This window comes from Notolepis coatsorum (genome assembly GCF_963971535.1).
Source record: "Notolepis coatsorum genome assembly, chromosome: 16".
In the NCBI taxonomy this organism is placed as follows: Eukaryota; Metazoa; Chordata; class Actinopteri; order Aulopiformes; family Paralepididae; genus Notolepis; species Notolepis coatsorum.
In genome coordinates this window covers 34,811,302-34,883,390 of record NC_140180.1, presented here as the reverse complement: position 1 = coordinate 34,883,390, position 72,089 = coordinate 34,811,302, and the positions used below count along the sequence as shown (strand labels likewise).

At 45.3% G+C, this 72,089-nt stretch overlaps 2 protein-coding genes and 1 long non-coding RNA gene across 3 annotated transcripts; 2 read left to right on the top strand and 1 right to left on the bottom strand.

Annotated features, from left to right (window-relative positions):
- The first annotated feature begins 46,805 nt into the window (after window positions 1–46,805).
- On the top strand, window positions 46,806–47,226 carry LOC311242780. Its single transcript, XR_014620639.1, has 3 exons — window positions 46,806–46,914; window positions 47,007–47,054; window positions 47,145–47,226. It is a non-coding gene; the product is annotated as an uncharacterized lncRNA (long non-coding RNA).
- A 2,077-nt stretch (window positions 47,227–49,303) lies between these two features.
- Window positions 49,304–57,657, top strand: mrnip (MRN complex interacting protein). The gene is made up of 7 exons (XM_084331318.1): window positions 49,304–49,408; window positions 49,590–49,649; window positions 52,931–53,037; window positions 53,477–53,555; window positions 53,729–53,856; window positions 56,562–56,649; window positions 56,743–57,657. The coding sequence occupies exons 1-7, from the start codon at window positions 49,349–49,351 to the stop codon at window positions 57,472–57,474; spliced, it is 1,254 nt and encodes a 417-aa protein (XP_084187444.1). The 5' UTR covers window positions 49,304–49,348; the 3' UTR covers window positions 57,475–57,657.
- A 1,200-nt stretch (window positions 57,658–58,857) lies between these two features.
- Window positions 58,858–66,898, bottom strand: sqstm1 (sequestosome 1). Its single transcript, XM_084331622.1, has 8 exons — window positions 66,627–66,898; window positions 64,837–64,935; window positions 62,712–63,043; window positions 62,108–62,282; window positions 61,813–61,899; window positions 61,371–61,570; window positions 61,063–61,270; window positions 58,858–59,543 (listed from the first exon to the last, which is right to left on the bottom strand). The coding sequence occupies exons 1-8, from the start codon at window positions 66,793–66,795 to the stop codon at window positions 59,392–59,394; spliced, it is 1,422 nt and encodes a 473-aa protein (XP_084187748.1). The 5' UTR covers window positions 66,796–66,898; the 3' UTR covers window positions 58,858–59,391.
- Between the last annotated feature and the right edge of the window lie 5,191 nt (window positions 66,899–72,089).

Sequence of the window (72,089 nt, the reverse complement as noted above, 5' to 3'; positions counted from 1 at the left end):
GATTCCCTACCGCTATCACCAGGAGGATCTGCAGAGCCGCAGAGAACTCTGCCGATGGCAATCTCCCTTGTTGTTTCATAATTGTTACTTTACCCCTTTGTGACTCTGTAAATAAATATGCCCTAGTATTTGGCTAACTCTGAACTTCCTGTCTGTGCCGTGCGTTTGAGGTCGGTTCAAACCCTAACATTACGACCCGACCATGACGACCTCAGCCGACACAGACAGGGTCAGAACAGCGTTGGCGGTCCAGATTGAATTAACCAACGACCACAGCCTACAGCTAGGTGCGGCTGCGGCTGCTGTACAGGAGCTCCGAGACCAGGTCCGGCCTATTCAGGAGTCCCTTGGCTCTCTGGCTAGCCTGCAGACAGTCCAGGGTAATCAGCAGACTAATATTCTCCACCAATTACAAGCGCTGAGTGAAGCCGTTAACACCTTGCTTGTAACCCCACCTACTACAGGAGCCTCGGCCGGAGCATCACCCGCAGCCGTGGCAGGCCCCGCGCCTCCCGATCCCGCACCTCGGGAGCCCCGTCTCTCCGAACCACGGTTGTTCAATGGTAACTTCGAGGATTGTGCCACAGTCATCATGCAATGTGAGTTGGTTTTTCGTCATCAACCCAGCCGATTCACTTCAAGGGGAGCCCGAGTGGCTTACATGACTAACCTGCTCTCAGGCCGGGCAGCACAGTGGGTTACTGCCTCCTGGGCAATGGGGGCTGATTTCTGTTTTTCCTACCCAGACTTCGTGGCAGAGCTCTGCAGGGTTTTCCACCACCCAGCCCGTGGCCAGGACCCTGGAGCTCGGTTGGGCACCTTCCGGCAGGGCAGTGGCGGGGTCACCGACTACGTGCTGGAGTTCAGACTGGCGGCAACGGAGAGCGGTTTGAACGATCAAGCGCTTCGTCTCACCTTCACAAGGGGGCTCAACGACGCTGTCAGGGACCAGCTCGCGACCCGTGAGGAACCTGAGTCCCTCGAGGACCTATTCAGCCTCGCCATTCGCATCGACGGACACCTCCAGGAGAGAAGACGTGAGAGAACCCGATGGGACCTCCAGAGGTTCCTCAGACCCCCCGTACTCGTGACGGTACTGTGGTCCGCCCTGCTCCCAACACACCTGGTGGTTCCTTCCCCTCCCGTTCGGTGCCCGGGGAGGAACCCATGCAGCTGGGACGTTCACATCTTAGCCAAGCTGAACGGGAGGCAAGGTTCAGGTCCGGCCTTTGCCTCTACTGCGGTCGGGAGGGACACCGTATCTCCAACTGCCCCACCCGGCCAAAAGACCAGGCTCGCCGGGACCGGTTTCTTCTTTGTTGGGAAGAAGGACGGAGACCTTCGACCCTGCATCGACTATCGCCAGCTCAACGAGATCACCATTAAGAACAAGTACCCTCGTCCTCTCATGAACTCCACCTTCGAGCCTCTCAGGCTACCGTCTTTACCAAGCTGGACCTCCGGAGTGCCTACTATCTGGTCCGTATCCGAGAGGGCGATGAGTGGAAGACCGCCTTCAAGACTCCCAGGGGCCACTACGAGTACCTGGTAATGCCGTTCGGCCTCACCAACGCTCCGGCGGTATTCCAGGCGCTCATGAACGACGTCCTTCGTGACATGCTGGAGGAGTTTGTGGTGGTATACCTAGACGACATCCTCATTTTCTCCAAGACCCTCGAGGAACACATCCAGCATGTCCGCTGTGTGCTGGAGCGCCTCCTCCACAATCGGCTCTTCGTCAAGGCAGAGAAGTGCCGATTCCACTCCGACTCCGTCGATTACCTGGGCTTCATCGTGGAGAGAGGCTTGACCCGAGCTGACCCTCGCAAGATCCGGGCCATGGAGGAGTGGCCGGAACCCACCTCTCGGAAGGAGTTACATAGCTTCCTCGGGTTCGCCAACTTCTACCGAAGATTCATCCGGAACTACAGTCAGGTGGCGGAACCACTTACCAGGCTGACCTCTCCCGCCCTGCCGTTCGACTGGTCCCCAGCGGCGTGTGCTGCGTTCCGCTCCCTCAAGAAGAGGTTCACTTCCGCCCCGGTCTTGCTCCATCCAGACCCCAAGAGACAGTTCATCGTAGAGGTGGACGCCTCGGATACCGGACTAGGAGCTATCTTATCCCAGCGGTCGGCAACGGACCAGAAGGTACATCCGTGCGCCTTCTACTTCGTTTCCTCCCTGCCGAGAAGAACTACGACATCGGCAATCGGGAGCTGCTGGCGGTTGTGGCTGCCTTGGAGGAGTGGCGTCATTGGCTAGAGGGGGCCGAGGAGCCATTTACCATTTGGACGGACCACAAGAACCTGACGTACATCCGTGCTTCCAAAGCGCCTCAATGGCCGGCAGGCAAGATGGGCCAGCTTCCTCAGTCGGTTCGACTTCTCGCTGACGTTTCGCCCTGGTTCCCGCAACACGAAGGCCGACTCCCTGTCCCGGTTACACTCCAAGGGGGCTCCAACCACTGAGGACCCGACTCCCATCCTCCCAGAGGCCAGGGTGGTAGGATTAGTCACCTTGGGCATCGAGGGGGTGGTAAGGCGTGCCCTACGCTTCCATCGCGCTCCAGGCAATGTACCGGTTCATCGTCTTTTCGTCCCCGACTCAGTCCGGTCCCGGGTCCTCCAGTGGGGCCATACCAGCCGGTTCGCCTGCCACCCAGGTGTTCATCGCACGTTCTCCTTCCTGGCTCGTCGATTCTGGTGGCCCACCATGAGGAACGACGTCAAGGAGTTCGTACTGGCCTGCGCAGTCTGCGCCCGCAGCAAGGCCTCCCACCAGGCACCCTCCGGGCTATTGCAGCCGCTTCCCATTCCGAGCCGCCCTTGGTCCCATGTGGCGTTGGACTTCGTCACAGGTCTTCCTTCTTCCCAGGGGAACACGTCCCTACTGACCGTGGTGGATCGGTTCAGCAAGGGGGTTCACCTCGTGGCCCTTCCCAAGCTTCCCAAGGTTTCCCCAGGACGTCGTCTCGGACCGGGGGCCCCAGTTCACTTCCCAGGTATGGCGGGCTTTTTGCAAGGGATTGGGGGCAACGGTCAGTCTTTCCTCTGGTTATCATCCCCAGACTAATGGACAGACGGAGAGGATGAACCAGAGCGTGGAGTCTGCTCTTCGGTGTGTGGCTGCCGAGAAACCCGCTTCTTGGAGCCGTTTCCTTCCCTGGGTCGAGTACTCCATCAACTCCATGGTCAGTTCCGCCACCGGCCTCTCACCTTTTGAGGTATCCCTGGGCTACCAACCCCCTCTTTTCCCTGCACAGGAGTCGGAAGTGGCAGTTCCCTCCGTACAGGAGCATCTCGACCGGTGCCGTCGAGTCTGGGAGATCGCCAGGACTGCGCTGCTCCGGTCATCTGCACCGACGTACCGCCCTGGGCAGAGGGTGTGGCTGTTCGCAAACGACCTTCCGCTTCGGTCCTCGGCCAAGAAGCTCAACCCCCGGTTCGTGAGTCTTAAGCTTCCTGCGTCCATGCGCATTCACCCCGTTTTCCATGTATCCCGGGTTAAGCCTGTCTCTCTCAGTCCCCTGATGCCTCCTGCTCCGGACCCGCCTCCTCCCGAGATGGTGGACGGACACCCCCAGTGGAAGGTCCGCCGGTTGATGGGCGTTCGACGGCGGTGTAACTGAGGGGTACAATTCCCTGACTGTATTGAGAGTATGGTATCATTAAACCACTACTGAGTTATGTACTTTAATTACTGGCCATACAGTACACGGTATATATGATGAACACCCACACAATAACACGGCTTAACAAAGAAAGTCCTGTTTGGAATATTTATTAGAAGAGCAGCAATAGTAGATTACAGTATTGAGAATTAGGGTCGCGCTTGTATGGCGAAGAATGTGCATGAATAGGTCAAGAGCGTAAGTCCATGAGCATATTACGATGGGGATAATTAATACCACCTGTAGCATAAGAATTATATAAGGCACACTCGTAGGTCAGCTGGAGATACTAAGGGGGTTCCCTCCGGTTGTAAGCCAGCAGGGGAGAGGAATTGTCGGGAGCAAAAGTCTGGATCAACGAGGAATAAAGAGACTCCAGGTACAGGAGACGGTGCAATAATCCCTTGGTCCTTAGACAAAGCAACAGCTATACTCCGGTATGCATTGCAGCATGGATGAAAGCTAGCCAGCCTCTGGGTTCTAGAGGCGGGCTCGGCGGGGCTCCTCACAGGGTAGATCCCACACGGTAGTGGGGGTAGACGGTTCTCTGCTCCAGCAGCCACAGTACCAAAGCAATATAATCCAGCCGAAAAGGGCTCTGCATTCGTCGGTGTAGGTTATCCAGTGTACATATCCACACGGTTCTCGTCTAGGGCTCCTCGGATGGCGGCACAAGGTTAGGCCGCCCAGCCTGGATAAGCACACTAGCTCGGTACGATGAAACGGTGGTAATGCTGGTCACTGTAGAACGGTAGCCGCACGATACACTATACATAATAGACTATTACTTTATAATAGAATAAGTCGAACTCGACGATACAGCGTTAAACACTGACACTTTAGCTATCAATTCGCACGCGGTCTCAAGGCTCTATTTAGGGGCAAAACGGGCCCACTTCACGGCACGTTGTATCGTGGTGAAGGCTTCAACTTGTTGGGGTAACTCGTTTTAGGATAAGTGCTGCTGTATCCACCTGCAACGTATTTATACGTAAGGTGAATAATCTAGTGCCAACCTCATTTCTGTCTCGTATTACTGCGCAAACCTGGGCATGTTGAGACATGTCTTAGCGGTGACTTTGAACTAGACATTGGGGGTATGGCCGTTGGCGCCTAGGGGGTCGCTGTCCAATAGGAGAACGAATATTATGGTCTGGCCTGTACCTAGGTAAAGGGATATTCCGTGTATATGTACAAAGAATATACAAGGGATATCAGACGATATACAAATATTATACAATATATCTCAAGTAATAAATATATATATTCAGTTTAATCTGACCCTTTGTAACAGCCGCCTCCTAATTAGTCCGCACCTAATTAGATAGGCAGAGACAGATTAACCGCCTTGTCCACTACTCAATGTCCGTTGTGAGGAGTAGGGCAATTCACAAAGTCAGTGGGTCATGGTCGTCATCAAGGGAATCAGGCAGCCTCGGCAACTCTATCAGCCTCGCCACGGGTCGGGTGTATGTCCGTCCCTGGACGAGCACTTCTGCCGCTCTGACCTTTCCGTCGGCACCAGTGATCACTTTGCTTACGCGGCCGGCCGGCCACATAGCTCGGGGTAGTGACTGGTCTATAATCATGACGACTGTGCCCTCCGTCAAATTGTCTCTTTCTTTTACCCATTTCTGGCGGGTCTGTAGAGATGGTAGATAGTGGAGGAGGAAACTGTTCCAAAACTTGTCAGCCAATACTTGACTGTACCTCCACATTCTTCGGCCGTTCGCTTCCTCAGGTCTGTACACTGTCTGTGGGAGCGCAGGGTCCAGCCGCCCCATCAAGAGAGTGTTGGGGGTGACTGGGTCGACATCTGCTACATCACTTGAGACGTAACCGAGGGGCTTTGAGTTCAATACTCCCTCGATCTCCGTGAGGACTGTCGTGAGGACTTCCTCCGCCACGGTCTGGGCCCCAAGCACGGCATACAGGGCTGTCTTTATTGAACGTACTTCTCGTTCCCAGGTTCCCCCGAAGTGAGGGGCGTTCGGGGGGTTAAACTGGAAATCAATCTGAGAGGGAGCGAGGTGGGTCTTAAGTTCTGGGCCCATAGCTTGGAAGCTCTCTCTCAGCTCTCTTTCTCCGCCTTTGAAGTTTGTCCCGTGATCAGACAATAATATAGACGGTTTTCCTTTCCGCGCTGTGAATCTCCGGAAGGCCATAAGGAATGAGTCCGTACTCATGGTTGGAAGGAGTTCTATGTGTATCGCTCGGGTGGTCATGCATTTGAATACAATACCCCACCGCTTCTCCGTCCCTCTTCCTTTCTTCACATACAGCGGGCCGAAGCAGTCCATACCGGTGGAGTGAAAGGGCTTGTCGCCGAGTCGAAGGCGACAGGGGGGTAGGTCAGCCATCCTGGGTATACTGGGCTGTGCTCGCCACTTGCGACAGTCTAGACAGGTCCGCTGGAAGCGTCGTACTGCTTCTCTTCCTTGCAGTATCCAATAGCGACGTCTGATCTCAGCGAAGACTCTCTCTGCCCCGGCGTGGTGCACGTCCTCGTCGTATTTCTTTATGATGAGCTCTGTGACCTTGTGTCGGCTATTGAGAACTATCGGGAACTTGACGTCATCCGTTAAGTCTGGGGCCCTTCTCAGACGACCACCCACTCTGATGAGATTATGGGCGTCGCTCTCAGGGGCCAAGTGGAGCAGTCTGCTGTCTGACGGGACTGGCTTTGATCCCTGCAGACAGTCTAGCTCGTCGGGGAACGAGTCTCTTTGGGCTCGCTGTAGCAGAAGGAGTTCTGCTTCTTCGTAATTAGCTGCATTAATGTCAGTAGTGGAGGGAACCTCAGGGTGGTGCCACAGGAATGTCTTTAACTGCGCACTCTCAAGGGTAGGGCAGTCGTCTATGTTGGGATCTGTGGGGACTGGTGTGTGCGTCAAACCCACAGAACATAGATTTCTTCATCTCTGCCTCCTCTTGACTAGCCTCCCGTGGGGTGGGTGTAGGCCACTCTTCTTCCGGGAGCTTGAGGAACTCGGGACCGTCACTATAGAGATTGTGACGTGTGAGGTCATCCAGGGACATTCCCCGTGTGATGACGTCTGCTGGGTTCTGTTTTGTGTCCACATACCTCCAGCATGCTGATTCTGTTAAATCCTGGATCTCTTTGATTCTGACTCCCACGAAGACCTTGTATCTACACGAATCGGACTGGATCCATGTGAGTACGGTCATGGAGTCTGACCACAGGATTGTTCTTTGCACCGGAATGGTGAGTTCACGTTGGATTAACGTGGCGAGTTGCGCTCCTACTAGGGCTGCGCAGAGCTCTAGACGCAGGATCGATTGTTGCTTGCGGGGGGCTATTCTTGAACGAGCCAGGATGAAGGCGGTATGTATTTCTCCTCCCTCCTCTCGGGCCCGCAAGTAGGCCACCGAACCATAGGCTACTTCGGAGGCGTCGCTGAAGACGTGCAGGTCCATCTGACACGTCTCCAGCCGCACTGTGGGTGGGAAGTAGCTGCGGCGTATGTTGACACCTGGGAGCGAGCTGAGTTCTGTTTCCCACTCTCTCCATGTGGAAGCAAGGTGGTCGGGTATGGGGTCGTCCCAGCCCTGGTCCTTGTCCCACAGCTCTCGTACAATCATCTTTGCCCTGGTGGTGTAAGGTAGAATACATCCCAACGGGTCATATTGTCTGGCGAGTGTTCTGTATACACTCTGTCTTGTGGTCAGTAGTGAAATCGATCTTCCCTGCTCCTTGGTCAGGGGTGTGTGTCTATAATGGAGCGAGTCTGTTTTGAAGCGCCAGACTAGTCCTAATGTCATTTCTTGGGCTTCACCTGGGATGGTCGCCATCCAGGTCTCGCTGCTTGCTGCCTTGTCCTCTGGGGAGAGGCTGCGCAGTACTTGAGGGTCGCTGCTGGCCCACTGCCGGAGATCAAAGCCGCCTTTGATCAGGGAGGCGCGGAGCTTGAGTAGGAGGGCCTCGGCCTCTTCTGGCGTCGAGACGCTTTGCAGACAGTTGTCCACGTAGAAACTCTTTTCTACACTTTGTCGGACCTCCTCGTCAGCTGCTGGGTCCTCTGCGACATGTTTTTGCAGTGCGAACGTAGCACAGCATGGGCTGCATGTGGTTCCGAAAGGGAGGACTTCCCATTGATAGATGGATGGTTGCTCATCCCCGACCCTCTCTCTCCATAAGAACCGCAGCAGGGGCTTGTCCTCTTCCACTAGTCGCACCTGCAGGAACATCCCTTTGATGTCGCCGCTGATGGCCACCTTGTTCTGGCGGAAACGTAGCAACACGCCTAGTAGAGAGGGGCCGAGTGTTGGGCCGGGCAAGAGCTCTTTATTCAGATTTTGTGATCCGATCTGGTAGCTGCAGTTAAACACAATACGATCCTTGCCGTTGTGGTGGACCTTGTGGTGGGGCACGTACCATGATTCGGTCGTCTGATCGGCCTCTTGAATGTCAATTCTCTTTATGTGTCCCGCTGTGACTAGCTTATCAATCTCAGCGCGGTACACAGTGGCTTGAGCGGGGTCTCTGGCTAGGCGCCGCTCGGTGTTCAGTAGATATCGCTCCGTCGCTTCTTTTGAGGCGTGGAAGGTAGGCATACCCTCTCGCCTCAGGAGTGGAGTTGCGTATCTCATCACTCCATTGACTTTGACTCTCTTTGTCCCCTGCTCGAGGAGGGCTATGGCATAAATGTCTTCCTTGGAACGAATGTGTTTCTTTTCGTTCTTAAAGGGCATTGTCTCTAGTGTCCATAGCCTCTCGACGTGCTGTAAGAGGGTGGTGTCTTCTTCTGTCACTCTGGAGTGGAGGCAGCGAGTGGCTGCTGTTCGGTTGGGAGACCTGGAGAGGGGGCCTTGTAGTGTCCATCCTAGGCGGGTCTCGACTGCTGCTGGACAGCCTCTGGGCCCAATGTGGACCCGGTCCGTCGGGACGATGAGGTGTGCGTGGTCGGATCCTATGAGCAGGGTCGGGGTGGCGCCGTCGATGAGCGGTATAGGTAGTTGACGCAGGTGCACGTATTTATCCATCAGCTTGGCGATGGGGTAGGTGTACCGCGACAGGCCTATGTCTTGGCTGGTGAAAGCGTTAGTGATCCTATACCGTCTCTCTGGCTGCCCGCTTGCTGCGATAGTGAAGGAGACGTGCTCACCCTTTATCGTCTTCAGGTCTCTTCTTATAGTACGAATCGTCATCGTTTCTTCGCTCCCCCGCAGACCCAGCTGGGCTGCAGCGGATGCGAGGAGGAGAGTCTTTTCTGACCCGTCGTCAAGGACGGCGTAAGTGTCCATGACCTTGTCCTCGTAGCTTAATGTCACTCGGACCACCTTCAAGAGCACCCGGGAGCCCCCGCTGCTGGCGGGGTCAATATACATGACGCTTTCTCTGGTGCTGCTTGAGGGTGCGGGTTTCTTCCTGTTACTGTCATGCAAGACGTCCAAGTGGGCTCCGTCACACCGACTACACCTCTTCTTCAAGCGGCACTCGGCTGCCATATGGCTGCGCGCACAGCGGTAACAGCGGCGGTTGGACTTTATCCATTGACTCACCTCGTCGGCGGTCATCTTCTTGAACGTGTCACAGTGTGACAGCCAATGTTCTTTCTCGCAGTACTGGCATACAATCTTCCACTTCTCTTTCGTCGAGGGGGTGCTGTGGTTCTTGTTACGCGGTACTGATTCGGCTTGGTGCATGACGGTCACCAGCCTGCGGTTATCGTTGGATCTCCGAGGTCCCTCTCTGGGGCTTGGTCCACTCCGCACGAACGTATCCAGTCGTAGGCTGCTGACTTCTCTCGCGAGGAAGTCGGCCAGGTCTAGGAGGGATGGCTCGGGACCGTTGGGATCACGGTGGTCTCTTTGCCGCCTGAAGCGCTCTTGTCGGGCGGGAGGAAGCTTCTCTAATATCCTTTCAACATTAGAGTTAGCGTACAGTTCGTGCCTACCCTTTTCCTTTTGTGCCCCCAGCATCCCTACCAGGGATTGTACCTTGATAGAGAGGTCATCCAATGAGCGATTGTCTGTGGCTGGGGGGAGACGGTCAATATTCCTTATCTCTTGTATCACGTAGTCCCATATGCATCCATAACGTTTGTCGAGGGCTACTAGAGCCGCGGTGTATGGGGTACTTGAGTTGGAATATGCCAGCGCTATATTATGCGCTCTGGGCACCTTCAGGTGCTTGAGGAGGATAGCATATTTGTACGTCTCATCGGGGACATCGGACATCATAGTCTCTAAGCACATTCGTAGTTCCGTGTACTGTGCTCTGTCCTCGTGTGTGAAATCCGGGAACGTCGGTGTGCCAAGGTACGATGCCATGGATGGCTGGCACATCGGTGAGCGTTGGGGGAGAGGCCTCCTGGGCGAGTCTCCCCGTACATGTCGTTGTGGGCTGGTACTTGGTGGGTACCAAAGCCCGGGTACCCAGGTGCTGTTCCTCTGGGCTGGCGGTGCGTCAAACTCACCCTTGAGTTGAGTCGGGGGTCTGTAACGCAGGGCCTCGGGGGTAAAGTCTGGGCTGTACTGGACCTCCTGGTCCTGTGGAGTACGATGCTGCTGGTGGGCTTGACTTTCCTCCTCTTCCTCTTCCTCTTCCTCTGCTAGGTCTTCTAGATCTTGCAATCGTCTATTCAGTCTCTCGGCCGCGTAGGCCGGTTCTTCCCGGTTGCTGGGTCTCGCATGGACCGGTCGGGGAGGGGGTTCGGAGACGTGTATAGGCTCTTTCTGTTGGCCGGGCTCCGGGTCGCTTGGTCGGGTAGGGGAAGGTGCCCTAGACCCTTGTCTTGACGATGCCCTGGAGCTCCGTGCGGAGAGAGGGGGAGTCGCCCTGGCAATCAGTTGCTCCATTATCTGCGCTTGTAGTCGGTCGCGCTCGGCTTCGCGCTTGATGTGAGCGAGGTCGCGCTCTGCTTCGCGCTGGGCTTGGGCTGCGTCGCGCTGTGCATTGGCGGCGTCGCGCTGTGCATCGGCGGCAGCGCGCTGGGCATCGGCGCGGTCTCTTTCAATATTCTCTTCCGTCTGGAGGCGTCTGGTCTCCAGGCGTATGCGGTCGTCTTCACTCCTTTGCTGCGCCTGGAAGCGCTCTCGCTGGGTCGCAGAGTGTTCGCGTTCACTAAGGGCTTGCGCTTGGAGTTGCGCGTGAAGGCGCTCTCTTTGGTCTGCAGATTGTTCGCGCTCACTCAGTTGTTGAACCTGCAGGCGTTCTCTTTCCATGGTAGAGTGTTCGCGCTCACTTTGGTGTTGCGCTCGGAGGCGCTCTTGTTCCATGGAAGAATGTTCGCGCTCGCTAATCGTCTGTGCTTGGAGTCAATCGCGTTCAGTGGAGGCTGCCAGGGTGGCGATAAATGCCTGCGCCAACATCTTGTCCGCCTCGCTGGGGGAAGACACTGATGGAGGTGATCGGCTTCTGACAGTGCTCGTTGGAGATCCGTTCTCCTGGCGCGCTCCGAGGAGGTCTATCTCCTGGGTGCGCTTCTCTTCTGGTAGTGGGTCGGGTTCCGTCCCTGGAGCGCTTTCTTTATCCTGGAGCTCTCCGGGGACCGTCCCGTTGACGTCGTCGGGGGGTATAGTCATGTCATGTCCCTCCTGGTCCCCCCCGTGAGCTTGGTCAGTTACGTTAGAACCCACTAGGGTCTCTACTGGCAAGGTCGCCTGGTCGGTAGGGTTTGACATGCTTTTACTATCCGCTTTTCCCGCATTTAACGTCTGTATAAAGCTAGGTATTAGACTGGCAGCGTAGTCCTCTAGGTAAGGAGGTGGCTGACGTCTGCGCTGCGGGCGTTCTAGTTTAGGAGAGCCGTTTGTGGAGTGTTCACCGCTGGCCATGGTTAATATCAATATTATATTTAGATATTACACTGATATTCCTCCGGCTCGAAGGACCAATTGTAACTGAGGGGTACAATTCCCTGACTGTATTGAGAGTATGGTATCATTAAACCACTACTGAGTTATGTACTTTAATTACTGGCCATACAGTACACAGTATATATGATGAACACCCACACAATAACACGGCTTAACAAAGAAAGTCCTGTTTGGAATATTTATTAGAAGAGCAGCAATAGTAGATTACAGTATTGAGAATTAGGGTTGCGCTTGTATGGCGAAGAATGTGCATGAATAGGTCAAGAGCGTAAGTCCATGAGCATATTACGATGGGGATAATTAATACCACCTGTAGCATAAGAATTATATAAGGCACACTCGTAGGTCAGCTGGAGATACTAAGGGGGTTCCCTCCGGTTGTAAGCCAGCAGGGGAGAGGAATTGTCGGGAGCAAAAGTCTGGATCAACGAGGAATAAAGAGACTCCAGGTACAGGAGACGGTGCAATAATCCCTTGGTCCTTAGACAAAGCAACAGCTATACTCCGGTATGCATTGCAGCATGGATGAAAGCTAGCCAGCCTCTGGATTCTAGAGGCGGGCTCGACGGGGCTCCTCACAGGGTAGATCCCACACGGTAGTGGGGGTAGACGGTTCTCTGCTCCAGCAGCCACAGTACCAAAGCAATATAATCCAGCCGAAAAGGGCTCTGCATTCGTCGGTGTAGGTTATCCAGTGTACATATCCACACGGTTCTCGTCTAGGGCTCCTCGGATGGCGGCACAAGGTTAGGCCGCCCAGCCTGGATAAGCACACTAGCTCGGTACGATGAAACGGTGGTAATGCTGGTCACTGTAGAACGGTAGCCGCACGATACACTATACATAATAGACTATTACTTTATAATAGAATAAGTCGAACTCGACGATACAGCGTTAAACTCTGACACTTTAGCTATCAATTCGCACGCGGTCTCAAGGCTCTATTTAGGGGCAAAACGGGCCCACTTCACGGCACGTTGTATCGTGGTGAAGGCTTCAACTTGTTGGGGTAACTCGTTTTAGGATAAGTGCTGCTGTATCCACCTGCGACGTATTTATACGTAAGGTGAATAATCTAGTGCCAACCTCATTTCTGTCTCGTATTACTGCGCAAACCTGGGCATGTTGAGACATGTCTTAGCGGTGACTTTGAACTAGACATTGGGGGTATGGCCGTTGGCGCCCAGGGGGTCGCTGTCCAATAGGAGAACGAATATTATGGTCTGGCCTGTACCTAGGTAAAGGGATATTCCGTGTATATGTACAAAGAATATACAAGGGATATCAGACGATATACAAATATTATACAATATATCTCAAGTAATAAATATATATATTCGGTTTAATCTGACCCTTTGTAACAGGCGGGGTCGGGGGTTCCAGTACCTGGTGGACTGGGAGGGATACGGCCCGGAGGAACGGAGCTGGGTCTCCCGCCGGCTCATCATGGACCCCGGCCTGATCACCGACTTCCATCGTGCTCACCCGAACGAGCCGGGTCGGGCTGGTCGCCGGGTGGCTCCCGTGGAGGGGGGGGTACTGTGAGGATTTGGTTCATTCCCCGCCACACGCTCCGCTCCTTTAAGGTACTGTGTTGATTGATGCATTCCCCGCCACACGCTCCGCTCCTTTAAGGTGCTGTGTGATTGGTGCATTCCCCGCCACACGCTTTTGGAGCAAGTATCAATTCCAGTGCGCACCTGTCATAGTTTTTGATTAGAGCCCCTGAGGCTTTTTATACTTCCCTTCATTCGATGTCGGGTCGTTTTGGAATACAACTGCTTTTGCCTGCTTTTTCCCCGTTGCTGTGCCTCGTCTACTTTCCCTCCAGGACTTTCTGTGGAGATCCGCTGATGAGAACCTTGTTCCCCGTTTGGAGCTGCGCCTCGTTTACCCGCTTTACGCGTTTGCGCTTGGGTGAGTTGGAACCAAACCCCTCTGGATTATTCTGTCTGTGTGTGTGACGAACACAGAAGATTATCATTTTTGCTTGCACTGGACTCAGTTGAAGTGTGTGTTTAGAAGAGACACTGAAGATATCATTTCTGTTTGCACTAAACTCAGCTAACTTGTGTGTTGTCGAAAACACTAAAGATTGTCACTGTTCATTGGGTCTGGACACAGCTAAGGGAGGAGGGAACCACACTGCCTCTGTGTTTCGTTGGACTGTTATTGATATCTCTCTCTCTCTCCGTTTTCCACCTCGAGTTAAAGCTGGGAGTATCTGCAGAGCCGCTACAACGTCAAATACCGATTCCCCACCGCTATCACCAGGAGGATCTGCAGAGCCGCAGGGAACTCTGCCGATGACAGTCTCCCTTGTTGTTTCATAATTGTTACTTTACCCCTTTGTGACTCTGTAAATAAATACGCCCTAGTATTTGGCTAACTCTGAACTTCCTGTCTGTGCCGTGCGTTTGAGGTTGGTTCAAACCCTAACACCATCTTTCATATACAAATGAGAGTATACCCTAATGAGGAAATGTGGGCATGGATGTTCGTTATCGGAAGATCCATGTTCAAGTCGGCTGTAACCCAGATGGGACTTGTGCTGGCTCCGCCGGATGTCTGGTAAAATCACTGTTGTAAACTGTGTTGACATCTCTTTTTCTCTTCTCTCTTAAAGGTGAGGAGAGTTTCAGACGGCGGCCTGTCGGAAGTGTGGCTTGTTATATCGGTTGTGTACGAGTTCAAGTGATAGCTGCTTAGATTGCGTGCTAGTTGTGGCCTACCTGTTAGCCGCGCAGCTGTTAGCTGCGGCGTTAGCTCGCTGTGTTTACCAGGCTGGTATACGTTAGCTTGTGGCTATCAGCCGATCGGCTGTTAGCTTAATGCTACACTGTTGAACGTTCTGAGACTATAACATGCTATAAACACTCTGACTACGACGTCATCTTTGACAGAGGATGTTAGTCGAACCTACCGGGAGCCCGGCCGGCAAGGACTGTGTCAACTAGGAGAACCGTAGCGGCGGGGTGGAGCAGCGACGCTGCCCGTGTCGTCAACACAGGAAGCTGTGTTTACTATCGGTGCCCTGTTAGAGACTGCAGTTTGCGTGGTCTGCGCTCACGGTAAGGAAGGTCTTGACCAGACCTTAAAACGCGTCTTCTTCCTTCCCTTCTAATGTTTTGTAATAACGATGTTTTCCAAAACGGGTGTTGCTGCAATACATTTAGGATACAACGCGAGTTGTGTGTGAATTGTCTTGTCACTGGTATTAGCTTCTCCATGCAAATCGGGTTGTTTGTTACAGATGTACAAATTATCTGGTTTGTTGTGTTGAGAAACATCATGTGTGTTCATGTACCGTGTACTCACAACTAAGGGGGTTAAATTAACCTATAAAGCTATGCTCAGTGACATATGAGTGAAGAATGAATTCTTTTCTCAGCCTGTAATGACAATGAACAGTGTGTTCACATATTAACGGGTTTACCTGTTCAACTGGCCGTATTAAGGGTAAGGTAGGAGGGGTGATCCCCCCGGTTCCCTGGGGACTTCCCCACCCTCCTCTCAGACATGTTGTTACAATATATTGTGTCACTGTGTGGTGGGATACGATGTAACCCTTAGCTTGGTTGCTGGGGTTGTGCTAAAACCGCTTGAGAAACTATATTTTCCTAAAGAAAAGATTGTTTGGTCACTTTTCGTGTGTGCTTAGCAAGGCCTGTGGCCGATACTAATCGAGAATTGTGTATTCTCTCATTATGAAAAACGGCGTTCCTCTGTAGAGTGTATTGCCATTTTTTGTGGTGATAAAGGGTTGTGTGTGTTGTGTGATCTACAACTGGGTTAGGTTGGCCACAGAAGCACATGTGTAAGTCTGGTACCGGGGCTCTTAAGGGGGCCCTCTCTATTCTGTGTTTTTTCCTGAGTAAAAATCAGATAGCAGGTTAGCACATGAGCTGTGTGAAGCTGTTAGACACTTCATGTAGCTGACTGTGACTGTGTCATGCTCTTTTTTGTCATTACATCGTATCATGGGTGTGGGGTCGTAAAGGGGTGAACTGGTAATCCTTTCCTCCCCTTTTGACGGGCAGGGGTTACAACCTCCTGTCCTTCAAGGTTCCTGTCACGTTGCTGTTCGGCACATTACAGGGTAAGAGGGGGGGAGGGGGGGAGTTTCCTGGTCCCACACCCTGGAATATTGGGCGTGTGCACCGCAGAAATTCCCCCGCCATAGAGTACGTCACTGTGCGCGTCTCTGTTGGTAAGACTTCCGTGAGCTGTTCAGGTCCATATGATGGATCTGTTTCAGGGAGTGGTCAGGGCTCCTCCTCACGAAGCTCCTACTCGGGCCTTCTGTGAGTTAGGACTCTCATTCCATGTGAGGGAGCCTCCTCAGAGTGCAGAGCCTCCTCCTCAGATTGTCAAGGTGAGTAGAACTTCAAAAAGGAGTCCTGCTCTATTGTGTGTGTATTCGATTCAATTCGATTATTGAGTGTGTATTGGTTCAGGGCCTCCTCCTCGGAGAGCCCTAAACCAAAAAATTTACATGGCTCAATGTTGCAATATATTCTTTTCAATCTATACAGCTCGCGTGGGAAGTCTCTCTGGGATTTCCGTCTCCTCCCTATGGGAGGGTGGTGGGATGTAAAAATATAAAAAAAAATTACCCTCAGCGGCGTCACGAGGGATTCATGTCGGTCTGTGTCTTTCTTTTTTGAATAAAAAGAGGAAGGTACATGAAGCACGACGGCTCCGTGTCGTTCTCCCAGGCGACTTGGAGGAACAATGTTTGGTGTCTTGCTAGACTATCCATTGATGTGTTTGGGTCTCGACGCATACATAGTGCTGGCTCAGGTGTGTTTCTGTGACAGAATCACACAGGGGCTAAGTGCGCCTTGGTTGCTTGTTAAAACAGCGTTTTTATAGGGAAACTGGGATGGAGTTTTGTCTCTTCCGAGCGCCAGTTTACTAGGTTGTCTCGATGAATTCTCGTTCATATCTGGGGGATGTTAACGGAATAGATCTGAACATAGGTAGAGGGGTCTCACGCCCTTGGGGTGGGCCACTGAGCACGGTCTAAATGGGGACCGTCTGGGTGGCGCCCTCTTTTCATGTTTTAGATCGACACGCATACCTACCCCCTCTCCTGGAGTGGGCATGTCGGCGTGGTTAGGACACAGGACTGGTCTGGTCACGCTGGTCCAGGTCAGTTAACCCGTTGTCCGCCGGGGATGCAGATCTGCTGTTCTGGTACCCTGAGGGACTTGTGCTTTTTTCGGGGGGAAAAATGCCAGGTCGGTCCGGGTGTCACAGGGTTAGGCGCTATGGAGACCCTTGTTGGGTACATATTGTACTCTGCACTATCGTAATGGCTTACGGCCATACCAACCTGTACACGCCCGATCTCGTTCGATCTCGGACGCTACGCAGGTTCGGTCCTGGTTAGCACTTGGTTGGGAGACCGCCTGGGAATACCAAGTGCGGTGTGCTTAGGGCTGGTTCTCCATTCTTTTCGCTCCTCTCTCATGCGTGGCGAAGAGGGGGCTGTTGGGGTGGTCTTGGACCTCCTCTGGTAACCCTGTGCTTCCCGTGCCGCCGGGCCCGGTCCGAAGTAATGTTTCGTCGACCCGTAGGCCTGGAATAACCCTTTTTTGAAAACTGAAACACTTGTACTGCGGTATAGCCAGTGTATGCCCGCAGGTGTGTTTTGGAGTTTTTTCTTGAGGGGTTATAGGAACAACCACCGCATATGGTAACGACAGGGTGGTTGGTTCCCTGGTGTGTTGGAGCAGAGTCAACTCCCGGGTTGCCCGGTTGAGTGTGCCCCTGCATGTTCATGACGTCTGCCAATCATGTCAGCCTTCTCTGCCTCGACCCCTCTGGGTGGGTTTTTTTTAATGGAGGCTTTGTCATGCAACAACGCCAGCATACGCCCCTTCCGCCGGGGGGGCTGTTTTCAGCTGACTCCTTTGGCGCCTGTCTCGTCCGCAGTGCTCCAGGCTCAGGTTACAGCCTGTTGCCTGGTTTCCCCGGTGCGCTGCCTGCTTCCGTTGGTTAACCTTTTTTGTGTGCTTACGGCCATGCTGACTGCCTGTTCTGCAGGGTCAGTGTGCCAGGCAGTGTGCTGTTGGGGGGAAAGGGCCCGCTCTTGGAGGGGCCTTATCCGAATACGCTGGCGATGTGGGGGGCGGTGTCACTAAGTGACCACCTGGTGGGGTCTTGATGCCTGGCGTCATTGACCTCTCCGGGCCCCCGTTTTCCAGGGGAGCCAGTCCCTTCAGTGGGTCTGGGTCTTCCTTCGCGCTCCGCTGCTACGGCCTTGCCACGGGGTTGGGTTTGCTCTTAACCCCGTGTTTTCTGGGGGCAGTAACGAGGTTGTTCCTTCCGTTCGTTCCCGGGTGGCATGCGGGTTGTGCATGTGTGTAGTCATGGGGTCAAGCCACGGTCTGCTCACCCTGTGCGTTGAGTTGCTTGAGTGCCTCTTCGCACGGTCGGATCCGTCGCCCTCCCGTGAACCTCCAATAGGGGGGGTATCCTCCATTAGGGTAGGTCGGGGGGGCTCGGTCCTCCCCGGTCTGATGGTTGTGGGGGGCCTCAGCGGGGTACATTTGTCGGGCTATGGCTCTCGCTCAGCCTCCCTTGTGCAGTAGTGACGCTGAGCGAGAACCATACGAAACAGAACGATAGGTTATAACCAGTGTTGGGAAAGTTACTTTTAAAAAGTAACTAGTTACAGTTACTAGTTACTTCTTCCAAAAAGTAACTAAATTACTTACTCAGTTACAAATTATAAAAGTAACTAGTTACTTCAGAAAGTAACTATTGCGTTACTTTCAATATATTTTTTTTACATAAACAACATACACAAATCTAAACTATTTTAATGTTGCTGTGGGACAAAGTGAGACTAGCCTCCAATCAAATGCCATGTATGTAGATATTATAATTACTATGTTTATATAGTGGATCATACAAATACAATAGATGTTTTGGAACTTTTGATATGTATTGCCCCTCAACAGGCCACAACTGGGCAACATTAAATTATGCTTGTTAACACTTTGGGTGCCGGGAAACGCCTAAACACATCATTCCCGGCCATGCTCAAGTTGCCGAAGACGCCTTACAGCGTCTTTAATATCAATATTTCAAAAATCTGGGATCGGATTCATATGTCCCCTCCGCTGGCCTGAGATCCACCAGGAGGACCCACTGAGCTCTCTGGCGGTTCAGGAGCGCCATCTGGTGGCCGATCGGCGCAATCGCTTAACAGGAAGTGCCGTAGAGGTTGTGCTGGACGGCCGTATTACTTCCGGGCACTCGCTAATAGGTCCCGGGACTCGATCTCGACACACTACATAGCGATCGATTGCCAATAACTCGATAAACAACATGATTTGGACGTATATACCATTATACAAGCTGGAGATGGACCGGGTAAATCTACATCCCATAATGATAAAATTTCTACTCTATGATGATCGCCCAACGGGTTTTAGCGTGTAAAGTTACCGTCTTCGATACTAACTGCTATTATCAACATTTGACCCACATTAGATGATTGGTATAATGCTGCCCACGGAATTATAAACGCCCCCTAGCCCATCCGGTCAACATCAGATGACGTGTAGTAACTTCTAGAAGTACGTCTAGTTGGAATTTTTTATATCGCGCTGATTGCCATAAAACTGTATTGCATCATCAATATAATGTATTTGGGGCTATAGATCACGTTCTGGAGAAAGCTGCAGAAAGAGATGAAAACATACTTATACATTAGACCATACTTTACTATGAATATGTGAATGAAAAAGTTTAACGTTGCTACACAATGAACAATACATATAGGACTTTGAATGGGCCCTAATAATGGCAATGTAGCAATAGAATTTAAAAAGTTATAGCCCTGCAAAGAAGGGGACTTTCTCTATAGACAAATAGAGCCGGCAACCTACGGTTGATAATGAATTTAACCCATGGCAGCCAAAGTGTTAAGCACTATACCAAAAATAAATAACAAATATATACTGATTGATTGAAAATTTTAATTAACAGATTGCAGAATGGGTACAGCAGTACGGCTCAATACACACAATTGTTAAGGGGATGCAGATCAGAGAAAGACTTTCGCCTTGTTTACATCAGGGTCCCCCATTTTCAATTCATGACATTTATGACATACACAACATACAGATATAAGAATCTAATCGAATCATTCTAAACCAGGGGTCTCAAACTCAATTTACCTGGGGGCCGCTGGAGGTAGAGTCTGGGTGAGGCTGGGCCACATCAAATATTCCACAAAAAAAGGGTTTAAAGTATTCCAAAAAAAAGTACAACTGATCCAATCTTCTCACAAACAAACTCACTAAAACCTCACAAACACCAGCAACTGAGTGAGCAGTCTCAGTGGTGTCAGTGGACTCATCCACAGCTATGGAAATGCATGTGCATTTTTTTAACAATAATTCTGCTTGCAGCTTGATATGATTTCATTCCATTTATTTTTGTGGTTCTTAGCACTGAATTCTGAGGAAAGGCTGCATCAAAATAACTGTTTTGTTTCATAGTGGCGTTTCATATTGCCACTCTTCACAAGAGCTACTGTTTCTTGGTGCTGGGAGGATGCATGCACGCATATTTTTTAGTCCATGCAGCTTTGAATTGCAGCGATTTTCACTGTCGACTTTTCTTTTACTTTCTTTGAACATGCCACATTTTTCTACTAACTGCCTGCTGGCGAAACTAGGCTACTAGCTACATTTATCTCACTGGGATACAACTGGGAATGAGGTTACTAGCTACAGTACACGCAGATTAGACTACCTGTCGATGCGCTGTCAACTCGCTCTGACTCGCCCCGCTGAAAGACAACATGCATTCCGTGAAGACCCGCCCTACTCTGCTCTGATTCGCAGACTGTGGGTGGGGGGGAGACACGCTGACGGGACGCTGAATGTGATTGGACCAGAGTAGACAGACACACACAGTGGAGCAGTGCTTGCAGAGGAGATGAGTGGAGAATTTGCGCACTAAACAAGGAAGAACATATTGCCCCTCAGCGCAGATATCTGTCTGATGAAAGAAACAGGTTCATTCATAGTAACGCGCCGCATTTATTTGCAGTAATGGTAATGGCGTTATTGAGATTGGAAGAGTAATCCGTTAGATTACTAGTTACTGAAAAAACGAATGCCGTTAGTAACGTCATTACTTATAGCGCCGTTATTCCCATCACTGGTTATAACTATAACCAAGTTCTGTGAGTAATGGTGACGCTCAGCGTCAGACGCCGCTGCGGCCCTTGATCTCACCTTGTGGTGAAAGCTTGGGAAGGAGGTGAGTAGGTGACCACACCCCTGCTTATGTAGGTAAGCGGATGGGGGTGTGGCCAGACGAATGTTGGGATGTAAAGGTACATTGTGGAATTTTTTATTCAGTGCGCGTGCACGAGTGAAGTATAGTGCAGTAGTGACGCTGAGTGTCACCATTACTCACAGAACTTGGTTATAGTTATAACCTATCGGTAACATTAGCCGCTACAAAACAATGACATTTATTGAAAAAAACCTTACAGGTGTGTTCCATAGACTCACAGGAATTGTGTAAAATTGTCCAAAAAGTGATTTTATTTACTTTCCATGGGACCTTTAAAAAAACAGTGCTAGGAGGGAACGAAGCCCAAAGGGCTTGTACAAAGTTCCACTCCCATCAATGTCCATAATCATATATGAATGAAATGGAACATGGTCTAGAAAAGAAACTCAAAACAAGATCAGCGACATAAGGCAAACACTATAGTGAAAAGATTTAAGATAGACACGGATAGATGTCATGTTCAAAACACAGCAACAAGAGCCAATAACAAGAGAAATTAGAAGAAGTAGTCAGTAGAATATCCAGAGTTTGGAGTTTCGGCTTGCATCATTTTGGCTGCAAGAAACAACACAGGCCTTCAAACGTGGTTTGAACTGAAATGACCTGTTCATGCAGTAATTTGCATCTAGCCAAAAGTGCTATCTGCATGGAATGACATATTAAGGCCTTCAGAGCCTTCCCAGAAGGATCCTGCACTCCAATAAGTTATTGTGTCTTTAGTTCATTCTCCAAATGTTCCACTCTCTGGAAAGTGCTATGTATGAACTAGGACCACTCACCACTCAGTATTGCCACAGTAGTATTCCATTTACTCAGTATCACGCTCTGCTTTTTGCCGCCAGCATTGCTGGGTAAACAGTATGCATTGTGAATACATGAAGCCAGTGAGAGAGATGGAGGGGGCGAGAGAAAGAAAGATAGATGAAGAGAGAGAGAGGGGAGATAGGAGAGAGAGATAGAGAGACATGCTGGAGGCATGATTGGGGTGGATAATCTTCCTGTCAGTCACCTCTGGTTTATGCTAAAGACTACTATAGCCTATACTGTAAATACCTTCCCAATCCATTTATCAATGGAGTTCCATTTTTCCCCTCTGTTACAAAATAGGTATTTCATATAAATATATTGTAAAATGTTAATGTTACGCATTGCTCAGCATTGATTCAATCTGGAACATACCCCCATGAGAGATGTGGTTTTGCCTTAAAAAAGCATAGAAATGATTTCAGTTCACCTCACTGTCGTGCACTGCTTCCACCGGCTGGTCATTTCACAGAAGACACATGAACATATGAAGACACATGAACATATGAAGACACATGAGCATATGAAGACACATGAACATTTGAAGACACATGAACATATAAAGACATATGAGCATATGAAGACATATGAAGACATATGAACATATGAAGACATATGAACATGAAGAAACATGAACATATGGAGATATATGAAGATTAAGACATAAACATTATGAATATAAGATAAGATATATTAATATAATACTTTATTTGTATAGCACCTTTCATACAAAGTTGCAGCTCAAAGTGCTTCACAGCAGTAAATGACATATAAAACATGTAAAACGAGCATAAAAAAGATAGCAAGGTAAGGCAAATCACAGTTTTTCACATTAGGATCTAACATCCCAATAGGCCTCTCTGTTTACATGTTGATTCAGTTTTTAAATAAGCAGTAATAAAAATAATGGGCCCTTTGCTATTTTCGATTGACATGCTACCCCTCGGCAATATCAAATCATACCCCACGCGAAGGTAAGGAAAAACTCACTAACACCTAGCAATAGGAAAAAATTCACCACAGGCAATGTGGAGGAGAGAAACCTTAGAAGGGCCATTCAAGGGGGATCTCCCTTCTTAGATGTCGGTGATAGTAGTGTTGCAGTGAAAACAGTTGGTAGGCATGCACTCATGTGTGTAGTGAAACACAGATGAGTGCATGCGATAGCAACTGAACATTTTGAAAAATTAAAGTTAGAGCTGATAGCAATAGCAACTGAACATTTTGAAAGATTAAAGATAGAGCTGATAGCGGATCTATTTGAGGCACAAGGGGAGGCGCAAAGAGGGTCGTGTCCTCCCGATCTTGATCACGGGACGTTCAACACTCCGGTCATCACTCCGAGACAGCCGGAGACAGGGAGACAGGGAGCGGCGCAAGGAGGGTTGCATCCTCCCGGTCATCATCACGGTACGTCCAGCACTCCGGTCATCACTACGAGACAGCCGGAGACAGGGAGACAGGGGGGCACGCAGAGAGGGTTGCATACTCCCGGTCTTCATCACGGGACGTCCAACACTTCGGTCATCACTCCGGGACAGCCACTCACAGGGAGACAGGGAGACGGGACAGGCGTTAGACAGCTCGCGTGATTGTGATGGGCGGACATAGCAATAGATACAAGTGGTAAGCATATATGTGGATAGAATAGATATATGAAGTAAGCATATTATGTGAATAGAATAGAAGTACTTAACCCAGCAATGAAACCACGTTGACAGACCACAAACCATGTTGACAGACCACGGACAGAAGACGGTAAGAAGCTGATCCATGGCCTCGGTGGTGCACGTAGAACAGTTACTGCAATATTGGCCAAGACCCTTGACCAAGAGTTGATACTCAACTCTTCCTCTCCTTCCCTCCCTCACATATCCACGTCTCTGAGCGGATCTCGGCCTGTCTGTCCGACATCGCCACCTGGATGACGACCAACCACCTCAAACTTCACCTTAATCAATTGCTTCACTTGCTGGCCAAATCCTCCCCCCTGACCGATCTTTCCATCACAGTCGAGAATGCAACTGTGACCGTGTCCCCGACTGCCAAAAACCTTGGTGTTGTCCTTGACGACCAGTTGAACTTCTCCGCTCACATCGCAGCGACAACCAGAACCTGCAGATTCCTTCTGAGCAACGTCAGAAGGATTCGCCCCTTCCTGACAAGCCACCCAACTCCTTGTCCAATCAACAGTCATCTCCACCGCCTCGACTATTGCAATGCACTGCTTGCTGGACTTCCGACCACTGCCACCAAGCCTCTTCAACTCATTCAGAACGCAGCGGCCCGCCTGATCTCAAACCTACCGAAGTCAGCCCATGTCACCCTACTTCTCAGGGACCTGCACTGGCTCCCCATTGCCACACGAATCCGCTTCAAGGTCCTCGACCTGGCATATCGTGCAGCGAAGGGAACGGCTCCCGCCTACCTCCGGTCAATGGTCTCTAACTACACACCCTCAAGACCCCTACGCTCTGCATCGTCTGGCCGCCTCAGACCTACTCCTATCCAAGCTCCGGGAGGGTCATCAAAGAGAAGTCGCCTATTCTCGGTCCTTGCCCCACAATGGTGGAACGAACTTCCCGCCACAGTTAGGACTGCCGAAACCCGTACAATCTTTCGCCGTCGACTTCTTCAATAATTATCTGAAATGAAAAGTTTTTTTAATAAAAAATTTAAACTCTAACCCTAACTAACCTTACTGTCATGCACTTGTCCTAATATACTAACCTACACTGTAACTCAACACTTTGATGAACATTGTTACTCACCTGATAGAGTTGTACCGTTCCTGCTGTCTTGTTGTACAAAACTTGTAAGTCGCTTTGGATAAAAGCGTCAGCTAAATGACTAAATGTAAATGTAAATGTTGACAGGTTTAGCCTGTCTGGCGCCCCAAAACTATAATTATATTTATCGGTATTTGATTATATTGGTCTGACCACCTCTCCACATTGTATTTCTTCAACCAGGGAGAGAGAGAGGCCTGTGTCTGTGTTGTGTGTGGAGAATGGGTTCTGGCCTACTGTTGACAGTGTGAAATGCCACCACAGGAAGTGTCTATTTCCGGCACCAAAAGGCCAAAAAAGCCAAAAGTTCACTTGCCAAAGTGACGAGTAAGACTGACTGAGTTACATGCTACTGCTGAATTCTACCCGCATTTGGCAGGTGCTAATGTCAAGCCCTGATGCCATTACCATCCACTTCAATTACAAATACTGGAGAGGGCGTAGAGAAGGGGCCAGGACACCTTCTATCCTTTTCCTTTTGTTTCTTTTGGCTATCTTCTTTCCCCATTGCATAATTTACCAGATCTTACCTTATTAGAAGGGTCAGATGTGACGGGAGAAGACCTTCTTGTGAGATTTATGCTGGGCTATTATCCAAACGGGTGGTCTGTGGGGAGCAAGACGGGAGAGCTCCGCTGTTTCTCTAACTGAGCCAGGCTGAGCCGACAGCTAGCCCTAGAATGGCTGATATTCCATACGACTGCATGTATTCCATATGCAGCCATAGAATGCTCCATGTACAGTAATTTGTTGGGGGGGGATTAACCCCTGCAGCTTTCAAATCTTTCACACTCTGTGTGTACTCGCCCAATAATTAATTGTTGCGACTGGTCATCCCTTATCATCCCTTATCATCCCTTTGAAAGTTCAGAAGGCGTATATTTAGTAAAATATCTCACTTTTCCACGAGATTCACAAGGACCACATTCTGTGTACGTGATGGGATGGCAAACACAGCAGCACAGGAAAAACCTCAGTTGATGAGCCAAGTGTGTTGAGAATTGCCCCTCACCATGTTTGTGATTAACGAAGGTTTTGCCAACCTTTCATGTGTAAGGGTAAAATGAGGCTCAAAGAGACGATTATAAATTCAGAAACGTTATTCCAATTAAAGAACAGATAGGGTACCCTCAGGCTTATCAATGCAAGTCCAAATATTTCTCTCAGCACAGCTTTATAGGCAGAAGAAAAGAAAAAAAAACTCAAAATTGGGGGGTAAGTTCATTTGCATCTGCTACTTTCAGATGACCTCAAGGTTGTGGGCTTAGCGTGCACTCTTGACCTGTTGATCAAAATAGACACAGTTTGGGACAGAGGCTCTGTATGGAAGCAAATGAGTGCCAGAAGTATTTGAATTTAATCAGACACCGCATTTATAGCATTGAAAATAATAACTTTGAAAACATGTATCTGAATTTTTTCAGACACCGCATTTTTGTATCTGAATTATTTCAGACACCGCATTTATAGTTTCAGACACCGAATTTATAGCATTGCAAATAAATACTTTGAAAATCATGTATCTGAATTTCTTTGCTCCGAATTTACCTATGCGAAATAAAAATGCAGTGTTAATAAAACAATTCGAATGCATAATAAAATTCAATTCGACGGCAAAAAAAAAATTCGATGCATAATTGCGGTGTATATAATTCGATGTCAAAAATTCGATGCATAATTGCGGTGTATGGAATTCGATGTAAAAAACCAAACATCCGGGTAACCAGCTGCAGAACCACAGAACCACCACAGCAGCGGCAGGCTGAGGCCCCTCGCTTCCATTGGCTGATTTGGGTCACGTGATTTGGGTCACGTGACCGTCCCACCCAATGGCTGAATTGGAGTATTGCTGCGGGCATTGGCTGATGCACTGCGGGATTGATTGATTGATTGATTGATTGATTGATTGAAAACTTTATGAACAGATTGCAGAATGGGTACACGTGACCGCCACAGGCCCTGATTGATTGATTGAAAACATTATTAACAGATTGTAGAATGGGTACAGTGACCGATTGATTGATTGATTGATTGATTGATTGAAAACTTTATTAACAGATTGCAGAATGGGTACAGTGACGTCACAGGCCCGGATTGATTGATTGATTGATTGATTGATTGATTGATTGATTGAAAACTTTATTAACAGATTGCAGAATGGGTACAGTGACGTCACAGGCCCGGATTGATTGATTGATTGATTGATTGAAAACTTTATTAACAGATTGCAGAATGGGTATAGAGGTGTGATAGGTGTGATAGGTGTGAGAGGTGTGATAGGTGTGATAGGTGTGAGAGGTGTGATAGGTGTGATAGGTGGGATAGGTGGGATAGGTGTGAGAGGTGGGATCGGTGTGAGAGGTGTGATAGGTGTGAGAGGTGTGATAGGTGGGATCGGTGTGATAGGTGTGATAGGTGGGATCGGTATGATAGGTGTGATAGGTGTGAGAGGTGTGATAGGTGTGAGAGGTGGGATCGGTGTGCTATGTGGGATCGGTGTGATAGGTGTGAGAGGTGTGATAGGTGTGATCGGACACCTCTCACACCTATCACACCGATCCCACCTATCACACCTATCACACCTATCACACCGATCCCACCTATCACACCTATCACACCTCTCACACCTATCACACCTCTCACACCTATCACACCTCTCACACCGATCCCACCTCTCACACCTATCCCACCTATCACACCTATCACACCTCTCACACCTATCACACCTCTCACACCTATCACACCTATCACACCTATCACACCGATCCCACCTATCACACCTATCACACCTATCACACCTATCACACCTATCACACCTATCCCACCTCTCACACCTATCACACCTATCACACCTATCACACCTATCACACCTCTATACCCATTCTGCAATCTGTTAATAAAGTTTTCAATCAATCAATCAATCAATCAATCCGGGCCTGTGACGTCACTGTACCCATTCTGCAATCTGTTAATAAAGTTTTCAATCAATCAATCAATCAATCCGGGCCTGTGACGTCACTGTACCCATTCTGCAATCTGTTAATAAAGTTTTCAATCAATCAATCAATCAATCAATCGGTCACTGTACCCATTCTACAATCTGTTAATAAAGTTTTCAATCAATCAATCAGGGCCTGTGGCGGTCACGTGTACCCATTCTGCAATCTGTTAATAAAGTTTTCAATCAATCAATCAATCAATCAATCAATCAATCCTGCAGTGCATCAGCCAATGCCCGCAGTGCAATACTCCAATTCAGCCATTGGGTGGGACGGTCACGTGACCCAAATCACGTGACCCAAATCAGCCAATGGAAGCGAGGGGCCTCAGCCTGCTGCTGCTGTGGTGGTTCTGTGGTTCTGCAGCTGGATACCCGGATGTTGATTTTTTACATCGAATTCCATACACCGCAATTATGCATCGAATTTTTGACATCGAATTATATACACCGCAATTATGCATCGAATTTTTTTTTTGGCGTTGAATTGAATTTTATTATGCATTCGAATTGTTTTATTAACACTGCATTTTTATTTCGCATAGGTAAATTTGGAGCAAAGAAATTCAGATACATGATTTTCAAAGTATTTATTTGCAATGCTATAAATTCGGTGTCTGAAACTATAAATGCGGTGTCTGAAATAATTCAGATACAAAAATGCGGTGTCTGAAAAAATTCAGATACATGTTTTCAAATTCAGATACATGTTTTCAAAGTTATTATTTTCAATGCTATAAATGCGGTGTCTGATTAAATTCAAATACTTCTGGCACTCATTTGCTTCCATAGCTCTGCAAAGAATTACATAGAGGAGCAAACTATATTTAAACAGGAATCATGGTTGTATAAAAAAGAATTCTCCATCACATGGCTGTGACGTGTCTCCCTCTCTCCTCCCGTGTCTCTCCCTCTTGTGTTTCTAGCCTATATATGTATATATGTCCTTCTGTCTCCCTCTCTCCTCCCTAGTGTCTCTCCCTCTTGTATTCTATAAACATCCTGTCCTTGAACTGTCCATGCAGTTCAATCTCCCTTTTGTCTTTTGATGTCCCTTTGTGTATTTATGTCTATTGCCCCCAGTCAGTGCTTAGTTGTCAGTCTGTCGTCCAAATTGTTACTAGAGAAGACAAGTTAACGTTGTGCCGGACGGCAGGTAGACAGGAAGTGAAGTGAGTCACTGGCTCAAGTTAAATCAAATTAAACCTATTACTACATCATGTACAAACAAGGAGCACCACTTAGTGACTAAACATGGCACTGCAACTAAATAATAACCCAAAAAGATAATAGGCACATCTGTGACTGTTATACTGCTATAATTAGTTTACCTAAATGACAGCAGCATGGGTGTGTGTGTTTTCTAAATCCAAGGTGCACAGCAGGCGGACATCCTTGTTGCTGTTTCAACGCTGTGTGAGGTGATACAACAACCTAATTACTGAACTCAGCCTGACAGAACAAGAAAGTGAAGGAAGCCAATATCTCCTTCACTCAACTGCCAAGACAATATACCCTGATGGCGGGATGCTACAAGGAGACCATACTGTGACACCAAAAACAGTTTGGTGTTTGGTATTTCAACCAAGAGAATTTAATGATGTTGAAATAACTGAATACAAAGGTCCAAATGAAACAGTGACAGCTGGCTAGACACAAGGCTCTCTGGTAGCTATCGCTGGTTCCATTTTATATTATCAATTAGTTCCTAATTGGATTCACATGATACAACTCTATTAGCACAATGTGAAGAATGGCAGAGGAAGCATTGTAATATTGTACTCTGATCTGAGTCAAATGGTAATTGCCAATCATTCTAAGCATGTCATTATAACATACTTACTTCAGATAAGTTATGGACACTTGTCAATCACAGTAACTGAATGAGATACCAGCACTCACCGGCGTCCTTAAGAGATTTGGGCAGCAGAATGGTACAAACAGATGCATTTCAGCAAACTGCCTTCATCAGCATACATGAATGGTCCATTTTTACCATAATACTGCTCATGCATAAGAATTTACTATTTAGGACTACTATTACTGTACTAATCAAGATCTTGCACCTGGCGAGATACTAAGCAAAATGCTGAGTTTAGCTTGCATCAACCATGATTAACTTTTCAATCACAGAAAAGTATACTAAATAGTTTTTTATCTTAGGTCTGAGTGTGCCATCTGCTTTAAAATCATCTGCAATACTTTATTGGAAGGCATTAAAACATGCAATGTGTTTTTGATTGGAAGGCATTAAATGTGCAATGTGTTTTTGATATGTGTAGAATCTGTAATGCTGTCAAACAGCGACCTCTTGGCAAAAGGGCACCACTTGTTTACTTTTTTTTATCTAATGGTGTGTTTTGGAGTTTAATAACTTATTATTCTGTACATTCTCCAGACCTCTCTTGGCAGAGTCTGACAATAGCAACCCAGAGGGGAAAAAAAGAGAGATGCAATCAGTGCTCTGTGTGTGTGTGTGTGTGTGTGTGTGTGTGTGTGTGTGTGTGTGTGTGTGTGTGTGTGTGTGTGTGTGTGTGTGTGTGTGTGTGTGTGTGTGTGTGTGTGTGTGTGTGTGTGTGTGTGTGTGTGTGTGTGTGTGTGCGTGCGTGCGTGCGTGCGTGCGTGCGTGCGTGCGTGCGTGCGTGCGTGCGTGCATGCGTGCGTGCGTGTGCTCCTTCATGGCTTGGGTTATCGAGTCTTCAAAAGCTCCAGGTGCTTGGGACAGAGTTTTTATGTATCTTGGCTGTGACATCATCTACTAGTCTAGGTAGCATGTGTGCAGAGTCAAAGCTCTGCAGTGTCCTTGTCAAAAGGGATGTCTATCTCCAGGTGCTCAGAAGGTGTCCAGATGACCAGCGTGCAGCACTGCAGCCCCAACATGAAGGAACGGAAATAACAATACACTCTGCTCTGCACTCTGCACACTCTATGCAACACTAACCCATCCATTCTACATTCATTGCACACAACATCCACATGCACACACTCACCTTTAACATGCACTTTAAACACTTTTTAACACTACACCATATTTTATTACTAGAATAACTGCACTACCTCTCTACCTCAGTTTTGCATTTTGTACATTGTATATTTTGTATAGTGTTTCTGTATATTTTGTATAGTGTTTCTATATTCTTTAACTATTTTTACTGTATGAAGCACAACCTCAGGAGGCTCATACAGAACCAAGCATGTCACTGTAATGGATGTGTACCTTATATGTGACAAATAAAACAAAACTTGAAACTTGCTCACAATTTGGTTCAACGCCGACAATTTGTTCAAACGTTATGAGACTTTTCCTTATGGCACACTATTGTGATGTGCCTGCTTGGGGGGTAGCATCCACAGTAGTATCCACGCTGCCCATTTGGCAGAATGAGAAATCGCCTGTCATCCAGGGGCCGGATGTCCCCATGTGGCTGACTCAGAAACACAGTGAGTGATGTGGAGCTCTTCGGGGGACCCTCGACTTGGAGCAGCTGTGTTGAATCCCATTTGGGGGCTCTGGCTCCCAACCAGGACGCACCACCAGGCGTTTCCTCTCCACAGCATACCCCCTCTGCCTTCCATAAGCCGCGCAGCTTTCTCTTCTCGTTTTCTCGGCCGTACATGGTGGCAGTGTTTCCCTTGGAAGTTGGGAACAAGGTGTTCATTCAGAAACGTCACCGGGTTGGTAGTGCTCCACTGGATTTTTTTGTTTTGCAGTCAGGCGCAACTTCCACTTTGCATCTGTATTTCCTGGGTCAACCTCTCTGCTTGGTTAGGGGTCAGCTCGGTGCCATGTGCACTGCGGGGCATCTGTGGATCACTCGCCACTCTCCACATTTGCTACAGCTGAAGGAGACCATTGGTTGGGGGGGGGGGGGGGGGTTGGTTGGATCAGTCCATGATGGGGTTTGAGTGCATGTGTTTGTTCTGGTTTGTGATGCTTGAAATTGCTGTGTTTTATCTTCCTCTACATTATTAATTTGTGCCTGCATTCCACTTCTTCTGCACATCAGATGCATGACATCCCTGCCCTACATTGACATTCTGTCATTTAGCTGACGCTTTTATCCAAAGCGACTTACAAGTTTTGTACAACAAGACAGCAGGAAGGGTACAACTCTAAATGTTACTTGTCCTTTCGGACAAGTTATGTTTTTGTAGGTTTTTATTGATTTTTGCTACCGGGCAGTCCGGTAGAGAGAGAGAGAGCAGGAATGGGAGATAGAACGGGGAAGACATTCTGCAAAGATCACCGGGTCCGGGAGTCGAACACGGGTCGGCCATGTTGCACCGTAGTGCTGTATGCGGTGCACCACTCGGGCACCCCTGGAAGGGTACAACTATATCAGCTGAGTAACAATGTTCATCAAAGTGTTGAGTGCTACAGTGTAGGATATTAGGACAAGTGCATGACAGTAAGGTTAGTTACTACAGTAAGTAAGCAAGACAGTAAGCCTTGCCCCGCCTCAGCGCATTCTCAACCTGCAGAAAATAAGGAAATCTATAATAACACCCTATATATATATTACAGCCTACATTGCACATACAGTAGAGTGCTCAATAGCAATGCTGGCAACTGTACTATGTCTTAAAGGGGAACTGTCTTACTATTTCTTTCACTATTTGGGCAATTTTACACAATTCCTGTGAGTCTATGGAACACATCTGTAAAGTTTTTTTCAAGAAAATTCATTGTTTTGTATTTCTAATCAAGTACTGTAGAGCAGCATTTTCTGCACTTCCAGATTCCAAGCTGTTTTTGGCTGGGCTCCGCCCATACTCGCAATGCGCTTTGAGTGACAGTCACCCACAGTCTGCACTGGCAGATAACTTTGGGGGGAGAGAGAGAGATAGAGAGGGACTAATTCATTTCGGTGCGGGGGGCATAATCCCACGGGAGAATGCATTGGTAACTTGTTTCAATGACAATATATACCCCCGTGAATATTATTGCACGGATTGGAATACGCGTGTGCGCGCTTCGAGTCGCAAGTCTGTGTCAACAGCAGGGGGAGAGACCTCTCTCTCTCTCCCTGTCTCTCCCTCTCTCTCTTTTGGGGAAGTGCAAGTGTCTGACAGGGAAAACCGCTTCCGCATTATTTCCACTTGCTCCGTTTTGGTCATTGTTGATTGTGGGCAGTGGCTACAACCACAGAAGGGGTTAGGTATGCAGATGACAATTCTTACATGTCACACATACGCTAAATTCAGAATGGCTTAGTTCACTGGGGGAGGACCTTGTCTCATCTGAACTGGAGGAATGCGCAAACATTTGAATTTGAGACAGATATATTGAAATTCTTTATTCGGAATAACCCCTTGAGATATAGCATCTCGTTTTCGAGGGGATCCTAACACAATACAGCGTATGTACATACCCCACATTGCTAGAAAACAATGCTAAACACTGGAAAAGGCCATTTATAAGATAGTTCCCCATTAACTGCATGGGCTACAGTCCCTGACAGTAGCCACTAGAGGGCCCCAAAGACTGTCAATTGGAATTTCACTGTGAGAATAAAATAAATTGCATTTCTTTGTGGTAGAAATAGTAGTGGTGGTAGTGAGCAGAGCTTCAAATGTCCACATGGCTCACATGGTCTCCATGTTTGAACATAAACTCTGAATGTAACTTATAAAATATATTGAAACGGTGTGATATCCGTTTTGTCCTGAACTCGCAAGGCACTGATGTTCCTCAATCTAGCTGCTGCATGGCGACAAGTGTTCCCTGGTCCTGCCATGCATGAGCACCCTGTTGTCTCCATCTCTCCTGACGTGGTCACTAACATCCACGCTTGCTGCTCTTTATTGAATACATTTTTCTTTTGAGAAATTGAGATTCAATTTCCATTTTTAGTTTTTCTTTTGTCTTTATGGTCATATAACTATTTATACATTCATGTGACACCACTGCACTGTGCAAGTGTGCATATTCCGATAAAGTCCTGAAAACAAAAATGTATATAACATGATTAATAGGAAATAAATAGGAAAATATGGCTTAGCCTTGTTTAGTCCAGTTGAATCAAACCCTGGAGTGTTTACCCCCGTGGTGAGGTTCGTTTGGGCTGAGGTAAATATAATAATTGAACTCAGGTCCGCACTAAACAACCGAACCCTGGTTCACCTGTTTGAGGTGGTCTCGGTCCGTTTCTGAGTGAACCCTGGGGTAGTTTGTTTGAGGTTAAAGTAAATAATTACTTTAAGGCGATACAGCCTAGGTGAATAATGTGGGGTTGATTGAGATTTTTTAATATTTTGCTTCGTTAACGTGTCTTATTTCAAACTAGAGCCAATAAAATATCAAACACAATTAGTTGTTTATCCTCTTAATTACATAATAAATTGTGCAAGTAATGAAGCTGATTGGGCTGTTTTTGTTGACATTTCCTACATTTTGTAGGAAGAAGTCTGCTTCCGAAAGCAAACTGTGCACACAAGCCATGGAATGTGCACACAACGTCATCCAGAGGCATTCTGGATGAAAGCGCATCAAAGCACTTTCACAGACAGGTCGTCGGATGTCACATGGTTTCATCTAGAGACTGTGCCTAGGGATTTCTGTAACCAAATTGCATGTTGCATCCCAAAATCTCACCATTGTTTACAAACATTAAAAGGGTCTATAATATTTAGAGGAAATAACAGATGAGACAACAAATATCATTTGGCTGTTTGGCTCCTTTTCCCAGTCTAATGTCCCATATTCATATTTTAATGAAATAGAATATGCCATTCTATGCCTGAAGTAGGCTCACCCACTTTTCCGATGGGTGGCACATTAAAAGGATTGGCCCCTTAAAAAGCTTAAACCTCTCACTAGCAATCAGCAGTGTGTGTGTGTGTGCGTGTGTGTGTGTGTGTGTGTGTGTGTGTGTGTGTGTGTGTGTGTGTGTGTGTGTGTGTGTGTGTGTGTGTGTGTGTGTGTGTGTGTGTGTGTGTGTGTGTGTGTGTGTGTGTGTGTGTGTGTGTGTGTGTGTGTGTGTGTGTGTGTATAAAGTAGTTGAAAGCCATACTTGAGTAAAAGTAAAGATATCTTACTTGAAAATGACTCTGGTAAAAGTCACCCATAAGAAAATCACTTGAGTAAAAGTCTTAAGTAGCTCACGTTAAATGTACTTAAGTATCGGCAGTAAAAGTATAAAGTAACAAAACAGCCAGACATTGTTTTATTTCTCTCCAAACTTTATTAAATGTATTTCTCCCTCAACTCCCTTCTCCTCTTTCATGCCTGACGATGGATGAAAGGTAACTTTTCAAAACAGCTCAGACTGTCGATGGCAGCCAGTGTTGGAATGCTTGACATAACTTAATGCACAAAACAAACATTTAGGTAAGATAAGATGTTCCTTTATTAATCCCCTTAGGTAAATTCAGGGGTCATAGCCAGCACGGGGGGATGGGGGCAGGCAGGGTAATAGAAATTACAAATTTTGCCTCATATGATAATTGCCTAAGTAATTGTTCAAGATTGTTGGAAAGGAGCCTCGAAAGTCAGGCACAAGTCACACGAGTGAGTTAGGCAGATGGGGATTTTTGAACGTAACAAGTGTTCTGATTGGCTGAGGACATAGGCACTAAGCCAGGGAGATGCAGCAGTGTGAGGAGAGTAGGCAGACATCTCAATTTGGCACAGAACAATTACTCAGGCAATTATCGTATGAGGCTAACGCAATACAAATATATGAGATATATAAAAAATACAAGCATAAGAACAAGATAATATATGAATAGGGGGGGCTGAACAGGCTCCTGCCAACAGTGTTTATAGAGCATACAATAGCTACATATAGGAATGGCATCTGTGTTTTCAACCAAAAGTAGGAGTGACAGAGAGAAAAGCCACAGTAACCAAATGTCTGATGTATAGCCTAGCATTAGAACCATGTAAAATGAGAACTCCTTCATAAAGATTATCATTTGATTCATTATGCACATCCATTGGTAATGAAAGCAATTTGATTGTCATGACATTTACTGCTAATGCCATCTGTTTGGTCTTGTGAATGATCTTCTACAACATTGAACCTGCCACACGCCACCAGAGTGGCTTGGGCTCACTGACACAGAGACACAGGCAGAAATGATGGTGACTACAAACCGGTTTATTAACAGTTTGAGTGCCACTGCCAGCCTCCGTGTCCTATTTACCCTGTTGCGTGCCACCACCCACTTCAATGACAGAGTTCTCATATTTGCGAACGCATAAACTATATCTTAAATTATGGCTATGTGTCTAATATGGCCGTCGCTTATCAATGACTTGTTTGCAGTCAATATTGTGGCCAATTACTTAAACAATTTCTTTACAAACATAGTGTGAGGTTTCTGTCCTTGCTCTCTCACTCGTTCTGTTCCTTTAACCACCCTTGCTTTGTTTTCATTCATTTTCTGTCAATTGGTTCTATCCCCTCGTTCACACGTTTCTCCCCGTTGACGTCATCAGAGACGTCGCTGATTGGTTCTCTCACTTCCCCACGCTTTTCAATCACATTCCCCAGCTGTCACTGCTTTCTCCCCGTTGACGTCATCAGAGACGTCGCTGATTGGTTCTCTCACTTCCCCACGCTTTTCAATCAATCGATCCCTCATTATTTATACCCCGTTTTCCCCACCCTAAGTTGTTGGATCGTCTTGATTTGTCTCTGGTTATTTTTCCCCGTTGCTGCTGCTGCTGCCTTTTTCTCTGTGCTGTTCTCCAGGAATTCCTAGAAGCCTTCGCTTGGATTCCTGCTCCCGTGGCGCGCGCTCGCCTCCACTGTTGTTCCAGTTCCTTTTACGCATCTCGTCTGGGTGAGTTATCTATTTGACTGTCTTGACCTATTCCGTTTTTCGTGTGTAACTTTTACACTGAAGACTACCACCTTTTTGTCAAACAGTCACTCACCCAGCCATTATCTATTTTTGCTTATTCCTTTATGGAATAATATTTTTGGGATCTTCCATCTCCCTCTGTGTGTTTGCTCACACCGAAGATATTATTTCACAATTGGACTGTGTTTGGATTTTGCTCACTGTGTGTTTACATGAAGATATTCACTGGGACTGTGTTATGATTTTGCTCACTGTGTTGTTAACACGAAGAGTTTCACTTGGGCTGTTTTTGGAATTGTGCTCCCTGTGTTGTTAACACGAAGAGATTCACTTGGGCTGTGTTTGGAACTGTGCTCACTGTGTTGTTAACACGAAGAATTGTACACCCTGTTCTCCTGCTCGTTTTAAGACTGCTCTGTCACTGACTCGTTCCCTCTCTCCCTCTCTCGGTCTCGCAACAACATCTGAGAATCCACCGAGAGAATTCTGCAGAGCGGTTCAGAAGTCAACACCTGCTTCCCAAGACTACCCTCACGGGAGAAGCTGCAGAGCAGCAGAACTTTGCCCCTTGATCATTGTACCTGTCTTGTTTGACCTGCTTTCCCTGTTTCTCTTATTCTTAGTACCAAATAAACAAGCCCTCGTATTTGGCAACTCTGAATCCTACTCTCTTGTGTCGTTGCGTTTGGGGTCGGTGTCAAACCATAACACATAGCCACAACACTGGTTAATAAACTACCCTCCCACTCAGGGCATTTTGGGGTAGAACACATCCTAGCCTTCTACAAAAACCTAGGGGTCCGCAAAGACGACTTCAAACTTGAAATGGTAACAACAGTTGAGGTACTCAAAAATGTTGCACCCTCCAACCTAACAAGGCCACTGGCCATGACAATATCTCCTCCTCATTCAAGGGTACTACGACTATGCTTGCACCTCATGGTACCAAAGCACCTCAAAGGCGCTAAAAACAAAATTACAAACGTCACAAAACAAACTGGTCAGACTACTGCTTGACCTTACTCCTAGAACCCACCTCACCCCTGCCCACTTTGACAACCTAGGATGGCTTAGAGTAGACGACAGAGTACAGCAACTTGCAATGGGCCTGGTCTATAAGATACACTACACGACTAAGGTACCCATGTACATGTCAAAATACTTCCCAAAGGTCAGTGAATACCACGACCACAACACAAGAGGGAGCTCCACAAATCATATTAAACCCAGATTCGGCTCAAACAAGGGACTAAACACGTTTTGCAATTATGCCATTATCATGCAATTATCAATGTCGAACGCCCTACCCACAGCTGTAAAGGAATGTGAATCACTACCCACTTTTAAATCCACTCTCAAGGAGCACCTACGGGAGACTGCAATTCGAAACTGGCCCCTGTAAATGTCCTAACCCAACCCCCTCCAATGTACAGTAAATGTCCTAACCCAGTAATACACGAGACTCTCTTCTTGGGACCAAGTAAGGTTTCGTCGATAATACAATGTACAGTTACCCCCCCCCCCAACCACCTCCAATGTACAGTTACCCCCCCCATACCCCATTTTTGTTGCATTATTTTACAGAAGGCATGTCAATGTAAGGTTATTGGAAATGTTATAGCCATGAGTATTGTGGAAATATGAATAAAGCCCCTTGAGAAACTATCAACATAATCAAACCATCTCATATAGACAATCTGCTTTCTGTAATAGATAATACCGTAACCCCCATATCACCATCTTCTCATGATTGAAGGGCCTCCTACCGGAGGTCAAAACAGAAAATAATGTCTGATGTGATAGTCTTCCTAAGCTCTCTCTACGCAGGGCTATATCACACACATTCTCAGCAAATTGGCCGCTCAAGGTGAGATCACTACAACAGGACATTTGACATTACAATGATTCATCTTCCATTATTGTCATAAGGGCATGGGAGTATTCTCCAACAGACTCCCCTTCTCTTTGTTTCCTATCAAAGAAATAGCTTTTGCAACTTTCTAAGGGACTGCAGCTTTCCACAGATCTCATTCAGTATCTCAAACATGTGTGGGAGGCGATGCTTAATCTCCTGCCGGGCTTCTCCACCTAAATACTCGTAATTGTGAGCCGCTTTCTCTGCACGTAAGGGCGATAACTCAGTAAAAGAAAATGGTTCATAAAAGAAATGGTGCTAGTGCCACCTAGACCTGACACTTCCTCTCCTTTGGGAAGAAAGTAACAGTCTTTAGAATTTGATGCAAGCCCCTCACTCGCCCCGCTGATGGGTCTACCCTCTGATTGTGAATGAGAGGAAGATGATGAGGACGTTTAGATTCTAACTGTTCACACAATTCATCATTAGTGTCCTTCAACTCAGCTATGGCTGCTTTGTCAGCTTGTACTCGTTCCATTAAAGCGTTGAATTCAGCCAAGACCTCGGTAGACACTAGGTAGACAACGTCTGGAGTCATAGCAGTGTTCTTTAAAGTAATATCCATGGTTGCCATTCAATTACCACTATATTTTTATTGTTGTGGAGTGACCTGTTTTGGCGTAATGGTCTTGTTGCCTGGTGAGTAGAAATACCAGCAGTGGCACTGAGTCACCAACAACAAAAAAATGAAGAAAATAAAAAATGATTCCCCTATTTTCACCTCAGGGAGCCAGGCTTCTGTTGACTGCCGCTCACCTCTCTCGCTGCCCCGGGTCTTCATGTGTGCCACTGCTTTAGGTCTGAAAAAACAAACAAGATAAATGCTTTTCCACAATGGGTGCCAGAGAAATATTTGCGGCATCTTCCGGTCCAACAAAGTGTGAAATGAGGAGCTGTTCCGCAAAACTGATTCAAATAGTGTGGTCCTTGAAATAAAGCACCGGTAACTCAGATAGCTAGTTCACACACTCAGAACGGACCAGGACAGGATACAAAAGGTAGCATTAAGATGGACACCACCTGGAGAGAGAAAGCCTGGATGGCCAAAGAACACCTGGTGTAGAACAGCTAAAGGTGAACTGAGAGGAATGAATCTTACATGGGACAAGGCACAGAGACTAGCTAAATGGTCTGCATTTATATACTGTAGCGCTTTTATCCAAAGCACTTTACAACTTAAGCCAACTTAACATTCGACAGCAGAGGCAACCATGCAAGGTGCCAACCTGCTCATCGGGAGAAGTTAACACATTGGACGCCAGAGCCGAGATAAGTCGGGTTAACTTGCCATCGCTTGAGTGCCAAACCCGAGAAAAGTCGGGTTTTGGTCGTTATTTCTTTTATTCGCTATTTCCATTCATAATCCATCGAGGGAGCCTGATGTTATCATTGGGAATGGGTCTGAGATCGCAAACGTCCAATACCGCCGCCTAACGCCTTGCGGCCAGTATTGCACATCCTTGGAATCTCTCTGGCTTGGCCTGTACGTCGATCTAAAAAGTCTGGTCCGGGTTTTCCTTGTCGGGCAGGAGTAACGTTTATAACACATGGATTGGGGAGAATCAAGCACCGCCGATTCATGTTATTTGGTGGATTATGTTGGCAACACGATCGACATCAATACTTGGAATGGCGATCAGATAATTGGAATATTATTTTTGCAGTACATCCTAGTCAAGGTAAGGGCTATATGGTATCAATCTTGCGTTGATCCAATAATTCCTTCCGCGCGATCGGAGAGTGTCTGTAATGTACTGTGTAACGTATTCCGTTGGTGACGATCGAAGTATGGAACCCCCCCCCCACACCCTTTCATGCATGCATGATGAAACATAATACCGATAATATAGTGTTGATTTCAGATTGATTGTTGATCCAGGCGAGGAATGGCACGGTTTCTAGTGAATGCACTGAACGCTGCTTACGCAGCGTTTCCTGGGATTACACAGAATTACTCTAAAACTATACTCATATTCACCACGGTATAAAACTGGAATGTATGGATGAAATAGCTCTGATATTTAATATAGTTTTAGCCCTGCAAACACCGGCATGTATCCCCATTCATTAAAGTGCTGGCACACACGGCCATACGGCCCACAGCGACCTCTGGCGCTGAATGTGTTAACGGTTAAGTGACTTGTTCAAGGACACTTCAACACACTGCCGGAAGGAGCCGGAATAGAACAATTCGAGTTGCCATTACAACACATACTAAATGATAAAGGAAGCCCTCTTCTTGCATAAACAAATTGGTTTAAACCCATATCAGTGTAAACTTAATCACTGGTAGCTTTAGAATGTGGTGTCAAGCAAGTTTAATTAAGGACTTCCTACTTCCTGTTCTAGCCTATGGGCCACATGTAGAGGCCTGATTATAAAGTCAATTATCTTACAATTGTCTGTAATTAATCTAGATTAATCTAGATTAAAAATAGCATTTTTCTACTTATAGGCCAACTTGCAGGTTGTATTTTTGTTCAATAAACAATGTGACTAGGGCAACGGTGACTTTCATGAAGAGGGGGAAAAAATGTATCGAAATTGACCCAGTTTTAGCGTTTTTATCAAACATTTTGTCGACCAAACCACAACCTCCACGCACATGCATATTTTAATCCATGGTTCATAACGTGCATGTGTCATCTTAATGATGACGTCACATCAGGTGCAGGGCAGCGAGGGGCTCTGAGAGTCACAGCAGGTAGTGGCAGGAAGCAGAGCCTTCTTGTTACTACTAGCCGAGGAGCTAGTCTCTGTTTCACCTAACACTATTGCTCCGTGATCATAGCCATTCATCTCTAAAGCTAACCACTATTTGTAAAAGCCACAACCACGTTACCATATTTGTAATAATGTAAATTTGTGTTGTTGTACATATTGTGTTTATAACGTTAGTAGCTAAGTTAGCTAGCTTGGTAGCCAGCATTCTCGAAACTCCTAACATCACCCGATTTTAAATGGTTCTCTCCTCTTTGTATACCTTTGTCCTCACAAGTATTCTGCCAGGGAACTTATGGACATGACAATAGTAGTAGTTGTGTTTGAGCTTGTAACGTTAACGTTAGTTAGCTAATAGCTATCGTGGTAGCCCGTTTCGTGCCTGTGATGCACCGAGTGGGGCTACTAGGGGGCTACTATCATATCAACATGCCGTGACGTGTAGCTTGCTAGCCGGCATGAATGCCCGATTTAAAATGGTTCTCTCCTCTTTGTATACCTTTGTCCTCACAATTATTCTGCCAGGGAACTTATGGACACGACAATATAGTTGTAGTTATAAGGTGTTTAAGCTTGTAACGTTAATGTTAGCTAATAGCTATCGTGGTAGCCCCTTTCGTGACTGATGCACCGAGTGCTATCCGAGGGGCTGCTATCGTATCAACATGCCGCGACGTGTAGCTTGCTAGCCGGCATGAGGCGTGCAGTGCTTTGCCCCACAGGTCTGAGAAGAGGACCTGCACATTTTACTCGTTCCCCAAACTCTTTTACATGCCCGATTTTAAATGGTTCACGACAGTATTAATGCTAACGTTAGCGGGGTAACGTTAGCCAGAGCCATATAGCCAGTAGTACTATGACCCGGACGGGCATAAGGCATAAGTTGCTTGAAGTGACGTCACAGCCTTGCTAGCGTCTGATAAGCTTTTAGATTTGCTCTGTGCATGTTATTCGTACCTGGACCTTTTTAACCCTTTCTGAGTGGCATTTCCGGCGTCAAATGGAAAAAAATAAATAATGAAATTAGATACCAATGATGTAAACTACCCATAATTGCAGAGTAGGGTTTAACCTGCAAGTTGGCCTTTAAGACAGAAGCTTGTCACAGATATTTACTTGAGGAAAATCATGGAATTAAAGTAAAATCAACACAAAGAAAGTATATTTAGATTCAAAGACTATTTTAATAGCTTTCTTTGAATACAGTTGCTCTCCTGTGAAATACAAATGTTCAACAAAACCATCAACATTGACTCAGCTAGACCTCTTTCTTATATCCGCGGCCCTAACAGAAATAAAAACAACCCAGGCCTATGTTAAAGTGCAGATTGTCTTAGAGGATGATAATGTCTTGTATGAACTACCAGTAATATAAATCATATTAACAACAACAAAAATGTGTTCCATCTTCATGTCAGATGATTTTCAAAAAGGTGCATGAGTCAATGCAAAAAAATAACAAGCAAATATACTGCTGAAAGTTCAGAACGTTGAAGGTTTTTCACTCCATAGATTAATCTAGATTCATTTTATTTTAATGCTTTAAACAATTTAAATTAATCTCCAAAGTTAAAGCATTAACTTTGACAGCCCTTATATTATACACTTATATTTAGGGATGTCCGATATTATCGGCCGACCGATATTATCGGCCGATATCGGCAGTAAAATGTGATATCGGAAAATATCGGTATCGGTTAAAAAAAAAAAAAAAAACAATAACAATATTTGTTATATATATATCCAGTGACATTATTAGTTACCTGAAATTATTCCGTTTTTTGGGGGGGGGGAAACCCTGCATATATCGGTATTGGTTGATATCGGTTGATATCGGTATCGGAAATTAAGAGTTGGACAATATCGGAATATCGGTATCGGTAAAAAAGCCAATATCGAGCATCCCTACTTATATTATTATTTGACATATTTACCATTTACTATGTTCTCTCTCTCTAACGCCTTCATCAACATTGTATGCAGAGATCCTTGTACAATGGAAAAAATATGAATTTTGAACATTTTAGTACATTTTAGACCGGAAGTAGAATACATTTTTAAGCTGACTTTGGGGGCGTTGAGGCCATATTGATTGATTGATTGATTGAAAACTTTATTAATAGATTGCAGAATGGGTACAGTACAGTACAGCTCAATACACACAATTGTTAAGGGGATGCAGACCAGAGAAAGACTTTCGTCTTGTTTACATCAGGGTCCCCCATTTTCAATTCATCGTAACATATATGACATACAGATAGACAGTACTGCTACATCTATACATTTATGACATACCAGATTTGCAAATACAGTACTGCTCGTGATACGAAAAGAGTCCAGAAAAGAAGTATATACATTTGACGTAGAAACTGTACATTGGAGGAGGTTGGGTAGGTGGGGGGGGGGGGGGGTACTGTACATTGGAGGTGGTTGGGTGGGTGGGGGGAGCTTGGGTAGGAGTGGGGGGGAGGTTGGGTAGGAGGGGTGGGTGGGGGACACTGTACAACTGTACAAGCAACACTGTACATTGGAATATTGACAAGACCATACTTGGTAATTTTTACTGTACATTGGAGGGGGTTGTGTTAGGACATTTACAGGGGCCAGTTTCGAATTGCAGTCTCCCGTAGGTGTTTTTTGAGAGTGTTTTTTAAAGTGGGTAGTGATTCACATTCCTTTACAGCTTTGGGTAGTGCGTTCCACATTGATGTGGCATAATTGCTAAACGTGTTTAGTCCCTTGTTTGAGCCGAATCTGGGTTGGGAATCTGATTTGTGGAGCTCCCTCTGGTGTTTTGATCGTGGTATTCACTGACCTTTGGGAAGTATTTTGACATGTACATGGGTACCTTGGTCGTGTAGTGTATCTTGTAGACCAGGCCCATTGCAAGTTGCTGTACTCTGTCGTCTACTCTAAGCCATCCTAGGTTGTCAAAGTGGGCAGGGGTGAGGTGGGTTCTAGGAGTAAGGTCAAGCAGTAGTCTGATCAGTTTGTTTTGAGATGTTTGTAATTTTGTTTTTAGCGCCTTTGATATTACCTACCTGGGTTCAATCCTAGAGGCAAATATTTCCTTGCTGAGTTTGTTATTTGAACTGAAGAGAATGGACTCTGTTTTGCCCATGTGTAATGATAGTTTGTTATCAGCGAGCCATATGCAGATTTTGCCTAGTTCCGAGCTGAGGGTTTTTTCAACCTGTAACTTGTTCTTGTCAGAGACCAGCAGGGCTGAGTCGTCCGCACCATGAACAAGTTGCAGTCACAAGCTGACGACATGTCATTTGCATAAATTAGGAACAGTAGCGGACCTAGTATGCTTCCTTGTGGAACACCACAGCTTACTGTGAGGGGGGGGATAGGGTACCGTTTACCTCCACCATCTGCTCTCTCCCCTCCAGGTAGGATTGCATCCAGCTCACTGATAGACTATCAAAACCAATTGCTTTTAGCTTGTCAATCAGAATGGTGTGATTGACAGTGTCGAAGGCCTTTTGTAGGTCCAGCATGACCATGCCGCAGTATTTGCCCGCATCCACCTCTTGTTTGATGTGGTCGTTTAAATAGAGAAGACATGTGTCAGTGGAGTGGGATGTTCTGAAGCCAGATTGGAATTCGTAGATTCGATTCTTTTACGCAAGATATTTTCCGACCTGTTCGTATACAATTTTTTCCATGACTTTCGAGATGGAGGTAAGGATAGAAACAGGGCGGTAGTTGCCTGGGTCTAATTTACTGCCTTTTTTGTGCAGGGGTGTTACTCTCGCAATTTTGAAGTCCTTGGGGACGTGTCCCTGTTTTATGGAGAGGTTTATTATGTGTGTGATGACTGGGGTGATGGCGGCTGCTGAGTCTCTGAGGAATTTGGAGGGGATGTTGTCATGGCCAGTGGCCTTGTTAGGTTGGAGGGCGCTCAGTTTTTTGAGTACCTCATCTGTTGTTACCATTTCCAGTTTGATGTCGAACTGAATATAGAACATAGATAATGTTCTATATAGATATCTGGTTGAGGCTGCCATTGGCCTGCACCTCAGAAGCGTGATTACCAAACCAAGCCGCATTTATCGGAGACGCTCTCTGATTGGCAATGACTGACGCTCTCTGATTGGCCACTGACGCGTATGCCCAATCCGTGACGAACTGTGTCTTTGCCCATTTCCACGTCAAACAGCCTGCAAACTACCTGGCGTTCTATCGCCATGCTCTAAGACAAACTCTAACCTTAACCAACTTCGAAAGAGTGCCTAAGCTTAACCGTTGAAAGAACTTGCCGTCACGCTCTAAGACAAACTCTAACCTTAACCAACTTCGAAGAGTGCCTAAGCTTAACCAGTGTAGAAACAGGCGTCGGCCAATCAGAGAGCGTCTCCGAGAAATGCGGCTTGGTTTGGTAATCACGCAGCAGGCTAGAAACTGGCGTCGGCCAATCAGAGAGCGTCTGCCAGAAATGCGGCTAGGTTGAGTAGGGGGTATCTGCAGAGCCGCAGAGCCAGGCTGGACGGGTTGGAGGCGGTCTGGACAAGTATTAGTGGTCTGGACAAGTATTTGCACTACTGCGCACCATTTTCAACTTCACTTTCGTCTCGTTTACATAGGTACATAGACAGTAATGTTACATCTAGACATTTATGACATGTAATAATAGAGTAAACTTGTAAATAGACAGTAATGTTACATCTAGACATACCAGATCTAGTAATAATAATAATAATAATAATAGTCCCTCAAACTGCAGGACATGTAAACAGTCAAGTTGCAGAACAACTGTTTGCACAAATGAGAAAAAACAATTACTTTTTAACGCAGCAACTACCATCGACCCATCTGTTCCTGATGAGAAACATCCTAGAACACTTCAACAACAACAAAAACAAGAAGCGAATGGACAACATCAAAAAGTTATTTGGGACGACAGCGGTGGCAATAAACAGCTACCACCAGGCTGTATTGGGTACATTTTCTACTTGCACTTGCATTAAAGATATTTAATGCATTAATCCTGTTTTTAATTGATCTAGGAAATAATGTATAAATGTCTTCATTCATCAAGTTCACTGTTCCTTACTAAGCTGTGTTTGTCATCTGCTTACAGTGTCACAGGAAGCAGTCCTTGATCTATCACTGGAAGCAGCTCAAGGTGTGCTCCCTGAAGCGGGTTCAGGTCTGCCCCCAGCAATGACAAGTAAGTGGAATTGCATGCCTGGGTCCTTAGAAAGTCTTAAAATGTCTTAAATTCAAGTTTAGCCGCCTATTGACTGAAACCACGCATGATTTGTCCAATAATCTTATTAAACTGCCACCCACCGCCTTAAATAGTGAACTTCACTGTTCCTTGGTAAGCTGTGTTTGTCATCTGCTTACAGTGTCACAGGAAGCAGTCCTTGATCTATCACTGGAAGCAGCTCAAGGTGTGCTCCCTGAAGCGGGTTCAGGTCTGCCCCAGCAATGACAAGTAAGTGGAATTGCATGCATGGGTCATTAGAAAGTCTTAAAATGTCTTAAATTCAAGTTTAGCCGCCTTGACTGAAACCATGCATGATTTGTCCAATAATCATATTAAACTGCCACCCACCACCTTAAATAGTGAACTCTTAATTGCTCCAAGTCAAGAGTGCTAACTATTACACCATAGAACCTGGCTTCTGCAGCAGAAGCAGGCCTATAAAAACCTATGCCTACCTACAGTAATTCTTACCTCTACACTATTAGTTTTATTAAACATTGTTACTATTTCTCTTATATTTTTGTGTATGTCCATCCCTGTAGAACTTGAGATTCCAGTGGACAATGACTACTCACCAGACCAACCCTGGGCGAAGTCCCGAAACCCTATCCAACAACAACTGGTAGGCAAATTTCTACAAATAATTACTTTCTATGTAAAACTACTCATCTGTATCACAACAATGGTTATTATCTTCAGTTCAGTTATGTCCTGGACCGAAAGAGGCCTTCGGAAGAAATAATTGTGAAGGAAGGACAAACTTGTTTGACACGGGATGAGTTTTGGAGCCTTGGGTTGAACAGCTATATGGATTCAACTGTGAGTTACATGGTCTAACAGATTAACATTTATTACCGAAGGGAGAGTTTCAGTCATGTTCACTATAATGTCTTAATTGTGATTTCTTGCAGATTGGAAATGCATGCCTGAAGCTCATTGGTGAACTGGCTCTGAAACGTGTATGACCTCTTTTTTAATTACACATTTAAAAGTAACTTTTGGTACTGAAGGCAGACTATTAATAATCATGTTTGTTTTTTCCTCATCAGGACATGGACATTTATATAGAAGACATGTATGTTGTTCCTACCTGGAAGGACCGAAGTATCAACCCGTTAGCTTCATTTCCGGTAAGTGTAATTAATTGATAAAATAAATATAATTATTCAGTTAGTAAATTGAATAAGCATAATGGCACATCCCTACTCTAATGGCAAACTCATGTTTCATAAATATTAGGCTGACATGAAGATGAAACATGCAATAGTCTTTCCAGCCTGGACCGAAAACCACTTTGTGCTATGTGTAAGTGAAATTAGTAATGCGTGTCTTATAAACTTAATCATGTCTGCCGTTCTGGGAGAATAGCAGAATCCACATTCCCACAGAAACCTGACTGACATGCTGTGCTTATTTTTACATACCCATTATAGGTCTTGAAGCCACGCATACAGGAGATTCTATTATTGGACTCGAAATACATAGAGCATACCTCTGGCTTTGGCGATGAAGACTACAGAACTGTTTTAGGTACACAGATGAGAGCTACTTTTTGTTGTGTTCATATGGCATTTAGATGTGATGGTTCACCGATGAGCGATGCTGCCCTTGGGGGGAGGGAGTGCAGAGACTCAAACGCATCAGCGACCCAACTAACTGTCTGTCTGCATGAATAAAGACTTCTCAAAGTCCAGTTATTATACTGATATCGAATAATTAATTCTGCTCCCTCCCTCCAACCTTGGTTGCTATGCCCACACAAAACCGCAAAACTTCACCCTGGACTCCGGTTTTCAAAGACCGGGGTTGCAGTGTAGCAAATCCCCGGTTGTGTGTGGCCGAACAGTGCAACTGCGCACATACAATCATGGTTATATTAAATCCAGCGCTCGTGTGGACTGGGCCTAACTTGCCTGCCATTACGTTGCGTTCTGAAAAGCGAAACTGACCCTGAAAACGAAACGAAAATGGCCCTGTGTGTAACTGCAGCCGTCTCTGTGCTAACAGTCACGTTTTTAGTACGAGAAGACAAGACAAAACTTCTTTCTCTGGTCTGCATCCCCTTAACAATTGTGTGTATTGAGCCGTACTGTATTGTACCCATTCTGCAATCTTGTTGAAATAAAGTTTTCATTCACACTCAAAATCTGTGTTCATTTTTTATTTTGCATACTAATGTTCTGTGTCTTGAGTCGTACTTGTATTGAAAAACTGATTTTATATGTCTGAGGAGAAGACCGGTACTCATCATCTTCGTCTCCACAAAAAGAAAAATGTTTATATGTCTGAGGAGAAGACCGGTACTCATCATCTTCGTCTCCACAAAAAGAAAAATTACATGTGAAGTATGTTGTGTGCCAGGTTCAAACAGTGCTGTATATGTACAGTTTATTCCTACTCCTATCCAAGCTCCGGGAGGGTCATCAAAGAGAAGTCGGGTCATCAAAGAGAAGTCGCCTATTCTTAGTCCTTGCCCCACAATGGTGGAATGAACTACCCACCCCAGTTAGGACAGCCGAATCCCGTCTAATCTTTCGCCGTCAACTAAAAACTCACTACTTCAACCATTATCTAAATTAAAAAAATCTAACCCTAACTAACCTTACTGTCATGCACCTAATAAACTAACCTACACTGTAGCACTCAACACTTTATGAACATTGTTACTGAGACGAAAGTTAAGTTTACTCTATTATTACTAGATCTGGTATGTCTAGAGATGTAACATTACTGTCTATGTACACATCATGTCTAGATGTACACTTTATGAACATTGGTACACTTTATGAACATTGTTACTGAGACGAAAGTTAAGTTTACTCTATTATTACTAGATCTGGTATGTCTAGATGTAACATTACTGTCTATTTACAAGTTTACTCTATTATTACATGTCATAAATGTCTAGATGTAACATTACTGTCTATGTACCTATGTAAACGAGACGAAAGTGAAGTTGAAAATGGTGCGCAGTAGTGCAAATACTTGTCCAGACCACTAATACTTGTCCAGACCGCCTCCAACCCGTCCAGCCTGGCTCTGCGGCTCTGCAGATACCCCCTATAGGAGTGGTAATCACGCACCTCAGAACAAGAACACTGTGCAGTACCTGAGGCAAACAGTGAGAGGCAGCAATACTACTCCTGCCGGAATGCAAAAAAAGAAGAAGACTCTCAAAGAAGAAGATTTCAAAAACATTACCGGGAAAAGGAGACCTTTTTGCTTTTGTTTTGCTAACGTTAGTAGCTGCATAATGGTCCAGGAATTCCATGTTCTCAGATGCTATTCTTGCCAAACGTTTCAAGTGCAGCAGGTAACATTCCAAGCAAACCTGTGTGTTTATTTTGTTAATCAACTAGGTTGTGTGTACAGTAACGTTAGCTAGCGTAGCTATGAGCTACCTAGCTCCTTGGCCAGTCTTCACACTTCTCGTTCTCATGTAACGTTAACGTTATAATTACATGACCTCGTTGTCTGTGATTCTGGTTTCATAGGTGAAAAAGAGCACGAAATGGAACTGCAAGATGTGTGGTGAGAAGCAGTCTGTTATCAAGGTTAGTTAACTTACTGCCACTAAAGAGACTGCATGGTTCATATTCACCATTCACAGCATGGCCACGTCCGTTTCTGACCACTGACTGGTTTTGATTGATTGAAAATTGTATTAACAGATTGCAGAATGGGTACAGTACAGCTCAATACACCCAATTGTTAAGGGGATGCAGACCAGAGAAAGACTTTCGTCTTGTTTACATCAGGTTCCCCCATTTTCAATTCATCATAATAATCATGGTAACTTGTGGGGTGTAAATTAGCTACTTAAAATGGGAAATTAACAAAACATAATCAAGCTCAATTCCCCTCGAAATTCACCAACAACCAAGGCCCAGTTTAGAAAGTGGTTTAAATACCATGCACGGTGATACAGTATGCCCTGGTATGTATTTGATGAATAAACTCTTGAATCTATACAGTGATACAGGTGTACGCCATACTGGCCAGTAGCGTAACTAGTAGGATATTGTAATATTAGCAGGAGAAACTGCTATGTAGCAGGGAAAACTGCTGTTTGTCAAAAAAGCCCTTCAATAACCAACTGCACAACCAGGGTACAAAAGAGTAACAACTTTATTAGATAAAAGCATAAATCATAACAAATTCATACAGGGGGAAGGGGTTAATAGATCAGGGGAGATAATCGGGTACCGTAAAGTCTGTTAAATAAGTAACTCACCCCCACTCGGCTAAGTTCAATAACCTAGCGTTAGCCGTTAGGGCACACCACAAACCCTGGCTTGTGATCACCCTCTATAAGAGCCACTGCACTTCAACACGGCATGTCTAATCAAACACGGCACGCTGAACACCCTCCAAGAGGCACTGCAAATTGAACAAGGCATGCCTAATCGAACCACGGCACGCCCTCTCCAAGAGGCACTGCAAATTGAATAAGGCATGCGTAATCGAACCATGGCACGCTAAACAGTAAACACACCCTCTCCAAAAGGCACTGCAAGTTGAACACTGCACATAAATTCAACCAGCACTGCAACCAACCAACAATGGTCAACCGTAATTATAAGGAATACTCTCCCGGTATTAGTTACCACTTACCTCTCCCTCCCGCTTTTCCCCGCCACCCTCCAATCGGTCACATATAATAATATTGGCCTGAGCTATACAATAGGGCATATAAAATAGATGATATGCCGTTTACATTAAGATACATATACAATATGGGATACACAATACAATATAATATGTGCAATATGGTATGAGTGGACTTAACTCGCCCTTGCGGCGCAACCCTCCCCGGGGGTCTGTGCTTGTGTGTATATATGCTGTGAATATAAAAATATAAATGTAAATATGCGGTATATATACATGGCATGCTATCATACAGAGTATATGGGCTATAGTATGAGGTGGGTACTGGGTAGTTAAGATGGATGTGGAACAAATGCCAACAATTACACCTGCCAGGCTGCCACCACTAGTAGGATTACAAAACAATTAAGCTACAGAGTAATCACTGAAATTGGCCAATGTTTTGTGATTGTTGCCATGAATGTGAAGTTCCAGCTGCATCAACGGAATTGGTTGTCAACATCGATATTAATAATACTTTATCTCACTTAAAGTGTGCATCTACTTAGTTCAGAAAAAAAACATCTCATCTCATACTAGCTGTATTTAAAGGGATATTTCACTTTAGTAGAACTTTCAGCAGTCTTACCTCTATTTAAGGCCAACAACAAGTAAGCTAGCTAGTAGACCACTGCTGTCCCTGTCGTCCGCTGTCAACACCACCATTCCTCCCAGGTGCCAGGCTCCTCGTTCACTTCCATTACTTTTGGGGACCTAGTCTAAATATCATACTTCTGAAGTGTAAACAAATTACTGCTGTTCACATTTCAATAAAACAGACAATTATGAGTCAGGTACCGTACAATGTTTCTTTTGGCATTTGATGTGCTTACACATTTATTACCTTTGAAAAATAAACGCAGATCCAGTCAATCTTTTGTAGGTTTGAGTGTGCTGTGTTGCCCTACATGGAGTGTTCAGGGAGTCTTTACCTGCTGTCTTGCTGGAAGAAACATTTTGTGAGAAGTTGACAGTTGGTCAAACTACACCTCAGGTGAGAAGTAGTTCCTTTACTGATAATTAGAAAATGGCAACATTAGCTCAAAACAACAAGTACCTTTTTTGTCTAAGAAAAATATATTACAATATAATAATTACCAAATAATATTGCTGTATAGATTGTTTATACTTCTGAAGTATGATATTTAGACTTGTGTGAACTGAATGAGAAGCCTGACACCTGGGAGGAATGTTGGTGTTGACAGAGGAGTAGGGTTACTGCATTGATGTGAAATTTCCCATGACAATAAACTCGTGACAACACCAATATTACCGGTGACACCGGACATTATCTGTCGAACGCTTACTTTTATATTTAGCGTTATGTGGCTACATTGATCCACTGTGTCTGTCCGTCTAAGTTGGACAGAGTTGATGTTATGTTCTAATTTAAAAATAAACCAACAGACAGTAATAGGCCTACCTTCTGTACATTTTCTATCCGATCATTGACGGATCAATGATGGACAAAGGAGCTGCAGCTTATGCTTGCTTGCGCAAACATACTGCATCTGGTCTGGACTGGTCCTCAGCTCCTCTCCAGTTGAGCTGCTGTGGGGTTTAAATCTGAAATATTGCTAAATCCTCCGCCATCGGTGTGTAACCTGTTGTGTCATCTCTAGAGCCTCCTTTCTCTCCTTCAAGCAAAGTTACTCTAAGTGAAAGTCGAACTTAAAGCTACTCAGTCTCACTCTGCTGCACAGACCTATACAATAGATCTGCTGTCCGCGCAGACACGTTCAGTTTATACTGTTGTCTGACTTAAGTATAGTAAGTAACATGCTATTTTAATGTGGGCACTGTTTGTGAAAATTAACTAAATGGGTTTTATATATAGGATAGTCAGTGAAATATCTCTTTTAAGGCTGGCCGTTAAATGGATATTCATTTGTTAGGGTGGCATTCAATTGTCAATGCAGGAATTTTATGTTTATTCCCCCCCTATCAAACGAAAATTTACGCAATAAATATGATCAATTAAAGTGACCAACTTTCACCACCACTAGTGCCTGCTACTCATATCGGGCCTTATATTGGACTTGATTGAATTGTTACCCCTGATATTAATGTGTATTGCTAGCTAGCTATAATGACATATCCATAATATAAGTCAAACGTTGTGTTAATATGTTTGAATGTCAAAACAAACAAATATATTATTATGTGCGTGTTGTGCAATTTCCCTCAGGAGTTTGGACGTGGCTCTGGGGTGGATTGCAGACGTCACGTTCAGAAGCTCAATGCCAGGCGTGGAGAGACGCTTGTGGAACAGGACCAGAAAGCTTTGTCGCACTGGTAGCTACTAGCTAATGATACATTTTTATCTTTATCTCTTTTTGTGTGACAAATACAATGCACAGAATTACCTGCTTTCTCTCACTGCTCTTCTGTTCAACTTCACCCATTCTGAACAATCAGAGTTTACGTTCCATCCACTGCCTTGCATCTCATACAGTGGCATAGTGCAGTGATGGAGAACGAGGCACATTGGTTATGGAGCCATGCCAAATAACTAACCTGTTTGTCTGCATACTAGATGTGTGAGTAAACGCGTGTATTGGCAGGGCTTGACGCTCTCACTCCCATCGGGCAATTACAGGCCGCCCCAAGGTCACTAGGCTGATTTTGCTATGGTTGATGGTGTGATGTTGCCATGTCTATTCTATAATCTATCCGTTGCAATGATTTTATCTAATAATAATAAAATAGTATGTCTCTGTGTTCTTTCTAAAAGGGAAGAGGTCGGGAGTGAGGCTGGTGAAGACTGTGAGGACAGGCCCCAGGATCATGACCAGCAGGATGTCTGCTCTAAAGTCAGTGTTTAGAGAAGCCTTGTTCTAACTGTATATGCCGTCACAAGGGAAATCCCTAGGCATCATCACCTATGTCTCATGAGAATAACTGAATGAGTCATGTCCTAAAACACATTACCTAATGGACATGGCTTGTGCTATGCATTGAACAGCTCATCACTTTGTTTCTTTAGGTGGAAGAACCATGCCGCTGGGGTAAATACCTGGACAAACCAGGTGAAGGGCAGGCTGATGAAGAGGAAGAAGAGGAGGAGAATGTTTTCATGGACAGAAACCAGATCCATGGCAACATAAATGTCGGGTATGTCTCATGACTCATCATCAAGTTGTCAAAAATCTGTTCTGTGCGTCTTGGTGTCACTCGGTGTCACTCTTCCGTTCTGCTCAGTCTTGATCCTAGAAATTAGAGTTGTTCCGATACCAGTATCGGAAATGCCTCCGATACTGCCTGCCTCCGATACTGCCTAAAATGCTGGTATCGGTATCTGCGAGTACGCCAAAAGTCTAGCCTCCGATCCCATGACGTCATTTATCTCCTGCGGAGAGTGAGGATTATAAAATGAACGTGTTTTATGCTGTTTGTCATTTTAACAGCAGATACACTTTCTTAAATTCCATTGTCCCCGACAGAGCGGTGTGACGACGGGTGTGTTTTGCTCGCTGGTGTTATTATAGCATTAGCTGAAAAGCTAGCTAGTTGGAACAACATCCGCTTTAACGTTACATCAAATCAGATAATCGCCTGTCCTTTCTCCAGGACCTGACACTGTCCGTCTATCAACAATAATGCACCCACGGTGAATCGTATTTAAGTCAAGTAGCTACTGACTAGCGTTAGCTGACTAACGTTATCAAATGTCAATGTGAAAACCTTGCGGGGAAGACGAGCTAGGTCAGCTAGCTTAGCTTGATAACGGTACCTTGGCTAAAGTTGGTGCTATTCATAATCCAGCAATAATGGCTGCAGACCTGCAAGCAAAGTACAGCAAGTTCCAAGTGCCAAAGGATAAGAGTCTGAGGCGGAGTCTCAAAAGAGAATGTTGAATATTTATTTTGCATCGAAAATCACAACATAAACGTTACTACTAGCCAGAGCATCTGCTTCTAGCTAACAGACTGGGTAGCAAGTGCAACAACGTCTAACGTCCGTGCGGATCCGTGGGTGAACTCATTGGAGTAGGGTATATCTGCAGTGCCGCAGCCCTATACTCATTGAGCATAGAACTACTAATACTAATCTATACAATCACCTGTTGTTGAATAAATACCATTACTTTCTAGTTATTACTAAAAAAACAGTATATATAAAACAGTATCTGTAGCTGTAAAAAAATAATTATAATTTATATAATATACTTTCTTTTCTTTTTTAATGTATGCACTGGTATCGTTTCAGTATCGGTATCGGCCGATACCCAAAGCTTAGGTATCGGATCGGGAAGGAAAAAATGGTATTGGAACATCTCTACTAGAAATCACAGTGTAACGATAACATTTTCAATTTGGTCTCGAATGACGTATGGGTAATAATTTTTCTGAATGAGGCCCATTGGCCTAGAGTTCTGTAAGAATTTGTTTCCTTCAGTTAGGGTGCTTTCACACCTGTGTGTTGTATAAGTCCATTTGATTTGACCCTTGGACTGTCTACCCCCATGGTGCGGTTTGTTTGGGTTAGTGTGAACATTGTAATTGAACCCTGGTCTGCCTGTTTGAGGTGGTCTCACTCTGCTTCCAAGTGAACCCTGGAGCGGTTCGTTTCAGGTGTGAAAGCAAATGGACCAAAAGCATACAAAAAAAGTGCATTTAATTAGTCTGATTGGGCAGTTTTTGTTGGCATTTCCCATTATATTTGTTTGTCAAATGTTGTGATACTAATCAAATACCTTGCATGCATTATTCAGGTGGCAGTAGCCTAGGCAGTGGTGCATAATTAATCAGTGAATTGGAACACATTCATAACATTTGTGCAAGCCAAGGTGGAGATCACATGATTTATTTTTGTCCACAGATCGATTCCATACCTGCTGACACTGGATTTCTCCTTTTTTTTTTAATATAACCATTTCTTCCGCTTACTCCCTTTTGGTCTTTTCTGTCATTTACCCCAAACGTTTTTTAATTGTTGTATAGTGACAAATTAAATCTGGCTTTGTGTTGCCAGATTAGATTGAGAGACGTCTAATCTTCTTCATACTCCTTAATTATTCCTGCAACCCAGAGTAAATGTACATCTCCTCAGTGACTGTATGCAGCCACATTCAGAATCCAATGAAATTAATTGGGACTAAAGTTTGAAGCCCCAGAACATTTATCCTTTTTCACAGCATAGTCTTGGCCGGCATGGGATTCAAAATGATGTCCAATAAAAGGCTGACCTGCGTGATCACATGGGTTTGGTTAGAAAGTTTGGTTGGTTTGTCAATAGAGAGGCAAAGTCCTTCCGCTGTCCTCCATGGGACCATATTTCGGACCTTATGTACGGTAGTCAGCAGTGAGAGAGCAATAATGTTTGTCAATTTAATGTTTGTCAATTTAAAAGTGTAATTTGTCAGCTAGCTAATGTTATAGCATCAGAAGCTAATGTTAGCTGACTTGCGATCGACTTTCTTGTCTTGCAAAAGTCCATCTTTTTAAATTGATAAACATCATATGGGATCAAAAAAAGTATTCGTCTCTCGCGGTTGACTATCGTACATATATTTTCAGAAATAAGGTCCCACGGGACCATGGGAAGGGGAGGTACTTCACTTCTTTATAGCCCTGTTTCGACCGCAGGAACGTTCCCCAGGGACTCTGATATATACTACATCCTCAAACAACACCTGATTTTATTTTGATATGCAAGCCGTTTTAGAAAATGTTTACCTATAATTTACTCACAAAAGGACATCATGCTTTGCTGTCTCTTTAAACCACTCTACTCATTTGATAAATATCATTATACAGCAAATGTCCATGCTCTTACGAAAACCTTAATTTATATATCTATATAATGTATATTCACAGGAAAAGAAAGAGGACTCAAAACGGTGGAAACCGCTATCACTGTGGTGACAAGGACACTATGGCTGCTCCAAGCTGGAGAACTGCAAAGGTAGCATGCTACTATTTGTGATGCTGATTTTCATATGCAAAACTATTGCGTCATGTCCACATCAACGACTTCCGTTCTTTCCTTCTATTCCAGTTGGCAAAACAAACAAGACACTCCAGCTCATTCACCCCAGTGGAGGAGTCCCATGAAGCACCAGCTTCTCGTAGACCAATGTCTGGTTACCTTCCTCCGACCAGCTTTACCTCCAGCAAACCTCCTCCGACCAGCTTTACCTCCAGCAAACCTCCTCCGACCAGCTTTACCTCCAGCAAACCTTCTTCAACCGCGGCTCCCAAGCAACTCAACGTGGTTACGTTTTCACATCTGAAGTCTTCTGGTTCAACTACCATCTCCAAAGCCTCCAAATGGTCTCAATACATGAGCGCTCCCTCTTGCCAGGACGAGGAGGAATCTGAGGGGGAGTCTTGCTGGATGAGTAGGGACGAAGCCGGTAACATTGAACCTGACGTTGACCGTCGGAATAATGACGGTGTTACATTATCTTGTGAACAACCGACCTGCAGTGGTATTTCCGCAGTAGGACTTGGGAGTGTTTTTCTTAAGAAAAGTGTTGTTGGCGTGGCGTACAGTAGGCTCAAGTCGACCCTTAGTCACTGTGGGTTTGGGGAGGAGACCAATAGCAAAAGAGATCCCAGTCTCACCCGTATGTCACCCGAGTGCACTGAACCAATCCGTGAGCAGCCTAAACCTCCAGGCCCCTCCCTTGTGGTTGGGTCGCTCTTTAACACTGGGGAAGACTTTGATGACACGTTTGACTTGGATGATTTGAAGGTGGAACCAACACACACGCAAGGTATAATTTAGACCATTAATCGCCTTCAAGTAGTGTTCTGTACAGTTAATCTTTAACTATAGGTTACCACGCGGCTACGTGGTGTAGTGGGCAAGGCACTCGCCACGAAATGCTGGAGACGCTGGGCTTGTCAGTTCGAGCCCAGCGCTCCACATTTGCTTTCAGTTTAGCTGGTCGTCCGTACTAATACACATTGGCCGTATTAGGGGGTGGGAAACTGATGGGTGGGGATCGGGCGTTGTGGACAGCGACTCCTACAGGTCGGTTGGTGCGCCTGCGCAGTAGAATCAGGATGTGTCGGGGGCAGCGTGAGCCTCCCACGCGTTACTCCTCGCCACTGAGAGATCGAGCTGCGCAGGTGAAAAGATGCGACTGCTGTTACCTCAAGTACCGGAGGGGACTTGTGCTATGTATGACTTAGTCCACATTGCAGCCGGCTTGTGGGAGGCAAGAAACAGCGTCCGTGACAGGGGAGGGTTGAATTGGATGATACGAAATTGGGATGGGAGAAAATATAGAAAATGGGAGAAAAAAGTGGGTCCAAAAAAAAACTATAGGTTACACGGTGTGCCTTAGTGCTCATTAAAGGTTATATTAACTTTTGAACAAGTTAATAAAGGTATTTGAGGTACCAAAACAGTTTGAAGTTTATTTAGCTGAAAATACCACTCAGATTAGGCATTCTAGCAAATATACCCCTCTATTTCAGTCCTGTTCTGGGCGGGCTGTTTCAGTCCTGTTCTGGACGGACGGGTATCTAGCTGGTTCAGTCCTGTTCTGGACGGACTGTTTCTGTGTCTAGCTGGTCCAGAGCTATAGGTCTTCCGGCTCACAAAATGCAGATTCAACTGTCAAACTAGGAGTTGCAGATCAAATATGAATATCCAGCAATTTCATATCCCATTTCAAACATTGTCATCATTTTAGTCGTTTAGCTGGAAAAATTACTTTTACAAGCAAGCCGACATCTTGAAAAACCGAGACACAAAAGTCGAGGACTGCCCGCTCCACTTGACTTAGGAGGCAGATCTGAACGGGCTGTTTAAAGGCAGTTTCTGAATACGGGCGGTGTGCAAACTGACTGGGTTGTCTTATATATCACAGTTTGTATGTTAGTGGGACCATCAAGCATTGAAGATGTGTAGTGTTTCACAATTAAAACTCTTAATATTCAGATTGCAATATCAGAACCCTGAATACGATAGCTGGGATATTCTGACATTTCCTGGGATACTGTGTTGTAAACAATAAATGCCCCATCCCATGTTCAATTTAGCTGTGTGGTATTAAAAAAAACATTCCATTTAACTTGTTGAAACCTGCAGATACCCTGTATAAAATATTAGTTATATTGAAAGTTTCAAAATGAGAATAAAAACCGATATAAACCATGATTATTTGTAGAATGGTTTTATTTGTCCACACACGTTCTCAGCACTGACGGGATACACAACCTTCATTGGATTCGGTTGACAATCATAATAGACAGAACAGCATTCCTTTCATCTGGCAATAACATAGCTACTGTGCGTGATAGTGCAATAACAGTTACTTGATTGTTTTAGCTACCAATAGTGTTATCCATTAGTATGCATAAATGCCCTAGATAGGCTCTGCCATTCTCCTAAATCATCTTAGTATTTTCTTTCCTTTTCACATACTCCTTTCATTTAAAAACAAAGTTAAAGAAATTATATTCTCCTGTGACACTTTTAATAAAGGCCATTGATGATGCATGTTTTTATTTTTATTGTATTTAAGCTTCATAGCCTGGTATTACTCGTGTAATAGAATTAGCCAGAAAGGTGTACATGAAGAGTGATAGAAGGCAGTAATGGTGAAGTGATTATACAGGGCTTAAGGAGCCCTTTTCTCTGGCTGGCTAGCTGGGAAAAGCTGAGGTCCACCATGGCCCCCTCCTGCCGCTGCTACTCTGGGGGCTTGGAGTACTGGATGGTGTCCATGGCTGCTCCGATGTCATAGGCCTTTGTCTGCAGGAGGCGGGTGAGCCAGCCCCCCTCATCTGTGAAGCCCATGGATAGCATCTGGGCCAAGGACTCCACTAGCTCAGGGTGTGCATCTGAAAGCACACAACACCGAGGGTTAAGAACAGTCATACTATACCAGGGGTGGCCAACCAGTCAGAGACTAAGAGCCACAAAAATTACTGTTGTACCACAAAGAGCCACACCATATACCAGCTTTTCTCAACTTTTTTTTCAGTCACGGCACCCTTCATGTGTTTATAGGTCTCACCCTCTGAAGTTGCTAATGTCTTTTTTATTTGGGCCTCACAGGGTTAAAAGTACCCTGTGACACCCACGGTTGCAAAATTACAAAATCACTTTTAGCCATTTAAAAAAAAAGAATGTTTATTTAAAAAATGTTAAGCACATGTATAGTCAGTCAATTGGTCCTGTTGTTCAGCCTCACAATGCTATTTGATAGTAAAGTGTTTATATGTCCCACCCTCTGAAGTTGCTAATGTCTTTTTAATTTGAGCCTCACAGGGTTAACCTCTTAAGCCCGAGATATACAGTAAAAGTGTATATTTTCAGCATTACGTTTGTTTACCAATTATTTTAACTGTTATTAGTGAAATATAAGATTATAGAAATCTCAGGGCATTGAGTCGGAAACCGGCGCATATTGACAGGAGGAAGTGTAGTCTTTTGAAGTCTCTAATTTCGAAAAACTACCCTACCCAGCTCACACCAGCCCCTGTCAATCATCTGACTTCTGGATTTACTTTTTTATTTCTCTTATTTTTTGGGATTATCTCCCACAAACCTTAACGTTATTGCCATAAAACAGAACACAGTTAGTTTCTCTACCTTTCTGTGAACGTCTTGCAAAAAACGGTGTTGCAATACGATGAAAAATGGTGGAGAAATTTACATTATAAAAAAGATGGCAGAATTCAGTACTGTATCTACAAAACCTGTTGAATCATCTTCCCTTTATTCATTTGCTTAGATTTTTCAGGTCTGGTAAATTTTAGCATGGTGTTATTCACAGTCAAAGATAAAAAAAATTATAGAATTGATATTCTCCTTTGGTTCATTACAATTTACTCAAGCCTAGTAACAGACACACTATTTCTGACACTGATCCATATGTCCCTAGATTCAGATACCAAGAACATGCAAATGGACCATTACATTTTTTTGTAAATGTTTATTCTATGTCCTTGTGGAATGAGTGACATAAAAAAAGAATTATGATAAAAAAAAATTTATGGATGGAAGAGCCGCACATTGACGGGCAAAGAGCCGCCCCTGTACTATACTATATATTACAATCCCAAATTCTGCACCCTAAAGAGCAATACTTTCCTAACCTATGGACGGTTTAAAACCATGATCACAAACTGCTTCAATGTATTTGAACCCTTTTACACCGAATGTACATTTCACATGCATTTATACAGTGGTAGGTATAAAAGGGTTAACAGATTTATCTTTCTATGCATCCGTTAGTTGTATTTATTCTAACTTGACACTTGATGTCATTGTTCTTTCGGGTTTCAAATAAATGTTTGAATGAATGAAAAACAGTGCAGCCACTTGAGCTTAGTTGTGAACACCGTCAGTGCCTACCGTGGGGGAGGTGAGGGTACAGTGCAGCCGCATGCAGGCTACTGAGTTCCTTCTGGCCCTGCGAGGGCGGAGCTGTGAGGGACCCCAGGGCCTCCAGGGACCCCTCCTCTCCGATCCTGAGGGACTGGAGCTCCCCTGTAGAGGGGTCCACCTCCTTGGAGTTCAGGTGGGTCCACTCCTCATCGCCGCCTGTAGTATCCTTGGTGCCCTGAAGAGGGAGACAAAGGGGTTTTAAGAATTACACTAATTCAATAAGAAGGAAACCGAAAGTGTGTGTGTGTGTGTGTGTGTGTGTGTGTGTGACCTACCATAGCTCCACCACTAGCGCTACCCATGCTGCTCAGTCCGTCCACTTCCATGCTTCCCTCTTTGGCTTCTGCTCTATCCGAGGCGCCTGCCCCAACGTCACTCGTAGCGCTGGGGGGTCCCTCTGAGCCCGGTGGGGTCGGAGTGGGGGTCACCTTGGTCCTGCGGCCTTCGTGCTCCACGTCTATGTCCACATCGATGCCTGGACAGAACACAAGGTAGAGGTTTTTGCATTTTAACGCAATCAATTCATCACAAGATCATGAAGAGGAGAAGTCCTCTTGAAAATGAGAACTTCTGTATTAATTAAGCCAAATAACCTTGGTGAATAAAAGGTAAAAACTAATTTGGATTCACGTGGTACATTTAATCAAGCAACAACAACGCTTTACAATCTGCTTGTAGGTGACAGAGTGGAGATGTGGTGGGAGGAAATATATTTACCTAATGGGCTTAGCATGGCTGCCACTCCCTCTCCGATATTCTTCAGGAATTCAACATTGGCCTGGGCCTGAGTGGTTGCTGAGGCACCTGGAAAAACACAGAGGCACCACAAGATAATCTTATCCCCTTCCTAGATAATCCCATTGTTTGGTAGCGAGTTGGGCATGGGGGGGGTCTGTGTGTTCAGACAAAAACATATTACAAAACATGCAACATTTGGTGACTGAAGGAGCCAAACCAGTTAAGTTGTCCTACACGGTAAATAACCATAGTAATAGTGGTGTACAGGACTTACCGGAGGGAGGGCAGCTGTCGTCGGATGCGGCCTGGCCAGGCTGGGAGGCAGATGTGGACTCTGAGCCGGAGCTACTGGGCTGGTCCTGAGCCTGGGTCTGGGCCTGCTGCTGATTCTGGGCACCGGCCCACATGCAGTGCCTCATGTTCCGCATCCACTTCCCACGAGGGAACCACTGAGGAAATGACATGTAGAAACAAATGCAAATTCAGAGTGTGCACATAAAGCAACATGTCCTTTGAAAAGCGTACAGATATTTAGATTATCATTAAAAACGTATTCTGGTTTGCTCATCATTACTCATTTACTTGTTACTACAATATCATCTTTTTCAATAGAATTTACTTTGTATTATTCAATGGCTGAACAATTATCCTATTGTTTTGTTTTTGAGAATGTGCTTAGTCTGTGCATCTAATAGGGTATACATTAGGTGTAGGACACTGCTCGTTTTGTAAAAAGGTAGCCTATACACTGCTAACCGCAGTAACTACACGGAGAAAATGGCTTTAAAGTTACAGTATTCGACTATCCAGTGATTTTGTAGTTAAAAAAAAATCCAGGTGCCAGATGGGCAGGAGGACATGTGACATATGTCCCTTACCTCAAACATGTTGTTGAGCGGGTGCCAGATGGGCAGGAGGACATGCTCCTTGTGGAGCCCCTTGGCCTGGCAGGGGGAGCAGAGGTCATAGTCGGTGCACACCGTGCACTTGAAGCGGGTGCCTGCCACCGGGCCCTCGCAGGCATCGCATGTCACGTTGTGGTGCACCAGGGGTGGGCCGTGGTGATGAGGGGGTGGGCCGTGGAAGTGCGGGCCGTGGGGGGGCGGGGGCCCCATGTGGGGAGCCCCAGGAGCGGGAGGAGGGAAGGGGAAAGGGGGAACGCCGCCGGGGAAAGCGTGGAGGGGGAAGTCACGTCTGTGCTCCTTTTTCTCTGTGGGGAGGAAGCAAATCTGTCAACTGGGTGTGTAATAGTTGCCTATCTGTGTGAATAGATACTCTATTAAGAGAATATTTTAAAGGGTGCACATTTCATTATATATATATATTATTATTATTTTTTTTTTTACTTTTTACGTAACTACCATCTATAGTTTTCTTGTTTGTAAATACAATGTGTTTGAGCCAATCAGCGATACCCACTGAGTCACGTGTCTGAGGTGCCCACTACCTGTGTTGAGCTGCGGCTCTAGAATGTACAATGGGTCTCTATGGAGAAACCATGGCACTCCCCTGACTAAAAGTAGTTTCAAACAAATGAGGAGCATTCCACCCAACAGGTGTGTGTGTGTGTGTGTGTGTGTGTGTGTGTGTGTGTGTGTGTGTGTGTGTGTGTGTGTGTGTGTGTGTGTGGATTCGGGGTGTGGTCTGACTGGCCAGACCTGAATGACCTATGCGGCTGGTCCAACGTGGCCCTGGAGTGGGTGGGGCCGGACTCAGACGCTGTTAACGTTTCTGAGGAGATCATCTCTGACCCTACCATCTCTGTGAAGGCCACCATTGACATCTGTGGAACGTGGCATGAACTGCCACTTACCAATGCCTGTGGCCATCTCATGTCGGCACAACAACAACGCCAACACTGGACTGAGCTTAAACTGCAAGGGAAGCTTGCTTGTCTCCCTGCCGCTGACCACTCTGTCTCGCACGCAGTTTTTAAAAATGTAGCTATTGATGAGAGCATCATCATTTTTACTTTAAAAGCTAGGCTACAGGTTTTACCATCAATGCTCAACCTTTCCATCTGGTTCCCTGGCAGTCATAGCCCACACTGCATACACCATGGTCACGAACAGACAACAGAAACCATGTCTCACATACTCAATGGCTGTCATGCATACAAAGGGCTCTACATTTGTAGGCATGATAGGATTGTGAACCTGATTGCAGACAGTGTCAGTTCCACACTCGGGTCACCTGCAACATATAAGCTGTATAAACACACCAGTGTGAAGCCATAATATGCTCAATCTGTGTAGGGACAATTCACTGTTCTCTGACATTTCAGCAAACACCCCCGATGTTGTTATTGTTAATGAGAATAACAGAGAGGTTCTCATCCTGGAAGTTGGTTGCACGTTTGACTACAGTCTAGAGGAAGCATTTACAACCAAAATGTTAAAATATCAATTGTTAGACCATACCATTTCACAACTCGGCTACAACTGTAAACTTTTAGTCTTCATATTTGGAAGCCTGGGTCATGTCCATAAGTTGGGTGTTAGAGGCCTTCAGTTGGCCGGTCTTCCGAAGAGAAGAGCCAAACAATTGGCTAAATATTGCTCAGTGTCAGCAATTATTGGCAGCCGGGCAATTTGGAGAAGACGCTGCTATCTGTACCCATGAGCTGTGTGTTGATTGTCAGGTCCATCATCCGTGTGAGTCTGTAACTTTGATTGCCACTGTGGCACGATTGTATCCGAATAATCCCACAATGTACAAGCGCACTGTTAATATTTGTGTCCTTTAAACCTTGTTTTTATGTGGACATAAATAAAATATTCTAAATGTGTGTGTGTGTGATAGAGAGAGCATTCCACCCTACAGGTGTGTGTGTGTGTGTGAGAGAGAGAGAGAACATTCCACCCTACAGGTGTGTATGTGTGAGAGAGAGAGCATGGCCTACAGGTGTGTATGTGTGAGAGAGAGAGCATGGCCTACAGTTGTGTATGTGTGAGAGAGAGAGCATTCCACCCTACAGGTGTGTGTGTGAGAGAGAGGCCCTACCTTTGATGAAGAGGCGGAAGGTGGCGTCCTTCACACTGGAGGTGAGACCCATAATGAGTTCATCGTCGGTGGAGAAGGCGATCATGTCACCGTCCTCGTCTGGAGGAGGCGGAAAGAAAACAGACACACTGTGACTCAGGCTGGACCGACATTCCCACCATGGCGGTTCCCTGTGCCTCTCTGGAGTCCTCATCCAAACCAGATCATGGACTTGGAAGGACGAGTATGATTTTATGAAACGTATAAAGTACTGCAGCTCGAGGTGGAAGTGTGAGCTTTATTAAAAGATGTTCTAAATTTAAACGTGATCTCTGCCAAGAGGCTGGAATCATGCAGTGACTCTTTTCAAAAAGTGCTTATTACACATAATTGTGGCCATGGGTGTCTCAATTCAGTTTGTACTCCCTCACACAAAGTGATCCTCGCGGTGACGAAGGCTTACACGTCACCCGGGTGTTCATTTGATCCAAGGGCCAAGGGCTTGAAAGAAGAGCAGCCATTCCCTGCCAAGCCCTTATTTACCCACAACAGCTAAACGCTGCTAAGCTAAACTGCTGCATTATATTATGGAAGTCAGCAGAGGGTTTATGGCATGCGTCTACAGGGGGTCAACTATACAGCAATTATAGAAATAAGATATTACAAGGTAGAAACAGACAAACACACTGTAGGACGCATTGTAGCAAAGTTAACTTACTGGTAAATAAAGACATCAGGGTGAGCCGTACAGTAACTGCTCTAGGCTAGGCCCAACTGTTGCCAAGCAAATAGTCATTTCAAACGTTTCCAAACGTTTCCAATTCCAATGTTCTAGAATGTTTGATTATGACATCACAAATGTTCTAGAATGTTCTATGACAAATAAGACGGTTCAATGACTTTATCTAAATCCAATCAATATTACTAATGCCGTTTCAATGTAAGGTTATAAAAATAAACATATAAACATTCATATAATACAATAACCTAAATATATAGCTTTGGCTCCTCTACAGCAACTAATTGCCCACAGAGGCAGGGAATGTAGCACAGAGCAATGATAAACAATTACAGAATCTGTATCTGTGGTATCTGAATCCCTATTCAATTAAATGCCAAGGTTAAATAATGGCATTATGTATATAGTCCTATAGGCTTAATAACCTTTCAATTTCATTACAGTCGATATTAGACTGTTATATGCAGTAGGCACAATGGCATATTCCGTAGACCTTGGGACAGTTTGTGACCATGAACATATCTCTCTGTGACCACTGACCATAGCCTAGAATAGCAAGTCTATGATGAGGACAAAATACAATATAGGCTACTTTCTGTGGCAGGTTAAATTAGGCTTATTGTATTAGTTGACCGTTCGAATTCGAAAAATAGGCAAGCATTAACCACAAATCACCCTGCATACCATTAGAGTACACAGTTGTACAGAACGTATTCATCTTGGCCAGTTGCTTTTTTGAAATATAAGAAATTATAGGGCTGATATGGGGTTTATGATAATGAATCTGAAGTGCGCACTGCGCTCAAAACGCCCCACAGCGACAGTTAACGTTAGGCGCACATCGAGGAGGTGCTGCTTTGACTGATAGTAGTGGGTAGGCTGAACCTCACAAGTGCAATTCCTCTTTTCAGCCAGTGAAAGATATTATTTACATTTATGATCATATATTTTGCCTGGTCTGCGCAATAGAGCGCCTACAGCGTAGCTTTTAATTGTGGATATGGCCATTAATTTAGCCTCACACTTAGCTAAGTCTTAGACGACGTTTATACACACAGGACTTTGAGCTTACCTTTGTAAAACATTTGGAAGGCGATGTGTCGCAGGTTAGAGAAAACATCAACAACCTTCCTGTTCAGATACTCAAAACTCGTCGAGACATCCTCATCCACACCGAAACGCCGAATCTCTTTGTTGATCCCTTCCTTGCCGAGGAGATAGGCTTTCACCGTCACGGACATGGTCGCGTTTTTCGGCTTTTCGGTCTGTTGCGCAGTAAATAATTGTTAAAGGCCCCTATCAACCGGAGCGTTTGTTTCAGTGCGTCTTGCTCACAGTCCACTCCAGTTCCGTGTAATAACCATCCAGCGTCATAATGTAATATTTATTCAGGAGAGGAGCCAATCACAGGGCCGCTGTAGTCTGCGAGGGGGAAGTCCGTCCCGAACACCGTGCGCCCCCTACTGGTGATCTACTGCTCTCCACGCCATGTAAACACATGGGCGCCAGGACCGGGCAGTGGAAGGTTGAGGAATGACAAGGCACTTTTTAAGGGGAATTTCCCTGTGAGATCACCGTGTCACATGAGCCTTAATAAGTTGTTAGGTAAGGTTATTATTGCGGATGGTATTGTGTTTTGTCCTTGGTATAATCAAACAGGAGGGCACAATGTGACCATGTAGCATGAAGAAATATTGTTCCATAATCTCAATAGCAATACTTGGTCCTTCGGTTTGCAGGTCACGTCACCTATATTCTTGGGCTACACAACCTACTGTATTGTACATGGGCTGACCTATTATAGTTGAATAATCATGACTTGACTATTTTTACTTGAATATACAGTATGGTGGCATTTGTCAAACATTTTACATTTGGCCTATGTCAAGCCTTTATTGTTGTCGGCCTAATAGATCAAAATGAATTAATTTGTTAATGGTTTATTTCAAACCATATAAAAGAATTACAATGAAAAGATACAATTAAAATCAAAAGATAAGTTGTTGTGAAAGAAAATAATTAAATAAAAAAAAGCTAAAAAAACGAAATAAATAGATTAATATTGCATGGCTGTATGTTTCTGTGTGTTGCATCAGGTTACATGGTGAAAATGAGTCATTGGCTTAGCAATATCTCCCTCTCTCACCCTCCTTCTTGAATTCTGGTCATTTGTTAGCGCCACCTGACTGTGACTCATTGTCCTGTGACTCAAAGTTGTTTATTTTTTTCCCTCCACTCCTTTGGTAATCTCGATAATGTGTGAATCTTCTGGAACCCTCCAGAATCTGGAGAATGTGTGAAACTTCTGGAACCCTCCAGAATCTGGATATTATGGTGAACTTCTGGAACCCTCCAGAATCTGGAGAATGTGTGAATCTTCTGGAACCCTCCAGAATCTGACATGTTTCCAGAAGTTAGATAGCTTAGTCTATGATAACTAATCAGAAAATGTATTAAAAATCCCCTGTCACAATCACTGAACTGTACACACAGTATAGGTCACAGTAGGCATTGCTTATTAATGTAAATGTTTTTATTAATTAATCTACAACATAATAATAATAATAATAATAATAATAATAATAATAATAATAATAATAATAATAATAATAATAATAATAATAATAATAATAATAATAATAATAATAATAATAGTAAATAATAATATGGTTACACCTTCTTTTTGGGGCACTATAATAATGATTAAGAATGAGGAACCATATATTAACAAAACCATTGCTCAGTTGTTCAAGTCTCAGTGTAGGTAGCCCCTTACGTGACTGCGGTTTGCAAGCCTGGGGCTTTTGTGACCGCAGTCACTTGCTCATGGGACGCGACCACTTTAGAAAATACCAACCAAGCGTGAACGCGGGCGTGGGGGTGTGTCAAAAATATATCAGATATGAATTTCAAAGATACCCAGCGTACAAGTTCTCATCACAACTAACCAGTTCATTTTTACACACGTAAAAAACAACGCTGATTTTCTAGGTAGAGAGAAGCTATACCAGTGACAAGACAATTCACACACAACACGCGTCGTATCCTCAATGTATTGCAGCAACACACGTTTTGGAAAACATCGTTATTACAAAACATTTAGAAGGGAAGGAAAGAAGAAGTGTTAAGTCTGGCAGGACTCCTACCTCCACCCTGAGCGCAGGCCGAGAGAACTGTGAACACTGGTTAACGGGGACAGCCGAAGTCGAACCCGGCGTCTCCTGCGTTGGTGACGAGGGCAAATGTCCGCTGCGCCACCCAGTCGCCGTTCTCCATGTTGACGAAGTCCTCGCTGGCAGGGCACCCGGTGTAGGGTCGACTAACATCCTCTGTCAAAGATGACGTCGTAGTCAGAGTGTTAAGGCTTGTTATACTCACAGTAACCTTCAACAGTGTAGCATTAAGCTAACAGCCACTCCTGACTGATAGCAACAAGCTAACGTTTCCTAGCCTAGTGAACACAACGGGCTAGCGCCGCAGCTAACAGCTGACTGGCTAACAGTAGGCCACACACTAGCACGCAAGCTAAGCAGCTATCACCTGAACTGTACACAACGACATAACAAGAGAGAAAAAGAAATGTCAACACAGTTTTCAACAGTGATTTAACAGACATACGGCGGAGTCGGCACAATTCCCATACGGGCTGCAGCCGACTTGAGCATGGAACTACGGATAAAGAAGATCCAGACCCACATTTCCTCGTGCTTAGGGTGTAATCTCTCATTCATTTGAAAGATGGGGCCTTCACGGGACAGAGAAGCATCCACTCGTCCAGAGAACCCCGGGTTTAAACCAGATCTCGGTCGCGGCCCACTAGTTTGACCATTATGGGAGCGTCAGACCAGGACCCTCCGTCCGTCCGAGCAGAGGACCCCAATCTGGGGCCGGCCTTCGTAAAATTGTCAGCTAACCCCCATAGCATTAGCAGCACAACTGGCGCTCGCATAGCAAAACATTACTCACCCAGCCCAGAAAGCAACCAGTTTCTCACAACAGCCGGTGCCTCCTGCAGTCCAGCTGTAGAACCGGAGGTTCAATACCTATCCAGCCACAGCAAGGAGGACTGCAGGTGGGGAGTAGATCAGCGACGCGAGCCCCTAATACGGAAAAGCCGGTGGAGGTCAGAATGATCATCATCTTCCAGACACCCCAGTGACGAAGACATTATCGCCGTATTTTTTCGAAAATAGTGAGAGAGAAAATAAAGATATAACGTCAACGTATCTCCTTGTTCTTCTGTTTTCCTTTCTTCAGCTAAATACTTTCTTTCCCACGTCAAGTGATTGGTATACAGGCACTCTCTTGTGGTGAAATTTGAGAAGGAGATGAGTGTGTGGCCACACCCCTGCTTATATAGGTAGCAGATGGGGGTGTGGCCAGACGGATGTTGGTATGTAAAGGTACATTGTGAGTTTTTATTCAGTGCACATGCACTGGAGTGAGATATGTGCAATATGACGCTGAGCGGAAGCTCTACGACATAGAACTAATGTTATTGCTCTGTTTCGTTTTCCACTTGCAGTCCATTCCATAAAGGTACCCCACAAACTGAAATGCACATATCTTTAACACTTTCTCTGCCACGCTTATACCCATCAATGTTTGATCACTGCCACCAGTCTAAGCCTATGGAGATGTTTACCTTCTTTGCAGGGCTATAACTTTTTAAATTGTATTGCTAAATTGACATTACTATGGCCCATTCAACATCGATTATCTATCGTTCAGGATGTAGGAACGTTTTACTTTTTCATTCACACATTCATACAAAAATACCGTCTAGAATATAAATTAGTTTTTATTGTTTTCTGCAGTAATTCCTAGAACGTGAGATATAGGCATACATGCATACATTATCAATTTGTTGCTGATACACGCTATATTAAAAATTTCAACTGTACATGGTCCTAAACGTTATGACTGATCATGCGCGGGTGAACGGAGGGGGGGGGGGGTCGTTTATAATTCCGTGATCGTCGTTAAATGCTTTATGTAGTATGGGTGATATATAGATCAGAGCTGTTTGCATCGATAATAATAAACAAAAACGCTGAAACTCAAGGCAGCCTCCTCTTACCGTTGGGCGATGATACTGGAGCAAACAGATCCCAGTTATGTGATGGGGATCGAGGCGATCCATTTCCGGTTTCTATAATACTAATACACGCCCAAATCATGTCGATTATTGAGTTATGGCAGCGATCCATATCCACGGTGTGTGGCTAGAGTCCTGGGATGATATGCGAGTGGCCGGACGGATTTAGGAGACGCACCGATATCCAACGGGCATATCCGGTTTGGCAACACGCCGATCATCCACCAGGTGGCAGTATTGAAGCGTTGCAGAGTTGTGTTGAGTCCCACAGTATCAGACAAGGCTCCGTGAGTGAAATATGAATACCATGGCGAAAATATGAAATATGATCAGAATAACGTCGTACGCCGTGATCTGGCAGAATTCGCATGAACTTGAAACCCGTTGTATGACGTTATTGGCGGAGAAAGTGTTAAGAGTGGTGTAGACAGTGGTGTAAATCATGATGGTGCGGTCAAGGCTAGTCGCGTCTGGTCAGCTCCGCAACGATTGTGCATACTTTTTGTTATTGTGTTTATTTTTTGTACTTTTTTTATAGAAACTACGCTGGCATGGACGAAATATGATCGCCAGTCACTGATGGACAAGGCCTCTGCATGCTACAGAAACTTCAAAGCAACTGCAACACAACATCGACAAAGCAACAGTGTTTTAGACACTCTGCCTTTATGCTTCTGCAACATCGACGCGCAAAGTTAGTTTAACTAAAGTTAGTTTAGGTTCGTGTTAACGTTAGATAATGTACAAAATAAACGTATTTCCGGTGATTTTAGACGTCGCTCTTTTATTTTGAAATCCCCCGACCGGAAGTGTTATAGTGTCTGTTGCTAGCAGCTTAACTTTCTGTGCTTTTCGAGCTAACGTTACCGTAACGTCATTAGTTTCCAATGGAGAGGACCTTGGCTCACATGCAGCTCAAACTACCTATTGGAATAAATTAATTGATTGATGTTTAACTTGTCCCTGTGTGTGTCCAGTCATTTCGACTAGCAAACGTTGTATTTAACGTTAAAGTTACCTCAGGATACCATTGTATTTAGTTGGTTAGCTATGTAGCTAATGTGGATAGCATTTTGTATAGCACCAATGCTAGCTGGCTGGCTACAGCTTTATTGACTAAATTATGGAGGCTTTTTAATCGTCAAGGTAAGAGAGGATTTGTCATGATCAACTGAAGGCGTATGCTATGGAACAATATGTGCTTGGGTTTTCAGAAAAAAGCCAGCTATGTGACGCTAATTATTTAGCATCAACGCTGGCTGGCTACAACAATGGCGGATGGTATTCTCTGCGAGACCAATATTATTCTATGACAGCCCCGCCCCCATTCGCTAACCAACCAATCACTGCTACGCAATATCAATGCAACGGTTGTTTAGGTTAGATTTTGGAGACATGTACGCAGCATCCTCGCAACACAGTCTACAAGACCCTAAA

Bases quoted from the DNA above. Each gene is read 5' to 3' on its own strand.
- mrnip (XM_084331318.1), top strand. From the start codon at position 49,349: ATGGTCCAGGAATTCCATGTTCTCAGATGCTATTCTTGCCAAACGTTT. The intron at 49,650-52,930 runs GTTAGTTAACTT...AATTTCCCTCAG, and splicing joins AGAAGCAGTCTGTTATCAAG to GAGTTTGGACGTGGCTCTGG. The intron at 53,038-53,476 runs GTAGCTACTAGC...TCTTTCTAAAAG, and splicing joins CAGAAAGCTTTGTCGCACTG to GGAAGAGGTCGGGAGTGAGG.
- sqstm1 (XM_084331622.1), bottom strand. From the start codon at position 66,795: ATGTCCGTGACGGTGAAAGCCTATCTCCTCGGCAAGGAAGGGATCAAC. The intron at 64,936-66,626 runs GTAAGCTCAAAG...CGCCTCCTCCAG, and splicing joins CTTCCAAATGTTTTACAAAG to ACGAGGACGGTGACATGATC. The intron at 61,271-61,370 runs GTAGGTCACACA...CTCCCTCTTCAG, and splicing joins GCGCTAGTGGTGGAGCTATG to GGCACCAAGGATACTACAGG.